We start from the raw sequence: 69,474 nt of genomic DNA on the forward strand, positions 1-69,474 counted from the left end.
CCACGGCAGTGATCCAGGTGTGAAATGATGGCAGCCTGGATGCCAGAGGAAGCAGGGGGGATGGGGGCCAGGTAGCACTGGAGTCTGGATAGAGGTGGGGCTGCAGGACCTGATGGACATTCAATGAGGTTGCCTTTGGGTTACAAGAGGCACTTGAAGCCCATCCGGCCCTTATTTCTGGGTTTCACGTCTGTGTTTCCTTCCCTAGTTACAAACTGTACAATCTCACTCTTTTGAGGTTAGTAGGAAAGGGATTGCAGGGAATACTTCTGGCTTAGAGATTGAAATAAAGGTCCAGCATAGCGCCTGGCCCATAATAGGTTCACAGCAAATCGACAGCCTTTTCTTCCATTAGCGAAAAGGCGGAAAACCCAGCAGATCCGATGTCAAATAGATGGTGTTTGGTCCCAGGGCTACTGCCCACTAGCAGGGTGACCCTAGACAAGAGAGTTCACCTCTGCATGGCCCTTCCCTAATCTGGAACCAGAGATAAGAGCCCCTTGCCCTTCTGGTGCTTGTGAGAATTAAATGAGGTGAAGTATATAAGCGGCTCCATCAACTTCAGTGATAAATGATCATGTCTTAAAGAATGTCAGCCTAGGCCAGGCTCCTGAGGCGGGGCCCAGACTCCAGAAAAATGGGACTGAGCCCCATTTAGCTCCTTCTCCTCCTCCTCCTCAGAGCCTACCTCAGGGCCTGATCCCTGCCCCCAGTTTCCACCCTTTGCTGATCATCTTCTCAAAGAGCCAACAGAAAGCTGTGTTTACTCTGCCAAGCGGCCTCCCTGGGGAGGGAGGAGAGGCGAATGAAACCTTCCTGCCTTGGCTTTGGAAAGCAGCTTAATTACCTGGGGTTCCAAGCAGCCTGCCTGCTAGGTAAACATTTGCCAGGCCCCAGTGGTTAACCCCTTGGCATCCAGGGCTAAGGTGGAGGTGCCTGGGTGTGGGCAGCTCTGGGAGGCTTCAGGAACGAGGGGAGGCTGGGCCTGACTTCTGGAGCCTTCAGAAAGGGTCTAATTCACAAGATCCTGCTGTACAGCACTGGGAAGTATATCTAGTCACTTATGATGGAACATGATGTGAGCAAAAGAATGTATATATGTATGTGTGACTGGGTCACCTTGCTGTACAGTAGAAAATTGACAGAACACTGTAAACCAGCTATGATGGGGAAAAAAATCATTTAAAAAATAAAATAAAATAAAATGTATTTCAATAAATTTTTTTAAAATGAAAAAAAAAAAAAAAGGGGGTCCAATTCAGGTGAAATATTTAGCAGGATGGCACAGAAGGACTTCAGAACCAGCATCTGAAATTTACTTGACTTGGTCTGTCCAGATCTGCTGTCCCCCAGCCCCTACTCTGGACCCCTGCCCCAGGAATACAGGTCAGGAAGGAGTGGCCAGGGCTAAAAGCTCAGCCAGTAGTTTCCGGCAGGTGTCCTGTTTGTGAGGGCCGGGACCAGAGATGCCTGCTCACCTCCATCTTCTCTGCCTTTCTCCTGATATCAGAAACCTATCTTGGGAGTTCCTGTCATGGCGCAGTGGTTAACGAATCCAACTAGGAACCATGAGGTTGCGGGTTCAGTCCCTGTCCTTGCTCAGTGGGTTAAGGATCCGGCGTTGCCGTGAGCTGTGGTGTAGGTTGCAGACGTGGCTCGGATCCCGCGTTGCTGTGGCTCTGGCGTAGGCTGGCGGCTACAGCTCCGATTCGACCCCTAGCCTGGGAACCTCCATGTGCCACGGGAGCGGCCCAAGAACTAGCAAAGACAAAAAAAAAAAAAAAAAGAAAGAAACCTATCTTGGGAGTTCCTGTCATGGCGCAGCGGAACTGAATCTGACTAGGATCCATGAGGATGCAGGTTTGATCCCTGGCCTTGCTCAGTGGGTTAAGGATCTGGTGTTGCAGTGAGCTGTGGTGTAGGTTGCAGACATGGCTCGGATCTGGCATTGCTGTGGCTGTGGTGTAGGCCAGCAGCTGCAGCTCCAATTCGACCCCTAGCCTGGGAACTTCTATATGCTGCGGGTATGGCCCTAAAAAGACAAATATATGTATAGTGAGATGTCAAAGCTGAATTTCACTCATTCATGAGGAAACTCTCAGGACGACAAAGCTGGTTCAGAATACTCATTGATTGTCCGCAAAGCACAGAGGAGGCTGAAATAAGACAGCTGGTCAGATTCTCAACTGGCAAATGCATGACTATAACCTTTGGGGTAATCCCTCCTGGTCAGAAATCATTTGCATCACTATTGGACAAAAATCCTTTGTATCTTGTCTGTTTTCTACAAGGTACCATCTTAGTTCTTAGGCTTATAAAATGCCTGGATCCTAATACAGAGGAAGTCCCATGACTTTCAGGGGCTTGTTAGATGATGCCCCAGTGGATGGATGAAGGTCAAGCAGTCTCCCCATTGCCTCGCTTCCAAGTTCACATACTTTTCCTTAACAAAGTCAAGTGTTGACAGGATGGGAAAGGGAAGGATTGACCTGGAACCTGTGTCAGGGTGACTTCTCAGTAAGAATTCCAGGTCTTTTGGCTCTGGGAAGCCTAGTCCTGCTACCATGTTAGGCTGATGATGAGAAATTAAAGACCTGAGGTCACAAACCATGCCTGGAGGAAGAGCAGAGCAGAGGCCAGTTCTGCTTTCCCCACGTCCCCTCCCTGGGCTGCTCCCCACCCAGCCCTCCCGCAGGTGGGGTCCGGGTGTGAGTTATCCCTGCTGTGGGCAGGAACTGCTCTGCATCCTGGTGGAGCGCAGGGGGCAGACACTTGGGCTTGAGCTGTGTAGATATTGCAGGGCCTGTGGGGGTTCACCTGGGTTTGGGGTTTTCTGTGCTCCAGCAAATGAGAGCTGCGACTCCAGAGCTTCCCGCAGTCTTCAGCCCCCGCATTTGCTAATTCTGCCATGAGGCACCCAGAAGGCTCAGAGCTGGAGGAAAAAACAGCAGCAGATAAGAAGCAGCAGATGGGTTTCCACGGTGATTGCCTCCTAGAGCTCCAAGTGTCTTCTTTCTTCCCAGACGGCGATGGGGTGTAGCAGGAGGAACTCAGGTGCAGGAAGGAAAACTCAAGTCCTGGTCCCGATCTACCCACAGGGCCAGCTTGATGCCCCTTGTGCGAGTCATCACCCTTGAGGGGCAGGGAGGCCATCATTTGTTAGGTGCCTGAGGGTTTCCAGATGCTGTACATTCATGATCCCATCTCCTCCTCCCAGCGAGCCTTTGAGAAAGGAGCTATTACTGGCATTTTACAGAAGAAGCAGCAGAAGCCCAGAGAGGTGAGGTCGCTGGCAGGGACACAAGCTTGCTAAGAGCACCCGAGCGCAGCACAACCCAGTTAGGTGCCCCTTTCCCCCAGGAGTAGATACAGTCCTTCTGGAGCTTTCAGGCTCAACCCAGAGAAGGCAGGCGGGGAGGGAGGCAGACTCAGGGTACAAAGAGGGAACACTTCAGATCAAACCCATTGATGTTAGCACCCATTTTCTACCTGGGCCAACTTGGTCTGCATGACACTTGGCACTTCAGGCAGGAAGCAACCCCACGCTCAGGCAGCCCCTGGGCAGCGCGATGCCACCACAGCACCACGCCGTAGTGCTCAGAGTTCCGGGAGCACCCCCTTGTCCTCAAATCCAGCTAAAGGCCAGCTTTAACCCTGCCCTGCAGGAAACAAGACCCCTGCCTCCTCCTAGACCCCTCAATGTGCTGAGCCAGACCCCTGGCCTTCTCTTTCTCCACCTCTCCTTCCTGCCCCCAGTCACGGCTGTCCTCTTCTTCCTGCCCTGTCCCACTCCCCTCTCCCCAAAGAGTTGGCTTCTGTCCCATTGATCAGAGCCCTAGTACAGGCTGGGAACTCCTAGAGGCTTTGATGAGCCCTGAAGAGCCTGATGGAGGCCCCGGAGCCTTGGCAGAGCCCAGAGATGTATTTTTAGGCTAAGCCCAGTGCAGTCTGCCTGCCAGGATGCCCTGCCATCTCTTCCTCCATCCAAGCCCCAGGGCCACTGGGTGACACGCAGACCAGACAAGCCCAGGCCCGGGCTTGCCCAAGAGCCCCCTGCAGGGATGAGAGGAGGAGGGGCTAGTGTATGGATGGAGGTGTGGGCCTGGGCATGAGCCAGCCAGGGTGCCCAGGGCTGGGAGCTGGAACAGGCTCGTGTTTCCCCCCTCCCCCCAAGCTCTTCAATAGCTGACCTTGGCCTCCTACCCTCCCAACTTTTTGTCCGTCATCCCTTCATGCACTCATTCAATAAGCACTTGCTGGCCATTTATGATACTAATGCTGGGGATGAGAAAGATGAATGAGACCTGACTCCCAGCCTCAGAACCGAAGTCCTGACCTTCTTCCCAAATCAGCTCCCCACTCAGTTCATCTCAGTGGGCAGCAGGTCTGTCCTGCCTGTGGCTCAGGCCAAACCTCACATCCCATCCATCAGCAAATCTGTCACTTTGCCCTGGCTCAAGCTATATCCAGAATCCAGCTACTTCTCACCCTCTCACCACCCACCACCATGGTTCAAATCACCATCACAACTCATCTGTGTGGTTCCCCTGGCCCGATGGGGCTCCCTGCTTCTGTCTCTGCTGCTACATCAGCCTCTCGGAGTTCCTGCTGTGGTGCAACGGGATCAGCGGCATCTTAGGAGTGCTGGGTCACAGAGGCCACTGAATGAATGGATGATGTCCCAGCCCAGCACAGTGGGTTCAGGATCTGGCACTACCGAAGCTGTGGTTTAGGTTGCGAATGTGGCTCAGATCTGATCCCTGGCTCGGGAGCTCCATGTACCGTGGGATAGCCAAAAAAAAAAAAAAAAAAAAAAAAAAAATCTGCATAAGCCTTTTGCCTGGAGTCCGAGCTGTGCTGTGAAAACAGTCAGATTGGGCCGCACACATGGCAAGCACACTCCCCACCCAGAACCTGTGCCCTGGCTGCTCCTGTGCCCAGCATGACCTTCTTCAAGAAACAGCCTCCGCTCACTCTCTCGCCTTGAAGGTCAGCTTCTCCAGGAGGCCTGCCTGATCCGTTGCATTTAGCATTGCAGGCCCTCCTCTTCTCCAGAGCATTCTTGCCAAATACCACGTGAGATCTGTTTTGCTTGTTGCTGATTTTCCCTCTCAGGAAAGCAAGCTCCACAAGAGCAAGATTTTGTCTGCTTGGTCCACCACCCTGGGGACCTGCCTGGCCCACAGTAAGAGCTCGTGAAGGAGGTGGGGAATGAGTGAAAGAGTGACTCGTGGGCCTCCACTCCCGCCATTTCCTGTCTGTCCCCACACAGGCAGCCACACCTGTCACTGCCAGAGATGCCATTTCTGGGCCCCTCTGAGCACTTGCCACAGCCCCCTTCCCTCGCCCTGTAACTGCCAGGTTACTGGTCTTTCTTTCCCTGGGACAATGAACTTGGGGGGTGGGGGGGACCACATCTGTCTCTCTCAGGAGGTAGAATGGTGCAGGTGCACAGGTTAAAGGAATGGACGGCCTGGATTGGGAGTCCCAAGGTAACTCGGGAATATAATCAAGTTTCTTAAACTCCCCGGGGGCCTCCATTTCCTCATCTGGAAAATGGGGATAATGATAGTATCTCCCTCAAAGCCCCCATAGGAGAGGATTAAATGAGCCAAGGCACTGGCACATCCCAAGGGTGATATGAATGTTAGCTATCACTGTTCTTCAACCCCCAGTGCCTGGCACAAACCTGGCCCATATTAATAACCCATTAAGTATTTATTTGCTGGGTGAAAGAGTGAATGAACAGAGGCACAGAGGATGAAGAAATGGAAGAAATGGCCCAGAAGGGGGTCCTAACCCAGCTGGAGGAGAGTCAGGGGAACTTCCTGGAGGAAGGGAGGCTTCGGCTGAGTACTGTGGGCTGAGGAGGGGTTCGTGGAGGAAGGAAGGAGAGAGGCGGGAGGAACCTATGCAAAGGCCCCTCTTGACGGGAGAGAACCTGGTGCGTGCAGGGAGGTCAGTCTCTCACTTAGTACCTGACCCTGCGGTGCCAAGAGGCCAGACCCCCCTGCTGTTGGCCATTTTGAGGAATTCTTGGTGTACGGACTATGCCCCACCCCAGACTGGCTGCCTACCGAGGGCACAACATTCCCGAGGGGGGTCCCTATCAGGGCAAGGCAGGAGGGCAGGAGGCTCTTGCGGAAGGAGCCGCATGGGGCAGGCCTAGCTCTAACTGGGCCACTACCTCATGGTGGATATATCATTCCCTTCCTAGAGAAGAGGGGACGGACACCCAACATCATCCAGCCAGAAAGGGACAGAAGCAGAGTCCACTCCAGGTCTGCCCTGTGGCCGCCCTCATCAGACTGAGGCTCCTGCAGCCAGAGTCTGAGTCTCTCTCACCACTCCAGTGACTCTTCAGTGGGTGACCTCACCCGCTCCTGACTCCCTTCATAGAGCACAGGCCCAGGAACCAAGCAGGGGACCCTCAACGGGTGTGGACGAATGGAGAGTTAGCTCATGCTCAGGAAGAACTTCCCATGCGAACTGGAGCAAGGATCCCATCCCACAGACCTTTTCTCCAGAGCTCCAGGCAAGGGCTGCCCCATATACCTGAATGCCAGGTGCCAGGAATGGCCCTGAAAAAGCAGGGGCTGGAGCTGGATGAGGTGGTGGAGGCGGAGAGGCAAAGGAAGAGGGACCCATCCTGGAAATAGTTGGGAGCACCTTACCCAATCCCACCCCACCCTCAGGCCACTTGACACCTCACGAATCTCATCTGTTGGTGGAACGGGTTAAGTGGAGGGTCTGCCTCCCAGCCAAGAGTGAATCCCCGAGCTGGGCTAACCAGCAGGGAGCTCTAAGGATTTGGGTCAGGAGCTCAGGGTTCAAATCCTCCCTCACTCCTTAGCTGGGTCACCTTAGGAAGAGACCATTCCCTCTCTCACTATACCTTTCTCACCTGTAGGAAACAAGAACGATGATCTTTGGGCTTGGAAGATTGATGTGAGAATTCAGAGACTGAGGCTGCGATAGCTCAAGACCAACTGTGAGGTGTGGGCACTGCTGGTTCTTATTATTAGCAATCCAGAAGACTGGTTTGGAAAGGGTTAAGTGGAGACCCTGCCTCCCAGCCACGAGCCAATCAGAGCTGGCAGGGGTGGAGCCAGGCTGCTGCTGGGAAAGAGATCTAGACCCGACAGATGCTGTCTTGAGCCCGGAGGCAAGACACCAGCAGGGTTTGGGTGTCAAGAAGCAGGGGCTTGGCGTGGGGTACCTGGCCTCTGCACCCAGATAGCTCCAAACCAGAGGGTGCAGGACCCGCTGCTAGAGGTGGGGGGAGGAGGAGCCCAGCTGCCTGAGCCGGGAAAGGGGCAGGGTAGGAGAGAACCAGAACCCAGAGCCCTCCTGGCCCCCTAGGTGGCGCGGGGTGGGGGGGAGGGCACCGGCTGCACTCAGGCCTTGACCTCAGCTGACCCTGAGAGCCCACATGGGCTGTAGGGTCTAATTTTAGCTTCAGCCACAGGACCCAAAGCCCAGGAGTGCCTGCCAGTGGGCACAGGGGTGATCAGGGCTGCTCAGGGGCTGCTCCAGCAGGAGGATTGGGGAAACCAGCCCTGCTTCCATCCAGCCCTGCACCCTTTCCAAGCCACCTCCTGTGGGAGCCCTGACGGGTCCCCCATGGCCTGGCAGATGGCCCTTCTCTCTGTCCAGGCCAAGGTCAGGGGGTGCAGCCAGGAGGGCAGAAGGACACTACCTTGCAGTCTGGACAGGGGTTGCATCAGCCTGAGCAGCCCTCGGGGCAGGGGCCCTGCTGGGGGGGAAGGTTTGGCTTGTCCAAAGTCCGAGGAAGCCGAGCGCTGACCACAGGGAGGCAGGGCTGGAGAGCTGGTCCCACCTGGCCTCCTGGTGCCTGGCCTGAGACTTGCTGTTAGACCTTACACAGGGAGCCTGCCCTCAACGGGCCTTCTGTACCCACCTGTACCATGAGGGCACTGTACCTAGAAGGTTGATCCCAGTCCTAGAGACGCGCCCTCTGTCCCCTGCTCCTCTGCTTCCCGCAGCCCTGGCTGTGGGTGGCCACATGCAGTCATGGAGAAGGAAGTCCCTCTGGCTGGCAATGTCTGCCTCCTGGCTCCTCGTCCTGCTGGGAGTCTTCCCCCTTCTCCGCCTGGCAGTACCCTCCAGACCCCGGGCAGGGACCTCCCAAGGCTGGCCCCGCTGGCTGGACGCCGAGCTCCTGCAGAGTTTCTCCCAACCTGCGGAATTCCCGGAAGATGGCCCTCAACCTCCTCGAGCCCCCGGTGGAGGCAGCTGCACCTGGGAAGCTTGCTTTGACGCCTCAAAGTGCAGAGGGGGTGGCCTCAAGGTGTTCGTGTACCCAGCGACTGGACCCGTCTCAGAGACTCACCGCAGGATCCTGGCTTCCATCGAGGGCTCCCGCTACCACACCTTCAGTGCTGCCGAGGCCTGCCTCCTCCTCCTCCTCAGCCCAGACACCCCTGCTGGACAGTGCACCCCGGTGCCCCTGCAATGGGACGGGGGCAGGAATCACCTGGTCCTCGGTCTCCACCCAGCCCCGTGCCCCCGGCCCTTCCAGCTGGGACAGGCGATGGTGGCCCAGGCCAGACCCACAGTGGACACCTTCCGGGCTGGCTTTGATGTGGCCCTCCCGCTTCTCCCTGAAGCCCACCCGTTGCGAGGTGGGGCGCCTGGCCAGCTGCGACAGCACAGCCCGCACCCTGGGATGGCCCTGCTAGCCCTGGCAGAGGAGAGGGGCGGGTGGCACACAGCAGGCACCAACTCCTCTGCCTGCCCCTGGGATGGGCACTGTGAGCAGGACCATGGACCCAAGCAGTAAGTGGATCTTTCCCCTTGGGGGCTGGATGGGAAGGGTATGTGTTGGGAGTGAGCCCGGGGGCCAGGGTGGAGGGCAGGATTGAGATGGGTGAACCAGCTCGTCCTGGCAAACTTAAGCCTCCGCTGCAGCAAGAAGGAATCGGGTTAGACAGCAGAGAGCACTACTACCAAGATGGTGATTTGCTGCAAGGGGTGTCCAGGGCACATTCTGGAATTCTTCCTTGGGGATCTTTAAAAGCATAAAACATGACTCACTCCTCTTCCTTTATTCCTGTCCTTCCTTCCCTAATATTTTATTTAACATACAATTCGATAGTGCTTACTAGATGCTAAGCACTTTTATAAATGATTATAATAATATTCACTGCTGTCTTTTAAGTGTTTGTGTACCAGACACTGAAGCGCAGAGAGATTCAGTAACTTGTCTGAGGCTACCCAGCTGGAAAGAGCACAGCCAGTGTTTTAATCCAGAATTGCCTGTCTCCAGAGCCTTCAGCATTAGAGTTCTGGGTTTTAAGCAAGAGTTTATGATCAGTCCTGTCAGAGACTGAGTTTATGATCAGACCTCAGAGCCATGGTCGCAGATAGAAGCTGCTCTTACATCTAATTTTGGGGACTAACCTCTCAAAGTAACTGCCTTTGCTTAGAGCAAATATGAAGTCAGACCTACAGAGGAACTTCCCACCAGTGAGAGTGCCTGAGTACCTATAAGGGACATCGGGACCTATGGGGACATGGAGAATCATTCAGAAACTTCTCTCTACCTGTGCTAGTTGGGGTGACACACCCCAAGTGGTTAGGCAGTTGACCCCTAAGTACCCTAACCCCTCTGCACCCCCAGGAGGCCAGCAGCATCCAAAGGCTGGCTAGGCAGACAAGAACAGTCCTTTTGTGGTTGCTCAAAAGGGCCCCTGTAGCAGAGGGTCCCCCCTCCATGTTCCAGGCAGACTGAAGTTGGAACCTGTCCCTCTAGAGTCCTCCCTCTGTCCCCTATCTCAGGAATCTCCCTGTTCTTTGCTAGAACAACATAGCCTATTCTGAGCTCCACTTCTCTCCCAGGAATTCTTCACGTGGCCGGGCTCCATTTTTGCCTCTCCTTGGGGCTTCTGGGGCTTCTCTCAGCCACAGAGCTCTTGTGGGAATGGAATCCCTCTACCCCTTGAAGGCACATGGCCTCCAGGGAGCCCCATGGCCAGGGATAAGGGCAGAACTGCCTCTCTGTCCCCATGGCCCTTCTGCCAGGGCCCATCCCTAGCAGGCATCCTCAGAAGTCCCCTGAAAAGCCAGATCCCCCCAGGCACCTCAAGCTCCCAACTCAGAGCTCACCTTGCCCAGCCTTACTTCTGATTAGGCACTTAGCCATTCTTGGCTATGAGCATTTCTTTCGGCTGACTTTGGTTCCTGCTAAATGTAGGCAATTATTGGTGACTCTGAAAGCTATTTCAGCTAGAACATCTTTGAGAAACCGAAAACTTAGGGAGTAGGCACCATAGGTGGGTGCTCATGAAATGTTTACTGATTGAGCGCAAATTGGCCAGAACTGGCCAAGGTCTACTAATAGGCATGGGCCACCCTCCGAGTAGCATTTTTAATGATTATTTCCAAGGTGCAACACCTGGCAGCCTTTAACTGTCCTCAGAACTTCAAAAAGTTTTGCCTTTGGCTTCAACCCACCTGCAGGTGATGGGACTTGTAATCTCTGGAGTAGATGAAGCCTCAGTTTCCCTGAAGGGCTGGGCAGCTGCCTGAGCCAGTCAGTCAAGTAGAGGCATAGAGAGGGAGGGAGGCCCACAGCCACAGGCTGGCCCCCGGAAGGTGGCCTGAATAAACAAGTGCTGGCCAGAGAAAGAGGCAATTCACAGTCCCTGCCACTGTCCCACATTCACTCTGCCGGGGGGGCGGGGGGGGGCGGGGGGAGGGGAGAAAGTGAGCATCTGGGGAGAGCCCGCTCTGGGCCAGGTGCTGTGCCAGCTGCTTTATGTAAGTCATGGCTAATCCTCTCCAGCACCCTTCAAGGGAGGTGTTATCCCCATTTCAGGGAACAGGAAACTGAGGCTCAGAGAGGTGGAGGGAGCCAGCCAGGGGCCTTTGGTGACAAGCTCCTTGGTTTGCCATGGCCTCCTTCACTGTGCTGCTCAGGCACTTGGAAGCAGCAGCACTGGGATTAAACCCCATACTCTGGCTCCAAAGCCCATATTTTTCCACCTTCATTGAACAGTCTCCTGTTGCTTGGGAATAAGCCTCCACCCATTTAAATTGTTATTTATTTATTTTTATGAACAGAGAATTCATTCACATGGTACGAAATTCCAAAGGCACAAAAGGGTATACAGTAAAAACTCCCTCCCACCCCTGTCTCTGGCCACCCACTTTTCCCTTCTTGGAGCCAAATACTGTTTCTAGTTTCTCTTGTGTCTTTTCTGAAGCACTCTGTCTGTACATAAACATGTACATATGATCTCCTCCGGTTTGGGGTCTTTTTTTTAAATATAAATTCAATGCATGTCTTAAGGTCCCCTGGCCTGTCTCCACCAGGCACAGAAAATGCAGTGCCTAGAGCCCATGTTACTTTAAATGGCCCCTGAAAATTTTCTTTGACAATCAGAAGAAAATGAAACAGAAAAAAATGCTTTAATATATAATATTAGTATGTTCATTTTTATGCCAACGCAGTTATCAAATACAATTTTTATAGGCGTTCTCACTGTGGTTCAGCAGGTCAAGAACCTAACTAATATCCATGAGGGTGTGGGTTCGATCCCTGGCCTCGCTCAGTGGGTTAAGGATCAGGCATTGGTACAAGCTGAAGTGTGGGTCACAGATGTGGCTCAGATCCCGCATTGCTGTGGCTATAGCATAGGCCTGCAGCTGCAGCTCCAATTCAGCCCCTAGGCCAGGGAGCTTCCACATGCTGCAGGTACGACCCTAAAAAGAAAAAATATATATATTTATATATACATATATAATTTTTATATTTTTATGGCTGAGGGGCCACAAAGGTAAGTGCCTAGGGCACTGAAGTTTTAATGCAGCCCTGCCTGGGGCTGTCGGTGGAGTCCCATTGACAACAGCCTTGGGCACTGGGGCCCAAGTCCAATGGCAAGCACTTTATAGGCCCACAGATCATCAGCAATCACCGCGATATCCCTTCTACAACACACATACACACAAACACACTCAAGTGCTCATCCAGTTTCTGATGGGGAAATTACCACCTTCCAAGGCCACCCACGCGCTACTCTCAGCCTACCCCATTACCAGACTATGTGCTAAAACTGACCTTTCAGACATTTGGTCCATTAGTCCTGGGTCTCTTCTCTGTTGCATTCATTCATTTAGCACCCATTGAATGCCTATTCTCTGCCAGGAGCCCTGCTGGGCCCTGGAATACTGAGATGAAGGAGGCAGCCCCAGCCCTCAAGTCGCTTGGTCTTATGACACACAGTATTAAGCAGAGAGAGGCTGGGCAAGCTGCATGCCTGGCTCCTCTTCTTCAGAGCTGTGTGACCTCTTCAGGCCTCAGTTTCCTCATCCGTAAAATGGGATACCAACAGCACAGACCTCCCATCTCATAGGATTGCTGTGAGAATAAAGTGAGGCAAGGCCTGTGAAGCCCTTAGAACAGTGCCCAGAACAAAGGACATGTTCAGTAGCAGTTAGCTTGACTCATTACTACCACAGTGTCCACAGGGGCTGTGGGAGCAGAGACGGCGGGGGGGGGGGCGGCTGGAGAGACCAAGGAGGGCTTCCCAGAGGAGGTGATGTTTGAGTTTTAGACATTAAGACCAAGTAGGAGAGGAGTTCCTGGTGCCTCAGTGAGTTAAGAATCTAGTATTGTGGCTCAGGTCACTGCTGTGGCATCAGTTTGATCCCTGGCTCAGGAACTTCTATATACCACAGGTGCAGCCAAAAAAAAAAAACCAAAAAATAAAAAAAATCACAAAACAAAACCCAAATAGAAAGGAGGTCCTGTTGTGGCTCAGTGGTAATGAACCTGACTAGTATCCATGAGGATGTGGATTTGATCCCGGGCCTCACTCAGTAGGTTGGGGATCTGGTGTTGCCCTGAGCTGTGGTGTAGGTCACAGATGCTCCTCTGATCCCACATTGCTGTGGCTCCAATTCACTCCCCAGCCTGGGAACTTCCATATGCTTCAGGTGCAGCCCTAAAAAGCAAAAAAACAAAAACAAACAAACAAACAAAAAAACGAGTAGGAGGAATTCCTCGGGCTGCAAGCGAGGGAGGGTACTCCAGGCTGAGGGAAAAAGAGGTGCAAAGAACAGAGGAAACAGTGGAGGTTAATGAGGACTCATGGGTTTGAATTATTGAGCAGTCTCTTTGGCTCTAGGTTCTCTGGAGCCTTAAACTTGGGGGTTTTCAGTCCCTTAGGGCTTTATTGGAGAAGGGGGAGGGGCCGTAGCTGGCTGGTATTGTAGTTTTTTTAATGAAGTGCAGGGTGTCCTGGTATTTAACTTGTGGTTTCTTCCAGAGGAAGCCAGGCAGACCCCTGAGCAGGGTCCTCTGGGAGACCCCTGGCAGCAGCTCTGGGGTGGTTCAGATAACCTGGGGCCAGGAGTTAGCACACCGTGATCCTAATTCTAGCTCCGCCCCAGTCCTTTCTGAGAGCCTAAGCCAGTCCTCAGGTCTGAGACCCAGTCTCCCAATCTGTTCAGGGAGAGTTGGTCCAGAGGCTAAGTACTCCTAGGAATGCTTCTTGGAAGTTCAGACTCAGGACCAGATAGACTGTAGTTGAGGTGGGTGGAGGGACCCTCTAGGCCCTGCTCATCAGCCCCCCCAGCAGCCCTGTGAGCCCTGGAGTCCTGCGCGTGTGCACACACATAGCTAGGTCATGGCTGGGCAGTCCCAGAAAGGTGGCTCTGAGGAGAATGTGACTCTTGCCTCTCCCCCCACAGGCACACACAGGCTGGGTGTGGCCCTGGGGCCGGTAGTGGGGTAAGGGGAGGGACAGAGGAAGCCTATCCTCTGGGCAAGGGGGGGCCTCTGGGCAGCAGCTTCCTGTGTGGTTCCGGGCTGGGGGCCCAGCCCACCTCCCGACAGAGGAGCCTTTCATGGGCCTGTGCCCTCAGGATGGGGGGAGGGCAGGGCATGGAGGCCACTCAGGTGAGGGCTGCCCAGGAGCCTGCGTGTGGCAGAGTGGTGGCAGGGCAGACGTGCTTGCCCAAGTCAGTCCGGCCTTGGAAACATCTGCTCCCGCCACCTCCCAATTTGCAAATGAGGGAACCAAGGTCCAGAGAAGGGAAGGGAGGTTTGGAGGACCACCAAGGGCAGCGATAGAGCCAGAGCTCAGGGCTCCTGCCTGCTGCCCCAGCCGTGGGCAATGGGCAGGCCACTGTATGGCTGCGCGTGGCTGTGCGTGTGTGTGTGTTTGTTAACATATGAGACCATGATGGTCGGTCTGCACATTGTGAATTTGGGAGTGTTTCTGTGAGGGGCTGGGGGGCCATCAAAGGAGCTAGGTGGGGTGAGGGGCAGCTGTCTCAGGCCTCCTGTGTGTGGGACCCCCTCCTGTGCCTCCTTAGGACCCACCCTGGGGCAACGCTACCCAATGCCACCTTCTGCCTCATCCCTGGCCGAAGTTCTGATGCCTTGCACTTCCTCCAAGCCCTGCAGGTACAACCCCCATTTGAGCATCCCCCCAGCCCTGTCCCCCCACTGTCCTGAGCTGACAGGGCAGTCTGGGCCCGGGGCCAATGGGAAGGGGTGGTGAGCTGCCCATTCCTTTATTCTGGGACTCAGATGTGCTTACAGCTGTGTTACTGCTTCCCCTGCAGACCACCCCCCCATACCCCTCTTCCTCCCTCTTTACCCTTTGCCCCCAATGCAGCAGTTGCTGCCTCGGAACAGGGAGGAGGGGTGAGTGTGTGCAGGGTGGGACTGGGCTCCCCAGTGACCCCCCTACCCCTCAGGCTGGCTGCATCCCTGTGCTTCTCAGCCCTCGCTGGGAGCTGCCCTTCTCCGAGGTCATCGATTGGACCAAGGCGGCCATTGTAGCTGATGAGAGGCTCTCACTTCAGGTAGCTCAGGGCCTTGCCCACGGGGTGGGGACTGGACCCAGGACATGGGAGGACCCCCGGGATCCTGGCCCCCAGGCTAGTCTCAGTCCTCATTCTTATCCCCCATCTATGTATATTGTCCCTAGTCCCAAGCCTCTGGGGTTCTGAGCAAGTCCTGAGCCTCTTTCAGCCTCAGTTTCCCCATCTGTACAATGGGATAAGTTAGACCAGATGATCTCCACAGGCCCAGCCCCACTGGTCCAGGACTCCTTAAATCCCCAGTTTAAGGGAAGGCCACAAAAAAAAAAAAAAAAAAAAAAAAAAATCCAAAATCTGAGTACCTACGTGGAACTTAGGATAGGAAAGCAAAATGCACAGTGACTTTTCCAGCTGATGAAACTAATTTTGCCCAGCTCTGAAAAAAACCTATGTGTGAGCCTTGAATCCCCTGAGAAGAGAGAAGAGGGTAGGAAGTTAGTAAGAAGAGCATCCATTCACTGAGCCTCTGCAATGTGCTAAGTACTTAACATGTATCATCGAATTCAATCCTCACAACCACCCTATGAGACAAGTACAATTTTTGTCCCCATTTTACAGATGAGGAAACAGACTCAGAGAGGTTAAGTAGTTTGTCCACCATCACACAGTTCCTAAGGGGCACTGACACCCAGCTCTGTGTGATCCTTGAACTCTTTGATTGCTCAGTGACCTGGGACTTGGCCAGAGATGGCTGCTGCCAATCCATTTGGAGAACCGTGGGGAGGGGGCTTCTGGCTCCCAGACCTGCAGCCTAGGTTGTCTCCACCCCAGGGTGAGTCCGGGCCGGCCAGGGCCCCGTGCTGTCTCCTTTTCTCCGTCTGTGCCCCAGGTCCTGACTGCCCTCCAGGAGATGCCCCTCACACGGGTCCTTGCCCTGCGTCAGCAGACCCAGTTTCTATGGGACGCCTACTTCTCCACAGTGGAGAAGGTCATCCATACCACTCTGGAGGTGAGGGGCTCGCCTGCTGGGGGCTCTGGTGCTTGGCTCTGACTCATCGCTGCCCCTTCTCCACGCCCCTCTCTCCAGACACCTCCTCTGCCCTGGTGTTAGGGCTTCTCCCTTGAAACTGCTTCTGGGGTAAACTTGAGACTTGGCTTGGAGCTCTTGGATGAGTTCCTCTTCCAGTCATGGGCTCAGTTTCCCCATCAGTAGAGGGACATCTATAGCAAACAGATTTCAAAGCAGGTGCCAGGGAGTTCTGTTGTGGCTCAGTGGTAATGAAACCGACTAGTATCCATGAGGACACGGGTTCCATCCTTGGCCTCACTCAGTGGGTTAAGAATCCCCTGTTGCCATGAGCTGTGGTGTAGGTTGCAGACATGGCTTGGATCTGGCATTGCTGTGGCTGTGGTGTAGGCCAGCAGCTGCAGCTCCGATTCGACCCCTAGCCTGGAAACTTCATATGTCTTGCGTGCAGCCCTAAAAAGATATTAAAAAAAAAAAAAAAAAAAGCATGTCCCAACTCCAATGGATGGGCAATGGTTCCCTGGGGCGTGTGTCATGACCTATTACTGACATCTGCCATCAATGAGGATACCCTCACTGGGTGACCCCTGCTCTGGACTTCTGCATTTGAACCCTCTGTCCCCAGCCATCTAGTGATGCAGATGCTACCTTCCCTAGATTCCTGAATTGGAGGTGTGGGAAGGCACCAGGTCCTCACTTTCTCAGACCCCGCCCACAGCCACACTGACAACTCCCCCCTGCATAGCCATCTCTCATTTCACAGATCATTCAGGACCGGATCTCTGGAGCATCTGCTCACCCCTCGCTACTGTGGAACAGCCCTCCAGGGGCACTCCTGGCCCTGCCCACTTTCTCCACAAGCCCCTCGGACTTCCCCTTCTATCACCTACAACAGGGTATGCCCTACGGATGGGACAGCTTGAAGTCCCCCACGAATTCTTCCCAAGTCTGCCCCAGCCTCAACCATAGAGCCCTACCAAGCCCCTCTCTAAACCCCCCTCTCTCTCCTGGCTCCCCAAGTCCCCAGCTCAGATCACTCTCCAGGGGTGCTCTGTCACCTCCCACCCTAATAGCTTGTGTCTCGTTTCCCCAGGCTCTCGTCCTCTGGGCAAGTTCAGTGCCCTGATTTGGGTGGAGGCTCCAGGCCAGCTCCCCGTGAAGCTCATCCAGGCAATGGCAGGCTCCCAGCACTGTGCCCAGGTCTGCCCCCTTGCCAGCTAGGGTGTGGGGATCCAGGGTAGGGGCAAGGGATAGGGCAGGGCCCTTGAAGACATCTGGACAAGGATAACCACACATTTTGGGGGGAAGCATGGGAAGGATTTTCGAGTACCATTACTCTTTCTCTTTAAGTCCCAAGTTTCTAGTTCCTTTCCCCCACCTCCAACCTCCCTCCCTCATGGAAACTGATGAAGCTACCTGAAAAACAGGTGCCTCTTGGGGAGGGTGAAGTTGTCATACATGCCTCCATTTATTTATTCACCCAGCATTTTCTGAGTACCCTGGGCTTGATGCTGAGGAGGCAGAGCAAAAACAGGAGAGGATTCTGCCCTGGATTCAAATTCAGCTAGCATTTCCCTGCACACTGACTGTCAAATGTCACTTCTAGAGAAGCCAGATAGGCTCTTGAGAGTACTTGGAAGAGACAAGCATCTCAGCCCAGGCGCAGATGGAAGAGCTTCAAAGATGGAACATTTGCGCTGGGTTGGGAAGGATAAAGGAGCAGGAGGAAGAGAATGAAACCTCTGAGAGAAGACGGGGATGGGGAATGGGGTCAGGGCCCAGGCTAGGTGTGACTTGAGTTCTAATGCTACAAGTCACTGCTCCAAGTCAATGGAATTCCTGCCTTCCAGAAGCCCAGAGGCAAAAACAGGGCAGCCATGAAAGAACCTTGGCTCCAACTAAACTCTCATACTCACGTATACAGCTGCTCTCCCAAACTTGTTCCACCCTGAAAAAGCTTACTCCTGGGATTGCCCGGCCCCCACCTTCTGCCCCAGTCTTCAGGAAACACTCCCCTTTCCTTCTAGATCTTGGTTCTCTGGAGCAGTGAGAAGCCACCCCCACCAAGGTTGCCGGAGACAGCAGTGCCCTTGACAGTCATTGATGGACCCAGGAAGGTGAGGGGTGGGGAGGGGCGAGGAAAGGTGGCCTCAGTCCCCGAAGGCTGGGATCTGGGGCGGACACACCCAGTGTGACAGTGTGATTTACTTGGGCCTGAGCCGAAGCTGGACTTCACGTTGGGCCTGAAGAAAATCGGACTGTGGGTTTCAGCTGCAGACCTGATGGAAATGATTCTTTTTCATCCACGGTCCTTGGGAATTGTGCTTCCAGAGAACTGGGTATTTTGTACTGCAGAAAGGCAGAGGGAGTTCATTGTTGTCTCAGATAAAGGATAGAGGAGAAACCTGGGATCCTGAGAAAACAGGGATGGGTGGCAGCACATGGGTGGGGGGTGTATGGGGAGGCGTGGCTTCTGAGAACCAGGCTGGTGTGACACACCCACTTGCTGTGTGGTTCTGGGAAATTTCCTTCATCTCTCCAGACCTGTTTCTTTCAAACGAAGGCTGTTGAATAATCTCTTCCAGGGTCGAGGTGAGCCCCTAATGTGACAGTAGAGGAATCCGAAAGTGTCAAAACTGAAGGGCCCTACGTGGGACCAACAGTCCCATTTTACCAAAGGGTGAACTGAAGTCCAAAGACATAAAAAAAGGTCCTCAGATCCGAGTTCCAGGCTGACTTGCTGGGTTCCTGGCTCTTTCTTCTACACCATGTCTACAGGGACTTCTGCTTAGCAGATATTCAGATACTCACCATGGGAGCCTGGGGAGGGGTCTCACAGCTGAACTGCACCCCCCTCCCTGCAGGTCAGTGGCCGCTTCTTCCCGTACAGCGCCATCAACACAGATGCCATCCTCAGCCTCGACGCCCACAGCAGTCTTTCCACAAGTGAGGTGAGGAGCCCCATCTGGGTTGGGGCAGAAGCAAAGCCCTGGTGGCCCCTCAGATTCCGGAAGCTGGGACCACCAGAGGTCAAGAGGTCCAGCCTCCTGCTTTTGATACCACCCCAGCAAGCCAATCACGCTTCCTCCTCAGAAATCTAATGGGAGCTTTCCACAGACTCTCACTCTTTCTCTTTTTTTCTTTCTTTCTTTTTTTTAGCCCTGCACCTGCAGCACATGGAAGTTCCAGGCTAGGGGTCGAATCCAATCTACAGCTGCCCACCTACATCACAGCCACAGCCATACGAAATCTGAGCCTCGTCTGTGACCTACACCACAGCTCACGGCCATGCCGGATCCTTAACCCACTGAGCGAGGCCAGAGATCGAACCCGCATCCTCACAGATGCCAGTCAGGTTCGTTGCCACTGAGACGCAGGGGAACTCCATCCACAGACTCTTTTGAGAACATTGTTTTCTGCTCCCAACTGCAAAAGCATTGTTTCTAGCTTCCAGTTGGAAAGTTCCCGTAAACATCCCTGGGAGCTTTCAGGCTTCTGTCTCCTTCCCCAGGGCCGCTCAGCCAGTCTGGCTTGCCTCCATGTCTCCGGATGCTCCTGGCTGGTCAGGAAGTCCTTCCTCTTACCTGACTTAAATACCTCCCCAGGTGGACTTCGCGTTTGTGGTGTGGCAGAGCTTCCCGGAGCGCATGGTCGGCTTTCTGACGTGGAACCACTTCTGGGATGAGGCTCGGGGTAGCTGGGGCTACACTGCTGAGAGGGCCAATGAATTCTCCATGGTTCTCACCTCGGCTGCCTTCTACCACAGGTACAGAGGGCCAGAGACTCCCACCTTGAATCTGGAGCAGGGTGGCATGGGAATGAACACAGCAGTCAGCCTAGAGCCCAGAGGTTCAAGGCCACTTCCAGTGCTGTGATGGGCAAGTCTCTTCACCCTTCCAGAGTTTCTGTTTCCTCATGTAAAGTGTATTTGCCTCACAGGGCTGTTGTGATCATCAAATAAGAAAAGCATATTAAGTCCTTGGCACACAGTCAACAAACGGCAGCTAGGGGTTCCCGTCGTGGCATAGAGGAATCGAATCCAACTAGGATCCATGAGTTTGCAGGTTCGATCCTGGCCTCGTTCAGTGGGTTAAGGATCTGGCATTGCCTCGAGCTGTGGTGTAGGTCGCAGACGCGGCTTGGATCCTGCCTTGATGTGGCTGTGGTATAGGCCAATGGCTGTAGCTCTGATTCGACCTTCATATGCCTCAGGTGCAGCCCTAAAAAGCAAACCAACAACAAAAATGACAGCTAGTGTTATTTTAAATAGAGCCATGCAGAGTATATGGACAGTTTGGATTTGGTGCAGGGTTGGGGCTGGGGGATTACCAGAGAATGGTCCTGATGCTTTATAAATGGGCTGGGGCCTTCCAGAAGCTGCCTGCAGCACCCCTAGGGACTGAATTCTGAAGGGCCTCTTTAGAGGGGTTCCTTAAAGGTGTTTAAATTAAATTTGTGTAACCTGGAATCTCTTTGTAGACCTACACAAAAGCTATGCAGGAAGAGTGACAAATGCCCCTAATGTCTGCAGGGTGGGCCCAGGCTGCTCTGTAGGAGGGCCTGTGGGACGTAAGGTTGGTTAATCCACAACCTTCTGAAAGCTGGTCTTTGGGCCGCCATGGCCAATGGCCCTGGAACCAGCTGCTCCTCCCCTCATTCTGGCTCCGAGTTCAGACCTCAGAGCCCGGGGAGGGGGCCCCAAGGAGCTGTGAGGGAGGGGCAGGGGGTTCGCCATTGGCTGCAGACAAGCTGCAGAGCACAGAGTAGTGGAGACGGTGCATACTCGGAATGGGAGCTCTCCGAGGAGGCCAGGGCTCAGAAAAGGGAGCAGGTCTTTCACAGGAAGCTTAGAGGCTGAGGTCAAAGGGAGAGTGAGATGGAGAAAGAAGAATGGGGCCTGGGAGGTGAACGCTGCTCCAGCCTCTCCTGCTCCTCCTTCCTTACCCAGGTATTACCACACCCTTTTCACCCACTCCCTGCCCAAGGCTCTGTGGACCCTGGCCGATGAGGCACCCACCTGTGTGGATGTCCTGATGAACTTCCTAGTAGCAGCAGTCACCAAGTTGCCCCCTATCAAGGTGCCCCATGCAACTCGGCATGGGGAAACCAGCCCTCCACTGGTGAGGAACCAGGGGGACTGGTGGCACTGGGAGGGCACTGGGTAAGGGATTCCCTTGGTCTAACCCAAATCCTTTTTGCTGCATGGGGCAGGGGTGGCTGAGGTTCAGAAGCTCAGAGAAGCCCTCCAACACTTTGTTCTGCCCCCTTTTAGGCACCTGGGGGTCCAGGTCTCAGGCAGGAGCAGCAGCCTGCCACCCAGGACTGCATCAACCAGATGGTGGCAGGGTTTGGCCACATGCCCCTCGTGTCCTCTCGCCTCCGTCTGGACCCAGTGCTCTTCAAGGACCCAGTGTCTATGCTGCGTAAGAAGTACCGCAGCCTGGAGAAGCCCTAGGAGGGACCGTCTCTACTGCCCTCCATCTGCCTGGGGTGGGTAGGGAGTGGAGTCTCAGCCTCCCTTGAGACTTCTGGAGACCCAGTCAAGGCTGCCAGCTAGCCCCCACCCGCAGGTCCCGATTGGCCAACCGCACCCTCCAGTCCCCAGGCTGCTGCTCCGCCTGTGCTTTCAAAGACCTCTTGCCTTCCTGGCTTCTCTGCCAAGCTGACATCTACTTGTCTTTCAGATCTTTGTCTCCTCTACCAACTTGCCCGACTCCCACTTCTTCCCCGGATCCTCTGAGCTTTCCCCAGCTGGGTGTGTCCCACAGTCCCGAGAGCAGTCATTGCTGCCTTGCAAGGAACACCATCAGGTCCCCGGAGGCCCGGGCCATGTCCCCTTCTCTCTGGCCTGGCAAGTGTGCCACAAACACTTGACAAAGAGATGGAAGAGACATCAACTACATGCCTGGCTCTGGGCCCAGTGATGGGGGCATGGGCAGGGTGTTAACAAGTGAGAGCAAAACCCTACCCCCATCACCTGGGGTTTCTAATCCGGCCGGAAGGCAGTTTCTCACAGACTCCTGGATTGTGAGGCTCAATCCTGGATGAATTGGAGAAGTGTCCGGGAGCCAGTGTCCGGTCTTCCTTCCCCACCGGCGGCCAGAGCAGAGTTTGGGCAGAAGAAGGTGGCCTGGGACCCTTGGCTCAGGCACTGCCGTCTCCCTGCATTACCAGCCTTGACCACTAGAGGTCAGCGCCACACCATGCTTCCTCCTCCCCGAAAGGGAACAGTTCTAAACCAGCCCAGGGAATGTGGAGGTTGGCGGTGTGCAGCTAGTAGTCTGAAAACGGGAGTAAGGAATCTGAAAGAAAAGCCCCACCCTTTGGCCCACACACTTAGGAAGAAGACTGGGCCATTTATAGTGGGTGGGTGGGAGCAGGGGCAGTCCCCGATCGCCCTGCTGAGTGGGGTGAGGGAGATGACGCTGGGTTCGTTCACCTGGAACTGGAATTATCACTTCCGAAATAAAGCCTATGTCCTTGCCCCCTCAAGCCTGGGCTATAAGTAGCTCTGCAGCAGCTGCCTGGAGGGGCTCAGGCCTCGCCTGGGAGCGGAGGCCACTCTAGAGTAATGGGGATGGTGGGTCCAAGCCCAGGTCCAGGGTATCGGGTGTTCTGCTGCTTTGGTAGCCTCACAACTTTGGAAACTCCCGTGACTAGTGCCTAGCTCGCTGTCCAGAACATGCTGTCCCCAAGGCCTCTCCAAGGTTTCCCACCTCCATCCTCCAGCTAGACCTCTGGTCCCTGGATGGCTTGGGTCACTGCATGGGGTGCAGAGAAAGCTCCCCTTGGGGAGGCTTACTGTGCCTAGATTCTTGAAGTGGAGGGGGCACGGAGAGTTAAAGGAAAGGGGAGACAGTCTGGCCCAGAGTCAAGGACAGTGGGTGAGGAAGCACACAGCTGCAGCCCAGGCAGCCTTCCCAGGGTGGGGAGGACTCCAAGTGCAGGCCCAGCCAGGGGGACAAGAGGCACCTTTTCCCTCCCCACTCACAGCTGCAGCACCCAGAACACTGAATGGCCTTGGCATGGCCTTGGCCCTGTGTTGGCAGTTCCAAGGGCTCATACTGTACCAACATGCAGCCCAGAGCAGGCCTCCAGCCCCTGCCTGAGGAAGTGATACAGAAATCCTAGACTTGTCCCACACTGGTTGTATAACTCTGGGCAAACAACTTCAACTCCTCTGAGCCTCAGTTTACACATCTGTAAAACTGGAGGAGAGCAATGGCTGTCTCTTGAGAGGGGTGTAAGGAATTGGCAGACAGCAAAGCCCAGGTTTCCAGGCCTGCCCTAGGCCTGGGGTGGGGGTGGATTTTGATTCCTGAGACTGAGGTGGAGTGAAGCTCAGCCACCTGCAGTCCCCCCTACCCCCCACCCCTACACACGCTTCCACAGATTTTTAAGTGACTGAAAAATCTGCAGACCTAGCTCACAGGCGACCCTGGATGACTGCTGGAAAGGCACAGAGGTCGTTTCCCAGGTGGTAAGAGAGAGGCCAAGAGGGGAAGGTGAGTGACCAATACCCATCCCCAGGGCACCCTGACCCAGCTGCCCCTGGGGAGGCTGGGGGGCCCACCTGGCTCCCCTGGAAAGCAGCCTCAGGCCAGCCTTCCAGAATGGTGATGAAAAATAACCACTCTTCCACAACCACCAGGTGCTTAGCGGACTTTGGCTCCAGCCCTCACAACAACCCTGTGAGGTAGGTGTCAAGGTTCTCAGTTCTCAGAGAGCAGCTCTGACTTGCCTGAGGGCAGAGACCACTAGATCAGGGCCACCCGATGACTGGGCGTGCTGCCTCCTCTGTGAGACGGGGGGCAGGTTACCCCCACCTTCACCATCTTGTAAATACAAGCCATCCCCTAATTCAGGAATCTTCACACGCACCCCAGGAAGCCAGGGCCTCCTGTCCTGGTCGTACCCTCTTTGTCCTCCATCCTCAAGTTCTGAGCAGGCTAGGCCGTACTAGCAACAGAGATGGTCTAACCATATTGGATGTCAGACTCCTTGACCCCCACCCCCCACCCCCGGCCACTATCTGGGCAAGAGAAGTGGCCTCGGGGGCTGTGCAGCTGTTAAATCGGGACCTAAGCTGAAATCTCTGCCCACCCCCACTCATCCTGTCACCTTGGTGTTGGCAGAGCTTCCTGGACTGGGGGAATGAGGCAAGAGGACCAGCAGGTCCTTACAAACTTGGAAGCCCCCTCCGTCCAGGAAAAGAAAGATTTAGCTCACAGCTGAAGTGACTAAGGCACAGGTCAGCCTTAGATGCCCTCTGGCTCCTCATCTCGGGGACAGGGGTGGGCGGGGGTGACCTGTATAGCTGTGCAGGGTCCTCCCAGCTCCCCAACCCCCCACTGGCCTCGTTAAACCGTATTGCTAGAGGCACAGGGAAGGGGCTTTGTTCCAGAGCTTCCTTACAGGTTCCCAAGGCAAAAGGCCAGACAGACTGAAAATGGGAAATGAGGTGGGTAGGTGAGGGGACACTGACCCCTCACTATGCTTCACTGCCTTTCCAGAGGCTGCTGGTAGGCCAGCATGGGCTGAGGATGCGGCCCAGACTCTGCCCTGCCAGGAGCTGAGGGTGCCGGGTCACACTAGTTCTACACCTGCCGAGTTCCCATCCTGGGGCTGGCTGTAGGCAGTTATGGGAGGCAGAGGAAGAGCCCATTCCTGGAGCGGGACAAGGCTCCTCCACCCTGAACGTGGAGTGGCGATCAGGAGAGGCACCCGATTTATAACAGAGTCAGGCTAGGCGGAGTCCTGGCTCAGCCTGGGGGACACTCTGTCCGGCCATCTGCAGGCCTGTCCATGCTCCAGGTGGTGCCTGGCCAGGCGGTCAGGCCGAGGGGCCCTGGCATGACTGACAGTCCTTCATGTCCTCAGAGTAGTCCTCGATCTGGATGGTCACAGTGTGGAAGTGGAACTTCCCCTGCAGGCAGGCACTGGCTGCCTTCAGCACAGCCTGGGCATCTGTGTTCCGAGCTGGGGGCCAAGAGGACACACAGGGGGAGGCAGCAGAAAAACGTTATTCACTGGTGGGCCCTTAGGAATGATTAGGAGCCCAAGTCTCATATCCTACCCCTTAGCAGAACAAGATGGGGAAGCACGGACATCAAGAAACCTTTAGACTCACTCCAGGCCACCCTCTGGTTTCCATACCTGGCACAACCCTTAAAGAGCAGGAAAAGCGTTGGCTTTAAGGCTAGGAAGCCCCTCTGCCTCTTACGAGCTGTAAAAGCCTGGCCAAGTGACTTTACCCCCACCACCACCCTCCGTTTCCTCATCTGTACATTGGACTGTGATGATCAAATGAAATCATGTATGCCAAGTACTCAGCCTAGGGTCAAGTCCAATGCAGGGGCACTGCAAGCATCTGGGATCATCTGGACCCTTGAGGGATGGCCCAGGCCACCAGCTGCCTCTCCCCCTCACCCACCCCCAGGATCCCCACCACTCACCGATGGCAATGTGCACAGACAGGACAGGCTGGGCCACGGTCAGCGCCCAGATATGCAGGTTGTGCAAGGCTTCCACCCCCTCCACCGACAGCAGCAGATCCCGCACAGCTGTGAAGTCCACGCCCTTGGGGGTCCCTGAGGACAGCAGGGACAGGGGCTGAAGGAACCAGCTCCCTCCCACCCCCACCGGCTCCTGCTGCTTAAACGTCTTCTCACTCAGACCTCATCGGCCAGCAGACCCGAAGCTGCCCCACCTCCCAAACGGTCCCCATTACATCTCCCTGTCGGAGTTTCCTCTTCACACTTAACGCTGTGGGAAATTATCGTATTTGTTAGTTTCTTGCTGTCTCCCAAGATGGAAACACTATGAGATCAGGACATCTGGCTTACTACCCTCTCCTCAGCGCCTGGAAGAGTGCCTGGGCCCCACAGTATATGCTCAATTAAAAAAAACAAAAAAAACTTTTAATGGAAAGAAGGCAACCTGGGGATCCCTGCACCCCCATGGGGCAGGATTACACTCTTATCTGGGTCAATCACACTCTTGGAGAAAAAGCCCTGACCTGCAGCCAGACACTCCTGCTGACCTCAAACTGAGCCAGATGGACTCTGACCACATAGAGACCTATGACCTTGGAGCACAAGAAAGCTGGGTGAATAAGTGTGAACTCGGGGCAGCCCATTTACCACCACCAAGCACCCCTCAAAGCCCTTCCTTGTTCTCAGGAGGCAGGAGCCACAGAAAGGATGCTCTGGGTGGAGTGGACTCAGTGGTTCTGTCCAACACCGACTGTCTTTTTCTGACCCCTAGTCTGGCCAGCCCTCTGTGCATTGAGAAGCATCATCTTCACCCCCCACAAAGGGAAGGCAAACGGAGACTAAGAAAGCGTATGAGGGAGTTCCCGTCGTGGCGCAGTGGTTAACGAATCCAACTAGGAACCATGAGGTTGCGGGTTCGGTCCCTGCCCTTGCTCAATGGGTTAACAATCCGGCGTTGCCGTGAGCTGTGGTGTAGGTTGCAGACTCGGCTTGGATCCTGTGTTGCTATAGCTCTGGCGTAGGCCAGTGGCTACAGCTCCGATTCGACCCCTCGCCTGGGAACCTCCATATGCCGCGGGAGAGGCCCAAAGAAATAGCAAAAAGACAAAAAAATAAAAAAAAAAAAAAAAAAAAGAAAGCATATGAGGAAGGAAGGGCTAGAGTGCCAGATGCTACAGACACCACCCGGAAGTCCCCTAACTAGGCAGGGAGGACACATCCCAGCAGGGAGGAGGCACCCTGGGGACAAGAGGAAAGGAAAGGACGATTCAGGACATTTCCAGGAACAACCACACCCCAGGGCCCTGCTCAGTGCCAAGATCAGCCTGGGACTCTGGGAGGTTCTCCAGCCCATGCCAGGCTCCAGCCCATGGCCCCCCACCAATATGCTGGGCACCCCTCCCAACACACACACACACACACACACACACACACACACACACACACACACGACTTAGAGCTTGAGAGCCAAGAGCAAAAAAGGAGCCCCAAGCCCAGGTTACCTTCCATCAGCACCACGATCACATCTCTCAGGATGGTCAACGTTGTCCCCAGGACGAGGACAGAGAAGAGGAAGGTGCAGATGGGGTCTATATACTTGTACTCGGGCTACAGGAAAAGGGGAAGGCAGAGCTGGGCCTCACCACCCAACACCTCCGCCTCCCTTCTCCCCTCCCACCCAGCATTAAATCGGGTAGAAGGGCTTTCTCTGCAGGGTGGGCATGAGCCTTGCCCTGGCCCTGCCTCCCAGTTCTCCACCTTTCATTCCATGTCCAGAGGGACAGGCAGGACAGACCACGGTTCAGGATAAGGCACATACCTTCCCACCCCTCCTGGCCCAAGGGGCAGAGGCATGGACAGAGTTAAATGGAATCTACACACCATCGGGTCCAACATCCCCAGCTTATAGATGGAGAAAGAGAGGCTCAGTTAGAGCAACAGACTCACTCTACATTACACAGCTAGCAAGGGGTGGAGCAGACTTCCAACACAATGCCTGGCTCTTTCCACTACACCACACTACCTCTGTGAGATGGGCAAGTCCCGGCTTGGGAAGCACACACAGTCCTGGGTTTGAATCTGGCTCCACAACTTACCAGCTGGGTGATGCTGTGCAAGTCCCTGAGCCTTTCTGAGCTGCAGAAAACACCACCATCTCCCCTTCAGGGTGGGTGTCAAGATCAGAAGTGCTGACACTTAGTGGGTGTTGGGTAAATGGTTCTCTCCCTCTCCCACCCCTTTGTCCAGAGCTGGGAAGGAGCTAGAATCTGGAAAGGGTCCTGTGCAGAGAGGAGCCCCCAGATGAGCTACACTCCTTTCCTCACCCAGCCCACTTCCTCCTGTCCCCAGCTCTGACCTTGAAGTATAAAATGTAGGCAGCCACCAAAACGCCCAAGCTCTGCAAAAAGTCTCCAATCACGTGGATAAAGGCAGCTCGGACGCTGGGATTCTCCTGATGCTGGCTGGCGCTGTCACTGTGCCCATGGTCATGGCCATGCCCATGGCCGTGGCTGTGCCCGTGGCCATGGCCGGACTGGTGAAGGATAAACCCCATTCTATGGAAGTGGAGACAAGTTCAAGGGATTCACTGAGGTAGCAGATAAAGACTTCACTCAGCCAGGCAGAGGCCACCTATTAGGAGTGGCCTCCCCGTGGAGTAAAAATCCCAACCCCCCACCCCCAGACCACATGTTCCCTTTGGCTACATGAGGAGCCTGATTCAAGTGGCCTCAGTCCAGAGTGCCTGCCATCCAATGCCAGGCTGAATCTGGGCACAGAGATGTCCCAGTGCCAAACCTCAGACCAGGAGAGCACACAGGGTTCCTCTAGTTCCTCCCGCCTTTGCACAGATGGTGATGCTGAGGCCTAGAGAGGAAAGTGGCTTGTCCGAGGCCACTGAACAAGGGAGAGAGAAAACCAACAGAGACCCCCATGCTCTGTGCATCCTGCCTCTCAGAGGTGGATTTCAGGCACATCACCTTGAGAAAGGACTCAAATTCTGCCCCTAGGGACACCTGCTCCTGCAAGAACTACACTCGCCCCTCCGCATGGCAGGTATGAAGCCTCTTTGCTTATTCACTGACAGGCAGGTACGTGTGTGACAAGTGGGAGGAGGGAGGACTCACGGGGAACCGAGGCCACACTCACATGATGTTCACGACCACAGCACAGCCCGACGTGATCAGCATGGTGCCCCCCACGATCTCATAGTTCCCGGAGATCAGCCGTTCGACCGCCAGGTACACCAGTACCCCAGTCACGACCCAGATGGACAGCACAGAGAGCAGGGCGCCCAGGATCTCTGAGGAAAAACCCGACCCCCAGGAGCCATCTCAGAGTGCGGTCCTAAGGCTGAGGAGCCCCCTCCCCCTCCCCAAAGTCCAGGCCTGGGTCCGATCAGGCTCTGCTGGAGGTCTGGCTGGTGGGGCTGCACCTTACCCCACTACTCCTACATCTGAGAATGCCCGCACGAGAAGAAACCCAAGAAGTCAGCAGGGTCAGTCCTCTCTATTGAAGCTGACCCATTAAAACAGAAACCTGTTGCCCAGCTGGCAAAGTGAGGCTTCTGAGGAACAGAGGCTGGGCCATCTGCAGCCCAGAGATTAATTTCAGAAGCCTTTGCTGACCTTTCCCTCCTCCCCAGAGTTATATGCAGAGTCAGTGCCACAGTCATTTCTTCTTCTTCTTCTTTTTTTTTTTTTTGTCTTTTTAGAGCCATACTCATGGCTTATAGAGGTTCACAGGGTAGGGCTCGAAGCAGAGCTACAGCTGCCTGCCTACACCACAGCCACAGCAACACGGGATCTGAGCTGCACCTTCAACCTACACCACAGCTCATGGCAATGCCAGATCCTTGACCCACTGAGCAAGGCCAGGGATGGAACCTGCATCCTCATAGATGCTAGTCAGATTCATTTCTGCTGAGCCACGATGGCAATTCCCACAGTTGTTTATTCTTAAAGTCTGGCCACCTCAGTTCCTAGGAAGGTGGAGTCTCCTTCCATGCAGGGTGGGAGTTCCCAGAGAACAGGGGACCAGGGCTCCCCCATCAGACTGGGAGCTCCCAAAAGCCAGAAGCCAAGGTTGACATTCTCTTCCCCCACCCAAGTTCCACCCACTGCACCCTCCTAAGAATGCATGTCATAATGTATCTCCTCTTCCAATTCCATCCCCAACCTAACCAGGGCCCTCACCAGCTCGCTGCCAGCCGAAATTCATGGTCTTGGTGGCTGGCCGGGAGGACATCCAGAGGGAGAAGAGGCTGATGAGCATGCTGGCAAAGTCAGTAAGCAGGTGGGCTGCATCTGTCATGATCGCCAGGCTATGAGCTAGGTACCCACCTAGAGGGGCAGGGCCAGGAGGATGAAGGGTTCTTATCACCTCCCCTAAAGAGCCAGCTTCCCAGAGTGTGTGTGTACCAGGGAAACCATGAGCTCTGGAGAAAGACATTAGCTATATAACCATGAGCAAGTGACTTACTTTCTCTGAGCCTCAACTTCTACTATCTGGGAAGTGGGATTAGCAAAACCTCTTTAGAGGGTAAATGTGAAAACGGAGTTCAAATTGGACCTAGAAAGCATAGGAGGCACTCGGTAAATGCTCTTTCCTTCTAGGCCTGCAGGTCTTCCCTGACCTACTAGGTGTGTGTGATCTCGGGCAAGTTACTTGACCTTATGGTGCCTCAGTGTCCTCATGTGTGAGATAAAGAGAATGACAGCACCCATATGACAGCACAAGGTTGCTGTGAGGATTACATGGGACAGTGGGCATACAAAGGGCTTAGCATGGTAAACGTTCAATAAATGGGACTACTGGTATTAACAGCATGGGAATACCCAGGAGAAAGGCCTTTTGGATCATTCAGACTATCCATGTGCCCACTTCATTTAATTAGCACCAAAGTCCTTACCAATGACTTCCCCAATCATGAACAACAGGCAGAAGGCAGCGGCCACACAGAGCTGGCGCCAGGCCTGCTTCTTCTTGGGGTCCCAGGGACTGTCAGGGCCCTTCTGGGCATGACAATAATGGTTGCTCTTGGCAGCCAGCTCAATGGGCTGCAAGTCCATGTCAGGTGAGGACAGAGGGATCCAGCTAGCCCCATTCTGCCACAGAGATCTGTAAGACCTGTCCAGAGAGAAAGCGAGAGGAGAGACTCAGCTCTGAGATGGGAGCAAGGGGGGGCTGACTCCAGTCTTACCTCTCTTTGGGGCCTTGGAGTTCCCAGGTGCCCATTTGGAAGAAGTGCTAACAATACTCTAAGCTCGACAGACTCTCGGAGGAGTGACCAGAAGCCCCTGTTTGCAGGGGGTGCTGAGGAATGACCAGTCCAGGAGTCTCGGCCCCAGGTGCTCCCTCCTCCTTCCTTCATCCCTCCCAGGGCCTGGAGGAGGCAAAGACCTTGGAAGGTGGCCAAGAGGCTGGGCCGGTCCAGCCGAGCGCGAAGAACAGAGCTTGGGCTCAGGGAGAAGAGAAGATACCGCCTTTCCCGCCCCCACCTTAAGCCCTAGGGGACACTGGGCCTCCCAGGGCCGAGCTGCCCTGGGGCAAAGTGCCGGCCCAGGGGCGGGGGCTCCAGGCACGCACTCCCCACTAACCCTCAGGGGTTAGGATCTGCGCTCAGCCGCGAGGGAGAGATAGTCCCCCAGCCCACGCTCCATTTCCCTTTCCTTCACCCCACCCCTCCCCTCCTCCTTTGTGGTCCCAATTCAAGCCGCCGCCAAAACCATCCACTGCCAGGAGAGCACAAAAGGAGGTGCGTCTGATGCCACTCAGATTTCCGCCCCTCCCCAGGCTCCCGCCTTACCTGGCTCCCAGCCTGGCGTTCAGCAGATGCAGCTTCTCGGTGGCCTCCATGCGGCCCCGCGCGCCCAGCCGCGTGCGCCTTGGAAGCTGCGCGCGGAACGGCCCCGGGGCGCGCACTCACCTGCCGGGAGGGCCCGGCTTGCCGCTCCCGCAGCCCTGCCGCGTGCGCCCCTCGCCCGCAGGCTCCGCCGCGAGTCTGCTCCCGCCTGGGTCGCGCGAGGGAAGCCGAAGGGTCGTCCCGCCACCGCTGTCGCCCCCACAACGCCTGCCGCCGCGCCTAGCGCCCGCTGGCTTTATCCGGGCCCCTCTACCCCGTGTGAAACGGTGCGTCGTGCGCAAAAGCCCGCAGGGAAGGGGGAGGGGGTGGCGGGCCGCAAAGGGCCCCGGCGCTGCCCCCTAGCACCTGTTCCCCTGCGCCTCTGGAGCCCAAGAAGCCCACCTGGCTTGCGACAGAAAGCCTACCTGCCTCTGCTCAGCACTTCTGCTGGTGTTTCTGAGTTAGGACTGGGCTGCGCCCACCTTCCTCCGCGCGGGTCTGGCCAGGTCCCACCGAAGTTTGTAGAAATCCGTTTTGGGTCCCCTGAGACCAGGAATGTGGCTCCTAAACTTTGAATAAGGGTTCCTGAATGCCGAGGTTGTGTCTTTCCCTCAGGAAACCCCAGATCGCTTTCCACCCTCAGGCTCCAGACGCTCGAGGTCCCCCGTGTTCTTCCGCTCAGACTGGGGGCTCCTGGGCGGGGTATGCCTGCGCTCAGTATGGGGCGGTACCCTTCCTTAAGACCAGTCGGTACTGATTGACTCATCCTCACCACTGAAGAAGCGCCAGTTCCTCCCCTCTTGCACGCTCGGATTAGAGTCTGGAGTGGCCGGCTTTATCTCCACCGCTACATGGAGAGTGTCGCGCTTCAGCCGCAGTTGCCATCTGGACAGAACTGACACCACTACCACCACACCATCCTTCCTGCTCTGCCCCGAAGCAGTTCACAAGAGCCCCAGGAAGGTGCCCTGCGAGGGGTTCCGCCGCGGGCAGAAGCCGGCCAGCCCTTGCTGCAGGCTTGGTGCCCCACCCACTTGAAGCTTCGCCCTCCCCCAGGGGCCTCTGTCCTCAGCTCTGACCTCTAATAGGTGCCTTCTAAATAGAGAGAACTTTGGGTTGGCAACCTCCCTAGCCAGTCACTCCTCATCAAGGGCGCTGGGGACCTTGCCTTGGATATGGACCTTCGCAGAGACAAGAGTATAGGGTTCGAGCCCCTGGCCCACAGCAATGAAGACGAGAAGGGGCTCCTTCAGGGTCTCCCGACAGAAGTCATCTTGTTAGAAGATTAAGTGCAAGGAGTGAGGGTGGTAGCGGCATGTCCACCTAGATTGGGTCCCCACGGAGTGCCTGTCCACTCACTGTGGACTGTGTGGAAAACCTTTACCGCAGGCTTCCTGGCTTTCCTGTATAGTCTAAGAACCAGCAGAATGAGCGTTACCTGGAGAAGGTGTAAAATGCAGGTTCCAGATCCTTGCATCAGACCAATTGAATCTCGGTGTGGAGCCTGGCAATGGGCATGTTTACACTTTCCCCAGGGATTTTCTGCACAGTAAATTTTGAGGACCTCTGCATAAACTCTTAGCATCTCAGATATTCACCTGATCTCCTCTAAAATTTTTTTATGACAGATTTCCCTTAAATCAGTACTTTCCCAGGTTAGTTTGTAAGGGTTTGACTGATCAGTTAACATTTGATTTACTGAAAAACTGCTCCACTAGTATTCTATACCTGGCTCAGTCAGAGATTGCCAGGAGGTCCTCGGCGAATGATCTAGCAGTTCATAGACTTCAACAATTTTATTCTAAAAATGTAGATTCCCCTATAAGGCAAAAAATGTTTCCTGTCCTTCCAGTTCTGCAAGGATCAAACTTTTAGCTACTGCAGTCACCCACTGAGGGGAATTCAGGATGGAGAAAAACAGGAGTATTCTTGCTTTGGATATACTAGCCCTTAGGTAGTTAAAATCATGTAACGCAAAATTTCCAATGATCCCAGATTCTTGCATCTTCCCATACATAGCATAAAGTTAAAATCATTAATTTGAAATATTTATTCCTTGTGATTAACCCAGTACATGTTTTTCCCAGCAAAAAAAATGAAAGTTTATGTATACATCTTAGTTCCTCTTTTACTTCTTCAGAGCCTTTCCTCAGAACTATCTGAAAGGCTGTTTCTGGGACTGTAGCCCTCAGAATAAAACTTAACTCACAAATTTTTTGTTGTGCATTTTTATTTGTCAAAACCCACGTTCTGATTCTGTAGGTCTAGGGAGAGGGTCTAGGAATCTATATTTTTAAAACTTGTATGTTTACTATTATGAAGATATTATTTGTTTTTTATGGTATAATGGTTATGATTTTAAAAAGAACATTTAGGAGTTCCTGTTGCGGCTCAGCAGTTAACAAACCCAAGTAGTATCTATGAGGACTAGGGTTCGATTCCTCCCCTCGCTCAGTGTGTTGAAGAATCTGGTGTTGCCATGAGCTGCGGTGTAGATCGCAGACACGACTCAGATCCTGTGTGGCTGTGGCTGTGGTATAAGCTAGCAACTGTAGCTCCGATTGGACCCCTCGCCTGGGAAACTGCATATGCTATGGGGGCAGCCCTAAAAAGAAAAAACAAACAAACAAACAAAAAATTTAAAGTATTGAAAGATTAAAAAAAAAAAAAAACTCAAAAAAGAGTTCCTGTTGTGGTCCAGCAGAAATGAATCCAACTAGTATTCACGAGGACGTGGGTTTGATCCCTGGCCCTGCTCAGTGGGGTGAGGATCCTACATTGCTGTTAGCTGTGGTGTAGTCATAGACATGGCTCGGATTCTACATTGCTGCTTTGGTATAGGCGAGCAGGTGCAGCTCCAATTTGACCCCTAGTCTGGGAACTTCCATATACGTGTAGCCCTAAAAAAATAAACTATTAAAGGATAAAAGGACATGACAGCTGGGATTTGGGATTTTCCTTATAATAACCCCAGTAGAGGGAGGGGGTAATGATGGAGAAGAAATGAGTGTGTCAGTAATTGCTGAAACTGAGTGATGAGTGTGGAGAGTGTGTAGTATTGTTATACTATTCCCACTACTTTTCTGTATTTTGAAATTTTCCAGAATTAAAGATTAGGGAAAAGTAAACCTCTGGTAATAATAATGCAGCAGCCTGTGGAACTGTCAATATTCATGGAATAACTTCTTGGAAGCCTGTTTCCTTATAGCATAGTCTTAAAGGAAATTTCTTTTTTTTTTTTTTTTTTTTTGTCTTTTTGCTATTTCTTTGGGCCGCTTCCGCGGCATATGGAGGTTCCCAGGCTAGGGGTCCAATCGGAGCTGTAGCCACCGGCCTACGCCAGAGCCACAGCAACACAGGATCTGAGCCGCGTCTGCAACCTACATCACAGCTCACGGCAACGCCAGATCGTTAACCCACTGAGCAAGGGCAGGGACCGAACCCGAAACCTCATGGTTCCTAGTCGGATTCGTTAACCACTGTGCCACGACGGGAACTCCAAGGGGAAATTTCTTTAAGTGTTTTGGTTTGCAAGACCCCTTTGTGTGGCAAAGTAGATCCCCTTATTTGCAGTGAACAGATATCTCCCTGGAATTCAAATTTCTGACTGCAGAGCCTTGACTGCCCACCCTCCTCCCTCTGATTACTGACAAAATAGTAGATGGGTACACTGGGCTCCTATGTGATCAGTAACCTGGAGAAGAAATCTGGAGATAGAATGTGGACAGATTGTAATACTGATTCTTGCGATTTCAAGGCGATGAAAGTTTCTCTCTGGGAGTTCCTGTTGTGGCTTGGCATAAACAAATCTGACTAGCATCCATGAGGACACAGGTTCTATCCCTGGCCTTGCTCAGTGGGTTAAGGATCTGGCGTTGCTGTGAGCTGTGGTGTAGGTCGAAGATATGGCTCAGATCTGGTGTTGCTCTGGCTGTGGTATAGGCTAGCAGCTATAGCTCTGATTAGACCCCTAGCCTGGGAACCTCCATATGCCAAGGGTGCAGCCCTAAAAAAAAAAGACAAAGAAAAAAATAGAGAGAGAGAAAATTTCTCCCTTTCTGGCCTCAAATTCCTTCAGTCTCCTTTAGGAAGATACTTTAGGACTATAAAGAAAAACAAGTGCATGCTTGTCAAAAAAGACAGGACAGTGGCTATGTCCAAGCAGGAGGAGGGAAGCACACAAAGGGCTTCTAGAGGCTGATAATGTTCTTTTTCTTTCTTTCTTTCTTTCTTTCTTTCTTTCTTTCTTTCTTTCTTTCTTTCTGTTATGGCCTCACCAGAAGCATATAGAAGTTCCCAAGCCAGGGATTGAATCCAAGCCTAAGTTTCGACCTATGCCTCAGCTGTAGCCAACACTATGCATCCTTAACCCACTGTGCAGGGCTGGGGATCGAACCTGTGCATCTGTAAAGACCCAAACTGCTGCAGTTGGATCCTTAACCCACTGAGCCACACAATGGGAACTCCGAAATATAGTTGATTTGAGGTGTTTCAGGTGTACAGCAAAGTAATTTTGTAAAATATATAATGTTCTTTTTCTTGACCTGCTCATAGAAGCACAGGATTTCACTATACAATCAATTATTTAACTCTAAAATTGGAGTTCCCGTCGTGGCCCAGTGGTTAACGAATCCGACTAGGAACCATGAGGTTGTGGGTTCGATCCCTGGCCTCGCTTAGTGGGTTAAGGATCTGGCGTTGCCGTGAGCTGTGATGTAGGTCGCAGATGCGGCTTGGATCCCGAGTTGCTATGGTTCTGGCATAGGCCAGCAGCTGCAGCTCCGATTAGACCCCTAGCCTGGGAACCTCCATATGCCTAAAAAGACAAAAAAAAAAAAAAAAAAAACCTCTAAAATTAGTTCTGTGCACTTGTGTTTATGTAATATGTCACACATTTTTTTTTCAATTTTAATGCCTCAGAACTTGAGAAAGGACTGGAAATGAAAGCAAGCAAAAATCTGATTCCCTAAAATTCAAAGTTAGACAAAAAAAAAAAAAGAAGAAGAAGAAAAAGAAGGAGTTCCCGTCGTGGTGCAGCAGAAACGAATCCGACCACGAACCATGAGGTTGCAGGTTCAATCCCTGGCCTCGCTCAGTGGGTTAAGAATCCAGCATTGCCGTGAGCTGTGGTGTAGGTCAAAGACACGGCTCGGATCTGCTATTGCTGTGGCTGTGGTGTAGGCCAGCAGCTACAGCTCCAATTAGACCCCTAGCCTGGTAACCTCCATATGCCTTGGGTGCGGCCCTAAAAAAAGACAAAAAACAAACAAAAAATTTGAAGTTAGAGACTAAGTTAGTCTTGGAAAAACTCCCAGAAGTGAAAATGGGTAGAGGTATGAGGGTTTAAACACTTCCATAAAGTGAATTCCACAGAATGCTAGTTCTGGAGGATGTCAACTGAATGAATAAGTTGGGAAGTGCTGGGTTATTCAATCCACCCAAAAATATTAAGAGCTTTAAGGATCAGGCAGTATTCCAAACGCCATGAACTTGATGGAGCAGTAATTTGTCTCAAGTTAAACAGCTTTCTTTCTGGCAGAACTGCTCAGAGCTCTTAAGTTGCTACTGAGTTCTGAATGGCCAAAATGTGGGACAGGATTTTTCTGATGGCCTAGTGGTTAAGGATCTGGTGTTTTCATTGCTGTGGCTCAGGTTCAATCCCTGGTCCAAGATCTTCCACATGCCGCAAGCACCACCAAAAAAAAAAAAAAAAAAAAAAAAAAAGAGTGGGACAGACTCTGCCTGTTCCTCAAATTTCTAAATCCAAGGTGTCCCAGACCCAATTAACATGGCACCTCAGGTTCACTCAGCTGCACTGCTATCCCAGCCCCTCATCCCCTTGTTCATGGAGAGGCTGAATGCTACTTCAGCTGTGGTCATCACCTCATCCCCTAGCATTCGTGGCTGTCGTGGCCTTTACTGGAGTGAATCTGGGCTCTAGCAGAGCCTCTGTAGGCAGCTCCAGTGTGCCCAGTGTAACCCCTAACAGGCTGTTTCTGGGGCTTTTTTTCCCCCATTTTTGTTATGCAAGTGCCTGAACTTAAGCTTTGATGATCCGTTTCAAAAGAGGCATCCACTTTATCTCTAATAAACACTTTGCCAGACACACCACCAGATAAAGAACCAGGCCGCCTCTCCCCACTGAGGATCCTTTGTTTTAGAGATCTTAGCTGATTTTGCTAACTGACCATTTGGGCCACTCGGCTTTTTCTCTCTTCCCCACTTTAAATTCTTGCTCTTATGTTTTAAATTCAGTGAAATTTTGAAACCCTATGCCTCCACCCTGGACCCCAATAAAAGCAGAACCCCAGGCCTATGCTTTCTCCCTCCCTCTCTCCACCCTCGAACTCATTACATGGCCCCAGGGATGCTATGTAATTTCTAGATCTTATAAGTAATAAACCCTTCCTTTTTCAAAGTTTTCTTAATGGTTAGTACTGAAGGGCTTCTTGAAATCAAAATAAGAACTGCAAGGGCAGGTCCAACCACAACGTGGGTTATTGATAAGCCAAGACCGAAGCACAACACACAACACACACCCAACCCCACTGGACCCCTGGAGGCGCTGCTGCGCCCACCACCTGCAGAGTCAGCTGACAGGTGCCTTCCAGCTTCCCCTGCAGCTGCCCCAGGCAAAGGCCAGTTAATGCAATGGAAGAGCAAAGACCTAAATCCTGAGAGATGGGAGGTGCAGGGTGCTGGCTGACAAGTCTCTCCCTTCTTCCCCCTGATGAGCTGTTGAGGCACCCTGTTCTTTATGACCTGCTAGAAGCATCTGCTGTGGCTGAGCAAGCAGCAGGGGCTCTTAGAGAAGCTGTGGCCGGCTCTGTAACATGATACATTTTATTTGCTTCCCTCCTTTCCTGCCTTAATTCCCCTTCCCTTCACTCTGGCTGTCCTGAAAATGTAGCAAAACTAAAGCCTTTACGCTTTGCCTCAGCTCTGGTTTCTGGAGAATCAGAGAAGAAGGCCTTGGCCTTTCTGGAGGGTCTGTTTTCCTTGGAGCTTTCATTGGGAAAGGCTGGCTTAAAGGACAACTTCTTTGGCAGGATAGAAACCTAGGCTTGCCATTCCTATTTCCTGGCGCACGCTTCCTATCGCACCTTCTGTCCAACCACCCAGAATGCCCCTTTCCAAAAAAGGGTGACTGAAACCCCAGCTCTGTGGATAATAAGTAGAAGAAAGCGCTGTGCATTTATTAAAACAACATATAACACAAACTCGGTTACCGTCCCTTATGTCAGGAATTGACATTGAAATACAGTACGTTATCCCTTCCTAGGCCTGTGAGGGCCACCCAGCCCTCCCGCCAAGGGAAGGAAGTGGGCAGCTGTATCAACCTGGCTTCCTTCCCTTCTTTATAATAATCGCCAGTCACACAATGACCAGGCGTTATCATACAAAAGTTCCTTTACAAAAAGCACCAAATCGGCATACATATACAAGTATATACAAAAATCACATTTTAAAAACGTACAAAATATTCCATTCTGCACCAACGTAGAAAAGTATCCAGTATGGTTGTTTCAAGCATGTTTCCAAATCTGGTTCTCAACGCTGGACACAGCGGTGGGGTCCTACTCCTAGTTCCTGCTCTCTGAGCAGAGAGAAGACACACCTCCCCGTTGCCCCTCCAGGGGCCCGACCCCTCCCACCCTGGGCCTGTCACCAAGGCATCTGGGCCCATCCCCACCCTCCCCAGTCTCTCTGCATCTAGAGGGTCTCTCCATCATCCAGCTCCTTTTACTGGTGTGCTGAAAGAAAAAGAATGAGAAACCCAAGGTGAGATGACGACTCAAGAGGATCCAGACCTTACCAAGCTGCCATGACAAAATTGTCAAACTCCAATTCCTGCCTGGCTTCTTTTTAAAACCAAAATAGAATGTAGCAGGGAGTTCAACCCATGAGGTCGAGGGTCCACCCCTGGCCTTGCTCAGTGGGTTAAGGATCCGGTGTCGCCGTGAGCTGTGGTGTAAGCCACAGACGCGGCTTGGATCCCGAGTGGCTGAGGCTGTGGCATAGGCCAGCAGCTACAGCTCCAATTTGACCCCTAGCCTGGGAACCTCCATATGCCACAGGTGCAGCCAGAAAAAGCAAAAAAAAAAAAAAAAAAATCAAAAAACAAAAAACTAGAAGGTTACTTTGTATTTTCTAACTAGATTGGAATTTAGTTCCAATAATAATATGAATTGAAAACATAATAACATTAGCAAAACTGTCCTCTCTATGCACCAATGCATTAAATGACCATTTACTCCTAAATACCACCTATTCTTTTGAGGTTGGTACTATGATGTCCCATGCACAGATGAGTAGTTAAGACTAAGAAAAGTTGTGAATTGCCCAAGATCACACCACTGGTCCATGGTAAAGCTGTGATTCAGAACCAGGCCCTTAACTATACTCTGCTAGGCTGGCAAACTCAGATGCTCACAGGAACCAGCAGGTGACATGAATGGGTCAAGCAAGTAAGCTGAGAGTGGTGGAGATGGGCAAACCGGCAAGTGCATGTCCCACCCAAAGAGGGCAGACATTGCCCGGTGCCAGCTCTCTGAGATTAGAGAGAAGGGCGAGCCCAGCAATTGTTAGCGCCTTCCAAATTTTCACAAGGTGAAAATCCAGATTTGTAGTTGAAATCTAAACAAAACAAAACAAAACAAAACTTTTTTTTAAAAAATCTACTAATTTAGGAGTTCCATGTTAACCTAGCAGTTAAGGGATCTGGCGTTGTCACTGCTATGGCTCAAGTCACTGTGGTGATGCAGGTTTGATCCCTGGCCTGGGAACTTCTGAATCTCAAAGGTGCAGACAAAACAAACAAACAAACAAACAAACAAAATCACTAGTAATTTTAAAAAGATTGACAACTGGAGTTCTCAATGTGGCAGGTAGGAAATGAATCGGAGTAGGAACCATGAGGTTGAGGGTTCAATCCCTGGCCTCCTCAGTGGGTTAAGGATCTGGCGTTGCCTTGAGCTGTGGTATAGGTTGCAGCTGAGGCTCAGATCTGGCATTGCTGTGGCTGTGGTGTAGGCCAGCAGCTGTAGCTCTGGTTTGACCCCTAGCCTGGGAACCTCCATATGCTGTGGGTGCAGCCCTAAAAAGCAAAAAAAGGAGTTCCCGTTGTGGCACAGTGGTTAACGAATCCGACTAGGAACCATGAGGTTGCGGATTCGATCCCTGCCCTTGCTCAGTGGGTTAACGATCCGGCGTTGCCGTGAGCTGTGGTGTAGGTTGCAAACGCGACTTGGATCCCGCATTTCTGTGGCTCTGGCGTAGGCAGGTGGCTACAGCTCTGATTCGACCCTTAGCCTGGGAACCTCCATATGCCGCGGGTACGGCCCAAGAAATAGCAACAACAACAACAACAACAAAAGACAAAATAAATAAATAAATAAATAAATAAAAGCAAAAAAAAAAAAGAAAGAAAGATTGACAACTAATTTAAAATATTCTGATGACCATCGGGCCAAGTCTGCCTTATGAGTGCTGTATCGCTTTCTGTTTAGTAAGGTCATTTAGCTGTAAAACGGGAATTATTTACTAGGAAATAGTTTGATTGTTTTTTTTTTTTTTCCTCCATAAGTAAAAGGGAACATGATTTTAATAGGAACAGGAAATAGCACCCCAGTGTCAAGCACCACACTGTTGTCACCGAATGAATGAACGAATGAATGGAGAAAGACAGAATTTCTCACCTTCTTCCTTTCCCTCTGTGGCCTCTTCCTCTTCCTGATCTTCTTCTTCTTCTTCAATGAACTCTTCCTCTTCCTCATCTGTGTGTGACAAAGAACAACAGCATTGGTTGGGGCTGGTGTCTCAGAGGAGAGACTCAAAGGGGATCCAGGCTGGAGAGAGCACTCATCACACCCCCAGCTGGGGTGACATCAGTGGCCTGGGAGGTGATGGGCTTGCCAAATCCAAGCTGCACAGAGGCCAGCTTCCTCCTTCCCCATCTCCTCCTCCCTATCCACACCCCTCCAAGGGAGAGCGGCTCAAGGGCTCCTTTGTTCTAACAGCAGTAGTATCTCTCACTTGATCTGCCTGAGACCTGGGGAGACTCTGGGGAAGCCTTGCACCTCTGTACATTTCTTAGCCACCTCCATGTTGCCTGGGAGAAATGGGACAAAAACGCCTGTGGTTCTCAGGGATCAGAGTCCTTATCCTGAAGGAATCTCCTCAACCTTTGAAATCTGCTTGTCCAGCTCTCCTTGTCCAGTTTTCCGCATTCCTTAGCCTACAGACGCTTGGATATGGGATGCAGAGTGCTTCTGAGGCCACCTACTCCTTGGTCATCTGAAGCTGAGCCCCAGACAGTGACTGCGCCACACCCCACATCCCCACTCTCCCATCCTGGGAGATCACCTTCAAGCCCTCCTCACGCCCTCTCTCAAATCTCTCTCTTAATCCTTTGAGGGCCCCGAAAGGGTCACCAAGAGTCAGAGCCTCTATCAAGAGTTTCTGGGGAGAGGCTTGAAAGAATTAATTCCTCCATACTGATGGCCCAAATTCCAGAAAATGTAGCTGGGATCTGTGCAAAACCCAGGGAATTTTTTTGGTGGCAGTTTAATCATTATCACAATTTTTTAAAGCTTTATTAAAGCATAGTTGATTTCTTTATCACAATATACTACTGATAGAAGCATTTGCTGAGGACTTACTGTGGGCCAAGTGGCTATTTATGCTAAGGACTGTACAGGCATTGCCTCAGACAACCCCTGCAAGGGTCTTGTGAGCCAGACAGCCCTTGGTGGAATTACTGGCTGTGTAGCCTCCCCTCCCTTGGCGTCATTGCCTCAACTGCAAAATGGAGATGACAACAGAAACTACCTCTTAAAGTTGTTGTATTAAACAACAGAAAAAAAAAAAAAAATAGAAGTTCCTGTTGCGGCTTAGCTGTAACGAACCCAACTAGTATCCATCGGATGCGAGTTCGATCCCTAGCCCTGGGAACTTCCATATGCCATGGTTTTGACCCTAAAAAGCAAAAAAAAAAAAAAGAGAGAGAGAGAGAGAGAGAGAAAGAAAGGCGTTCCCATTGTGGCATAGTGGAAACAAACCCAACTAGTAACCCTGAGGTTGCCGGTTTGATCCCTGGCCTTGCTGAGTGGGTTAGGGATCTGGTGTTGCCATGAGCTGTGGTGTATGTTGCAGACGCAGCTTGGATCCCAAGTTGCTGTGGCTGTGACCTAGGCCGGTGGCTACAGCCCCTATTTGACCCCTATCCTGGGAACCTCCACATGCCGCAGGTGTGGCCCTAAAAAGCAAAAACAAAAACAAAAATACAGAATTTACTTCAAGGGCTCAGTATCTGGGACATAGAAGGTGCTTGATAAACGGTAGCTGTGGGTACTCTCCCATTACCTACATGGACACTGAGGCTCGGGGAGATTACTGAAGGCCATGCAGATATTCACGATGCCAGACTACTCACATCACATGATCCACTCCTGAGTATCTTAGCTTAGGGAGGGCAAGAGCGGAGCAGATGATCTATAGCAATGGATATATCCAAGTCCAAGTCCATTGGCATCTCAGCTCTGGGATGCATTTTGACCTTACTCAAGAATAGGGTCTATTTGGGCTTCGGAGAATAGATGTAATACAGCAGATTCCGAAAGCCTGCAGGAGAGCCCATGCAGGAGGTGCCAAGAAGATTTTCTGTTTCTCCTGCCAGCCCATTCAGAGTTCTTCCCTGTTCCTAGCCCCCCTTTTTTTTCCTACCCCTCTTTCTTTCTCTCAGCAGATCTTTGGAGCATCACCTCTGAGACAATGCAACATTCAGCGGAATTGGATCCGCCCTCTCTCTTTGTTATTGACTAGCTACCATTCAACTGTGTCACCTTGAGCAAATTATCCACATCTTTGTTCTCCACCTGGTTCCCTCGTTTTCTCTGGTTATTTTTCCTTTATTATTGTTATGGCTATGTTGTTACAGTGATTATAGGTACTTTATGGAAGAGTAATCACAAACAGTAATGAGGATAGAATATAGATACATTTAGGTGTCTGAGTGTCCTCTATTATAGCAGTAACAAAGCTGAAGGTAGGACTAGCTTTAGGCAATAACTAGTATATGTCTAGAACCTTACAAATGCTTCTGCATCAATATCTCATTTGTTGCAACAGTATCATTCCGATGGTCATTATCAGTAGACCCATTTTTAACCCAGATTTAAAGTTAGGAAATGAAGCTCAAAGAGGTGGAGGGAGTCACCAAAAGGCCACGCAGATACAAAGCAGTGGAGCTGGATTTGATCTTAGGTTGGCCTGACTCTAGTTGCCATGCTCTTTCTTTTTTTCTTTCAATTTATGGCCACACTCACACACACACACGTCAGATCTTTTTTTTTTTTTTTTTTCCCAGTTTTTAGGGCTGAACCCACAGCATATGGAAGTTCCCAGGCTAGAGGTTGAGTCAGAGCTATACCACAGCCACAGCAACTTGGAATCCGAGCCACATCTGTGACCTGCACCACAGCTCACGGCAACATCGGATCCCCAACCCATTGTGTAAGACCAGGGATCGAACCTGCATCCTCATGGATACTAGTCAGATTCATTTACCCTGCACCACAATGGGAACTCCCACTCCAGCTCCTTTAATCCACTGCACCAGGCCGGGGCTCGAACCCACGCCTCTGTAGAGACCCGAGAAGCAGCAGTCAGATTCTTAATCCACTGTGCCACAGCAGTAACTCCACCACGCTCTTTCTATTGCCCCAAATTGCTCCCTGTAGCAGATCTATACATAATTTATCGAGCAACAATTATGTACCAGGCACACTGGTGGGCTCTGGGCTCATTCAGAAGTTGGCTATATGAGTTTCACTGTTATCTGGATGCCTTTGTATCTGCTTCCACGTGGGCTCAGCGGGAGGAAAGCCAATTTCCAAGGGGAAATAGACACGGGGCACCACCCCCTCCTTACCTGTCCCAAAGTCGATGGCCCTCAGGGTGTCTGCTATGTGCTCTAAGTTCAAAGTGAAGTAGTCCATGTTTTCAAAGCCCTGCTCTGTCTTCCCCAGCTGGCAACCCTTGGAAGCTTCTACAATACTGTGAGGGAGAGAGAGGAAAGGGGGTGGGGGGGGGGGACAGTGAGATATCTGGCCTCAGTGAGAAAAGGAGGTGTTTTAGCTCCTCTTTAAACCAGTGCACATGCTTGTGTCCACACCCAGGCCTTGCACCCTGAGGCTCCCCACCAGAGGGTAGAGTATTTCCTCCTCAGTCACAAGCAGAAGAGATGGTTCAAGAAAGCAGGGATGCAAAGGCCAGGAAAGCCCTCCCAGCAGATCTAAAGCAAAGGAGGAGGCCCCCTGAACAAAAAGTCAGAGGCCCAGGGGGATCAGGGGTGCAGGGGGGGTGGTGGAGGGGGAAAGTTAGGGATTTGGATCATAGCCCTGAAGAGACACTGACCTTCTGATGAGCTGCTTGGCACTCTGTGGAGAGAGAGAAAGAGCATGTGGTCAGGACTGAAGAAAGGGTGGCCCCAGGAGATCAGCGAAACCAGGGACTACAGATGGGCACTTGTCGCTGCTCTCTAGCCCACTTGGGACCTGCTTGCTAGCTTCAGCCAAACCGAACTTGGGTCTTTTCCCTCTGTCCAGTCTGCACAGGTCTTGGTCATCATCCTAGGACCCTCCCATGGTCCTGGCAGACAGCTTGGATTCTAGGACTATCCGCCTAAAGTCTTAAACCCTGAAATCTCCAAGATGGGAATCACATTCTAATCACCGTTTTATACCCATCATGTAGCACAAAGCCTGCTCCATAGTATGCACTTAGGAAATTTTTGTTGAACTGCATTCCTCCCTCATAAAATCTTATAGCTGATCCTTTTCTGTCTCCCCCAACCAGCTTTTCTAGAGCAGGGCTCTTTTTCCTTCATACGTGTCTCCACCTCAGTGGCTGGCCTATAGTAGGTGCTCAATTAACAGTCTCTCCATGGACACTGTATTTGCAGTTTACAAAGCCGTTTCACAAACATCCTCTTATCTGATCCTCATAAAATCAGTTAAGAGGAAGGAAGACAGGAATAGTTACAGGCTCATTTTACAGATGAGGAAACTGAGGCTGGGAGAGCTTTAAGTGCCTTGCCCCAGGGCACACTCACTGGTGAGCAGTGATGAGCAGTGATGGAGCACGACTTGACCCTCAGACAGAGCTGTTGAGTTGAAATGCCCACACCCTCCCAGTCCTGCTCACCAAGAGGAAGATGGCCCCACCAGGCTCGTCCAGGGACTGGATGGCTGTCTCCACCAGCTTGGTGGACTTGTCCAATTGCTCCCGGTACTGCTGGATGAGACCCTCGAGGAAGCTGAGCTTCTCCTCCTGCTCCCGCGTGATCCGCTGAAGCAGCTCACTCTTCTTCTCGTCCAGGATGGCGTACAGCACATCAAATTTCTGGCTCAGCTCTTCCTTCACCTGGTGACTGTTATCCTGGGGACAGAAATCTTGGAGTCACATCCTGCAAGTCCTCCTTCCTGCCCCCAAGCACTTCCTTCCTGGGATAGGGGCGCTGGGAATAAAGAGTCTAAAGCTGGGAGAAATTTACTACACCCTGACTTTACAGATTACACAATGAAGCCTTAGCAAAAAGAAAGCATGTGTTAAGGTTTCTGAGCCACTTAATACACCAGTAATGCCCTAGTAATGTTTGGAGGCGGGTGTCATGGAGAAAGCTACCCTTTTCCTCAAAAGTAGAGACGCTAGGGTCAGATGGGATAATGTATGTGGCTTCCTGTGTGCCCCTGATATGAATGAAGTAGGATAGTTACATAGGTAGTTGTAGACATTCCAATAGGGGACCATAGATAGAGAAGGAAACCTAGGGAACTTTGGGAGATCACTGTAAATTAATACTCTCTCCCATCAGAATGAAGCAGGCTTGCTTAACTGTAAAACCACAAAGCACAAGCTATGCCTCAGGTCATTAAAATGAGGTCTGCATTCAAGCTCAGCAAGACAATGACCCTTAGGACCAAGGGCAGGAGTTTAAAGCCTGTCCTCCTGCTGATTAGTTTTTTGTTTGTTTGTTTGTTTGTTTTTGTCTTTTTGCCTTTTCTGGGGCCGCTCCTTCGGCATATGGAGGTTCCCAGGCTAGGGGTCGAATCAGAGCTGTAGCCACCTGCCCACGCCAGAGCCACAGCAACGCAGGATCCGAGCCGCATCTGCAACCTACACCACAGCTCATGGCAACGCTGAGCAAGGCCAGGGATCAAACCAGCAACCTCATGTTTCCCAGTCGGATTTGTTAACCACTGAGCCATGATGGGAACTCCCTGCTGATTTGAATAAGCACCTTGACAGTCCCAGTTTGACCTGATAGGGTCAAGTACTCTCTTATCCACACCAAGGAGGAGCTACTACTGGAAGAAAGAGGAAGAGGCAGTCTTTTCCCATCCTCCACTCCCCTTGGATTATGAAAATGTAGCCTCCTTGCCTGCCTGCTTGCATCCCTCACAAGCGTCTTATCTTAATAAATATATTTCTTGCCTATCACTTTGTCTCTCCCTGAATTCCTTCTATGCTGAGGCACAAAGAACCTGAACCTCAATAAGTCCAGACACCAGGTGAGTGATTCTAATTTAAAAACCATGGGTTCAAGACCCAATCTGGGTTTAGGCTGGGTTGGGGTCCCAGCACGTGGGTTCAAGTCCCAATCTGGGTTCTGGCTAGGTTCAAGTCATAAGTGCTGTCAGTTTCACCCACAGGTCACACTCTTCCCCCCATCTCAGGACCAAGACCAGATTCTGGAAGCTCTGCATCATGTGGTCCTCCAAGAGCTGGAGAAGCAGCTCCTCCCTCGGTGGCCTCCCCATCGAGGATCCCTTCTATCCAATACTCATGCCACATCTTAGTTTCCTTACCTGTAAAATGGGTATAATAATAGCATCTTATCCGACTAAGGGCTCTGGTATCCTCTGTCAGACTGGGAGCCCCTCATGGGTAATAATAACATCCACATCCTTCTTTAAACCTGTCATTCACACAACTCTGTCCACCAGGAATATAATGGTGGTCCCTTTCTCCCATCTCATTTCCAAGTCCCCACTTCAAAGGGAGATGGAAAATCATGGTTGCTTTTGCAAGGATAGAAAAGTTGCCTTCTGCCTCTATGGCCTTGCTACTCAGCGTGTGGTCCAGGGACTAGCAATTTGGGCAAACCCCTGAAGCTTGCTAGAAATACAGAATCCCATGCCTCATGCTAGACCTACTGAATCAGAACTTGAATTTTAACAAGATCCCAGGGTGATCTGCATGCACATTAAAGTTTGAGGAGCCTTAGCCTACAGAGCACTGGAAAACAATGCTCTAAAAACTACTAGAACATTGGGAATGAGTGGTGGGATGCCCCCGAGGTCAGCCCTGGTCTGTCTTGCTCACCACTCCCATCCTCCGCACCTCTGTGACTCACAGCTGTGCTCAAGAAGCATTTGTTGAGTGAGTGGGTGAATGGATTGTTCAGTCCCTCCCCCACCGTCCCTGCTTGGAACCCCCCCTCCCAGTCTCCAGGCCCCACGGGTGAGCCACCCCAGAGTCCAGGCTGCACTGGAAGCCTTCGAACCCCTAGGAGGCGCTATTCTTCCCCTCACCTTGGTCACTCGACAGGAGTCCTCCAGCTGAGTGATGATAGTTTGCATGCGGTCATTCCCCGCCACCAGCATGGAGATGCAGTTACTCAGCTCAGTCTAGATGGGAGGAAGGAGCGGGGGATCAGCAGAAGACAAAGATAGACTCAAGGCCTGCCCTCTGGGAGGGGCAGCAAAATGGCACCCTCATGCTCATCTCTTCCAGAAAGAGCCTGTTTCTGAGGCTTAGCTCATTTCCAGAGCAGAGACTCAGTGAGATGCGGCATCCCTCATTTTACAGATGAGGCCCAGAGAGGGGAAGTGAGCTGCCCAAAAACACAGAGCAATGTGCTGGCAGAGGAGAGGCTTATTTCTAGGAAGAAAAGGACCCAGAAAAGCAACAGGTTTGGAGAGTTCTAGAAGAGATAGAGAGAAGAACAAGAGGTGGGGAGGACAGAGTGCAGAAAGGGGAGCTACAGCTTACTGCATGTACAGATTGGCGGGGCTCCCACAGGCCCAGAGACCCAGGAGAGGGCTCTCAGCTGCCTCCTGCTGCAGGGGGATTTGGGGAGAGGTGACCAGCATGGGAGAGGTATCCAGGGTCCGAAGCTTCCTGGGTTGCAGAGGTCGTGGCCTGAAAGGGCCTTGTTGCCTGGCCCTGGGATCTGGTCTCTCCCTTGTGGCTCTCAAGTAGCTCTAAGTATAACCCATGAGCTCAGCCATCTCCCTGAGGAAGGCAAGGGCTGTTGTCCCTGTGGCCTGGGAAGTCACTCCAGGGGGACTATTCCTGAAAGCCCAGCTCAGCAGATCTACAGGGATCAAATCAGCATCCTGAATCATCTGGTCGTGCCCAGCAGGCTCAGGCTGGGGGGTAGAAGTGGCTCAGGCCAGTACCTTCTGTCCCTGGAAGACACTCTGCAGCGGGGCCACCTCGCAAGCCTTGTGGGCCCCAAACACCTTGCACATGGAGCACGTGGGCACTTCGCACGTGAGGCAGTAGATGTTGATTTTCTCGTCTTCGTGCTCCTTGCACATGGGGTGGCTGCCCTTCTGCAGGGGCCGACTGCAGAGGAGAAGAGTCATGAGTCACGAGGTGAGGATCTCAAGTTCCCGTCTGCCCCCCGCGCCAGCCCCAGGAGGCCACCACAGACCTGTGACTCCAGTTCTCAGGGCTTGCCTGTCCCCATCCTTTTCTTTTCATCCTCTGAGGACCCAAGACCATGAGAGCCAATGACACCAAGGCTAGGATTCAAACTCCAGTGATGGAGTTGAACTTGGGCCCTGATAGCACAGGATGTGGGAAGGGCTGTAGGATCCCAAAGTCAATTTGAGACATTTTCAAGAAGAGGAAACTGGGTTCCAGAAAGGTGAATTGACTTGCCCAAGGTCACCCAGCAAGTCAGGGCAAGGGAGGCTAGAGTTCATTTGCTCTAATTATAGTCTCCATAGCTCTTGGTTACAGCAGGCCGGGCGCTGAGCAAAGTAATTTATACTCATGGCCTCACTGAATTCTATATTTAATCCACTAGACTGTAATCTCCATCAAAGCAGGGAAACTTGCCTGTCCCTGAATCTGCAGTGTACAGTGCCTGGCGCAGAGAAGGTGGTCATTAAATACAGGCAGAAAAATAAATGGGGAAGCATGCCATGAGGGTGCCCTGAGGCTCCGAGAAGGAGGTGGTATGTGTGCCCCAAGTCACACAGCTAGAACATGGGCCATCAGGGCGTCCAACAGCCCAGCACAAGCCTTGACTTCTAGTCCAGAAATTTTTTCCAGGGTCCAGAATCACTTCTTTGCCTTTTTTCCCAAATACACACGTTTTTTGGTGTGTGTCTGCTGCATATGGAAGTTCCCAGGCCAGGGATCAAACTTGAGCCATAGCAGTAACCTGAGCCACAGCAGTGACAATGCCGAGTCCTTAAATGCTAGGGCAGGGAACTCCCCAAATACACACTCTTAGAATGACTTTCTCCCTCTGTCTCTCTCTTTGCTTCAGGCTTCTGGCATGTTCTTCTGTGCTTCTCTCAGGGTCACTTCCTACCTGAGATTCAGTTTTTGGAGTCTAGGTCTTACCGCTCCAGCTATACATTATACTCTCATTTAGAGCCAATAGCATGTCTACACCATCTCTGAGTTCCCAATCTCATAAAGGGTGAATCGTCCCCATCTGTGTCAGTGCCTCACCTCCAAACAGCCTTGCATGACTGATCTCACCCTGATCACAGACCTCAAGGTCTTAAATAAGCCCCTTTCCAGACTTGTCTTTTTGCATCTTTCAGCCCACCCCACCCCCCACCCCATGCCGGCAGGGCTGTGCCTTTGCCACCTGTCTCTACCCCCGGGAAGGGATCTCAAGGAGGGCAGTAGGTACAGAGGTGAGGCAAGATCCTGGGGGTCTGGTGCCTCTGTCCTCCACCATCCCAGATGCCCATCCTCCCAATCCCAGGTGCCAGCATCTGGGATCAAGTCCAGATTGATCTGCCACTTATTTACTGGGAACTTGGACAAGTGATTTTACCTCTCTGAGCCTTGCTTTTATCCCAGAGCTAGTGGGATCCTGGCAGGAGTTGTCTGTAATGATTGCATAGTGCCTGGCACAGAGCAGATCCTCTGCAACTATCATCATCCTTCAACTGTGTAGAAAGACCTCGAAGGGTTCAAACACTAGGTTCTTCCTAGGTCAACACTGGGTGGGCTAATATTTTGGTACAATATTGGTTTTATTATGATTATTATTATCACGACCGACAATATAATTGAATTTTTGCAGTGTTGAACTCTAGCAACCTGACAGGCAGTAGAAGTGACAAATGTCCACTATGGAGTCAATCAGACAGGCTTCTTCTCGGCTTCGCCACTGGCTAGCTGAGTGGCCTCGGCCAAACGTCTGCCTGCAGAAAGGCACTTGGTGATGGTTTGGGACCACAAGGGGCATGAGGTTAGAGTCTGGAGGTCCTGATTGTAAAGCTATCTCCCTGGTAGCTCTGTCTCTCCCCCTGGATCTGAGGCCCAACACTGCACAGCCTCCACCACTCACAAATTCTGCCTGAGAATGAGCTGCTGTTTCACAAGCAAGGAGACTTGGAACCGGATGGATGGGGCCGAGCAATTCTGCTTCTCAGCTGGGAAAGCTTGGGTAATTGACTTCACCTCTTTGAGCCTCAGCTTGCTCATCCGTAAAGTAGGGATGATGGTCCACAGGACTGCTGTGAAGCAGCAGCGAGAAGCAGCCCCAGAGTCTGGCGCTGTGGTTATCACCTCGGGGAAACTGGCTCTGTTCTGTGTGCTTTCTCTGCTTATCAGGGCCACTGAGCTGGCCCCAGTGCCTCTGTCTCCCTCTCGCATCTCATCTTTCCCCTGGTTTCTGTCTCAGGAGGGCAGCTTAATGTCTGGGTCCCCTCCCATTCACCGAGTGACACCGAGAGCCAGGGTTCAGGGATAAGATGAGCCACTGTTCCTGCCTGAGTAAGAGGGCTGGCTCCGGGCTGGATGAAGGGGAACAGAGCCTCGGGGAGCCAGGCTCAGAGGACAGAGCTGGGGAGGAAGGACGGCCTCCCAGCCGCTGGAAAACCGACCTGGAGCACTCCTGCTTGTAGATGTCAATGATGTTCTCCACCAGCAGATTCCTCTGCAGGCCGTACACTCCGTGACGGTCCATGATCACCTCATGGCGGCAGGAGGGACAGCGGAAACGGCCTCCGGACATGGACACCGAGCCACTCCGGCTGGTCCAGTAGGGATTTGCAGCCTGCTGGTGACAAGGGCAGGGGTGAGGTCTGGGCTCCCTCCTCAGTCCCTTCCCCTTTCTGATCTCCCTCCAGCCTTCTCCTGCTTACCGCCAAGAATTCTCATCAAGTCATAGGACTTAAAGCTCCCCGTCCTGGGAGGATATGTGAAAAAGAATGTATGTATATGTATATATGTAGTATGACTGGGTCACTTTGCTGTACAGCAGAAACTGGCACAACATTATAAATTAACTATACTTTAATTTAAAAAAAGTGAGGTGGTTCCGGTTGTGGTGCAGCTGTAATGAACCCGACTAGTATTGATTAGTATCCATGAGGACAGGGTTCGATCCCTGGCCTCACTCAGTGGATTAAGGAGCTTGCATTGCCATGAGCTGTGGTGTAGGTCGCAGATGAGGCTTGGATCCCGTGTTGCTGTGGCTGTAGTGTAGGCCAGCAGCTGCAGCTCCAATTCAGCCCCTAGCCTGGGAACTTCCATATGCCATGGGAGTGGCCCTAAAAAGCAAAGAAAAAAAAAAGGTAAATCTCCCCATCCTGAGATGAGAGAACAGTCACTTACACAGGGAGCATCTGAGGAGTGACTAAGCAATCAACAGGTTTGGAGGTCAACAGACCTAGGTTCAAGTCCCAGTAATTCTCTCAATGACTTTGAGCGAGGAACCTTCTCTCTCTAAGACTCAGTTTACCCATTCATTAAATGGGCCTATAATTAGAGCCAGCTCACAGGGCTGCTACTTTATTATTTATCTATTTCTTTATTTTAGCCATGGCCACTGCCTGTGGAAGTTCCTGGGCCAGAGATCAAACCCACACCATAGCAGTGACAACGCTGAATCCTTAACCACCTGGCCACCAGGGAACTCCCTAGGGCTGCAGCTTTAAAAACAAAGTAGTGAGAGGACATGTTGTGAAGTGCTTCTGGGGGAATCAGGAGCACTTTCTTAGGGAGAGGAAGCCTCTCCTGCCCCATAGTATAGGAAACAGCTTCAAAAAGGAAGATGCCTCTACTGCCCAGGGCCTCTCGGCCACCGGGCCACCCCTCTCCTAAAGCTCTGGGCCCCCTGCCACCTCCCAGCTGGCTCCAGCCCCTGGGGTCTGGTTTCTCTCTCCTCTCTGCTTGCCTCTCCCACTTATCGCTTGAGGCATTTGACTCCTGATTGGAGAGTCAACGGCTGCTCAGGGCAGGGGTGGGGTAGCTGCAGGCAGGGTCGGGAGGGGACATGTGCGTCATGGAGAAGGAATGGGGCAGCCAGAGCTGCCTCCCTAGCCCCCTCAGCCCCTTCCAGAAGCCTCCGGAGCAGCCATTCACTTCAGCAGGGAAACAACCCCAGGCTGGAAGGGGCCCGGGCTAAGCAAGAAGTGCTCTTTGCATTTCCATCACGGGTAAACTGAGTAGCCACTTGGGACCCCCGGACTAGGCCATGCCCAGCACTGACCTGGAAGATGTCGTTGGCACACTTTCGGCAGAGGTTGTGCTGACACGGCAAGATGACCACCGGCTTGGTAAACATCTCCAGGCAGATGGGGCAGATCAGCTGCTTCTCCAGGTTCTCCATGGGGTTCCCATCCTGGATCAGGCTTGACTTATAATCCATATTGTTGGGAGACGTGGGGACCCGCCTGGCTGCCTCCTTCACCTGCTCTAAGCAAACCTGGGGTCTTGCCTTTGTCACAAAATACCCACCCGGAGCCTCTTTGCCCTCTTCTCCTGGCGCCTGAATTCTGTCTTGGTCTGAGGCCCCTCTGATATTTATAGCTGAACCCCGGTCACATGAGCCCCAGGAGGGGACCAGCTGAGCATTCCGGTGCCAAGTGGCTGGCGAGGCTTGAGTTTCCTCCAAGCCTGAAAGACTGGCCCTCTCAAATCACATGTGGGGATGAGCAATCGCTGTTCCCTGGGGATGGGGGTCGAAAACAAGAACAGCCTGTCCGTGGGCAGCTTGTGGCAGGACTGGGTACCCAGAATGTCTCCAGAAATTCACCTCCTCCCACCGCAGTCTGGTAAGGAGGGGATGGGCCACTGGGGTTTGTGGGTTAATAGCCGGTACCCCCTCCCTGACCTAAATCAGGTCCGTGCCCTCCTCTGCGTCCCGATGAGGCCCATCCCTCAGCACAGCATGTGGCTGGAGAACTTGAGACCCCCCTTCTCCACCATCATCCGGGCTAGCCCATCTCTCAGCCACTGATTCCACTTTCATGCTGATAGTGTTCCCTTGAGATAGAATCCGTTCCCCTCATTTTATAGCTTTTGACACCGAGGTCTAAGAAGGAAAGGACCTTATCTGAAGTCATTTAAAAGGTAAGTGGCAAAGGCAGGAATCTTATTCATTCACCAGACATTTTCCTGAGTACTAACTATCATGAGGCACCAAGGTGAAGGATAAATGAGTGATCCTTTTGCCCGCCCTGGGATGCTCACAGCCTAGTAGGGGAGACCGACTGAAATGGTCCGAAGCCCTACCTAGCCACTCAGAAGTTATCCAGATGTTCCCCTTGGCACAACTTTAAAATTTTCTCCACGTCCTTCTGGACAGTCCTCCATGTTGGCAGGTAGAAGACATTAGATATGCTTGACTCAGGAGTCCAAGCTCCTTATGTCTCTACGGAACATGAGGTCAACTCTGCCAGGCGCTGGAGAAGGATGAGTGTTGAAAAGAGGTCATCGCTTCTTCCTTGCTCAGTTTTGTTCAGGGATCTGGTAGCACTGTTCTCCAGGAAGGAGGTCCTTTCCACTGATTCAGGAAACAAAGGCTTCTGAAGCAGCCTATTATGGAATCGTGTTCTCCTTTGCCTAAGAGACATAGTTATGGCCAAGGAGACCCAAAGGCTGGCAGAGGCAGGCTGGAGATGAAGGATCTCCTCCTGAAAAAAAAGTAAACTATCAGAAGAAAGCTTTATTCTTGCCTTTGCATGAGGTTCTAAGAGGGTAAGGCAGATATCGTGGAACCAAGAAGGGACAAGTCTGAAAAGAAATCAGCTCTTGAGGATGGTAAACAGGAACCATAGAAAGCACTGGGGTTGTTGATGTCATCATTATGCTGCCCATTTACACCCCCAACCACCAGAAATGCCCACCTCTTGACTATCTAAGATGTGATATAACAAATGTCATAACAATGTGATTAATCTAGCCTTTGCAGCAGAAAGCAATTTATACCCATTCATGATTCCAACTCCTTTTTTTCTTTTTCCTTTTTTTTTCTTTTTCTGGTTGCACCTGCGGCATGTGGAAGTTTCCAGGCTAGGGGTTGAATCAGAGCTACAGCGGCCAGCCTATGCCACAGCCACAGCAATGCTGGATCCAAGCTGCCTCTACAACTTATACCACAGCTTGCAGCAACACAGGATCCTTAACACTCTGAGTGAGGCTAGGGATCAAACCTGATTCCTCATGGACACTATGCTGGGTTCTTAACCCACTTAGCCACAGCGGGAATACCATGATTCCAACTCCTATGTGCCAGTGACTCTCAGGTCTCTAATTCCAGTTCAGACCTTTCTCCCTTAAGCTGAAGATCTGTTGGAGACCTCTACAGGGATGACCCAATAGCACCTCAAACTCATCATTCCCAGACAGAACACACTATCCTCCCCTACCCAAACGCCTACTTCCATCTTCCTTATCCCATGTCTCAGTGAACAGCACATGCATCCAGCCATCTGCACAGACCAGAAAGCTGAAAGCCATCCTAGGGCTCCTTCTTCTTCCCATTGCACATCCAGCCAATCTCTGCATCAAGCATGGGTCTACCTTTATGTCTCACTTGTCATCTTGCCATTTGTGAGTTTGACTCTCCCTCTAGACTTTGGAGACCCTGAGGGCAAAGACTGTCTCTCCTCATCTCTGTACCTCCAGCGCCTGGCACATAGTAGGCACAAAGGAAATGTTTCTTAAATGACTGAATGAGTGAATGAAACATGGAAGCAGCAGGGTTACTGCCAAACTTGAGGGAGATGGAGGTACTTGAGCAAGTTTTTCTTGGCTGAGATGGCACAGACAGTAGGGATGGGGAATGGGGTTGATGGAGTAAATTCCAAAGCCTTGGGAAGGAGAAGGGACACCCCAAGCTTTGAGTTGGGAGGATAGGAGAGGGGAAAGGATGGAGGTTAGAATCAGAGGTTTTGGGAGGTGGAGAGAAACACACTCATATTAGCGACTTTGGTCGGTCACCAGAGATTTGAGGTCACCTTCTGGGGCTGAGGCAGGGGGAAGGGTAGCATGAGTGGGTGGCGGAAAAAGCATGGACCAGCCAGTGTGAAACACAAGAGGAAGTGCCCTGGAGAGGGATGGAAGGACTGTCCGAGAGCAGAAGAGTTCCGCTGGTTTCCCAACACGGATTTGCCATTTGAGAAGAGCCATTCACATGGCTCTGTTGACTTTCTCCAGCCACACTTGGCAGTCCAGGTGCAAAAGCCAAGCAAATGGACAGTGGGATGGACTCCAGCCCGGGAGCTGGCAAGGGCAGCACTGCTGAAAGTCAAGGGGTGAGAAAGGGAAATTCCTACATGGGCCATGCTGGGCATCAAAACATGTCTTGTCATTTAATCCTCACAACAGCCCTGCAAGGGAGGTATTATGATCTTTGTTTTTCACAAGAGGAAACAAGATTCAGAGAGTTAATTGGCTTGGCCAGAGTCACACAGCCACAAATGGCAGAGCCGAGCTGAGGTTCATATCCAAGGTAGCCTGAATCCTAAATCTAGGCTTCTCACGCTGAAGCATTTATCGAGTGCTTACTGCATGCCAGGCTTATGCTAAGCCCTTTCTATCCATTCCTCTTGTTCAGGCTTCAAAATAACTCAGTGAAGCAGGGATCATGGTTTTGACTGTGTTGCAGCTGAACTACAGAGAATCGGGGGAGGTTAAGTCACGTGGTCAAAGTCCCCCAGCCAGTGAGTGGCAGAGCCAGCCTCAGAAGCAGGAAGTTTATAAACCAGTATCATTACCAGTTACTAGAACATGCTATAAAGCTATGGACAGAAAAATGAAAACAAACATGGAATATCAGTGGCACATCTGAGCCCAGTGCTCTTAACTGTTGCATTTTACTGCTTCTCTCTCTCCTATTTTTTTTTTTTTTGTCTTTCTGGGGCCACATGGAGGTTCCCAGGCTAGGGGTCAAATAGAAGCTGTGGCTGCTGGCCTACACCACAGCCACAGCAACATGGGATCCAAGCTGTGTCTTCGACCTACACCACAGCTCACGGCAACGCAGGATCCTTAGCCCACTGAGCAAGGCCAGGGATCAAACCTGCATCCTCATGGATGCTAGTCAGCTTTGTTAACTGCTGAGCCACGACAGGAACTCCATGACACTATTTTTGACTGATTAAAGACTTGCAAGGAGCTGAGCATTTGCTCAGAGCTCCAAGGCACAATTTCATTCAGTCCTCACCACAACCATGAATAGGTCATAATCATCCCCCATTTCACAGATGAGGATACTGAGGTCCAGCTTGGCGTATGGAGTTGCCTCGAGTTGCAGAGCTAGTATAGGCAGAGCTGCAAGAGGCCAATTTAACCTCAAAGTCTCTGCTCTTTTTGAAGGTCACTAGGGGGGACTTTTCAGAAACCTGAGATGTGGAGGCCTTCTTGTTGGGGGAAAGAACGCCAGATACCTGGACTTCATCTCCAGCTCTGCCAGAGACAAGCAATGTGATGCCCAATAAACCACCCCCACCTCCATGTCTTCGTCTGCCACATGGAGCAACCATAAGAGATGATGCAGGAGGGTCCTTGCCCCTCCCCAGGGACAGGCTTCTCGGAGGAACTCTTCCTGGGATGGATGAGGCAGGTCTGGGGCAGTGATGCTGGGGCGGAAACCACCCTCCATCTCCCCTTTCATTCCTGCATAGCTCAGGCTTGCTTAGATGTTTTCGTGGTACATCACAGAGCAGATCTTTGCCACGTGTGTGATGTTCTTTCCGCAGCCCCATGATCCTCCCTGGAGGGCGGGGTTTGCCCGCCTCCTCCCCTGGATTTCCCCTCTAGCCTCTGTGGTGCCTGGAGTACCCTCAGAAGCGGGGTGGGGTGGGGGCTGTTTTTCTCACCGTTTCAGATCCCCGTCACATGCTCCGGTGTCATCCTCATTACAGAATCATCCCAAATCACAGGATCAAAAGGACAGGTCATTTGATCCAGAGACCAAAGCCAGAGCAGTTTCCAGAGGTGGGTCTATGGGGTCTAAGTCATGATGCAGCGCCCCAGGTGCCAGGGCGAAGCCCACTACTGGGCCTGGCTCACATGCCAGGGAGGGGGGCAGAGCATCCCAGGGTCTCACCACTCAGGGCTGGAAGCCCTTTAGGCCTGTTCCCTCTGTCCCCAGATCCAGATGACCACTGAAGGTGGCTACAAGGGCTCTAGGGAGTGGGTGGCATTTAGAGAAAGGGACTGCCCCCAAGGAACATGCAGGGTCCAATAAGGTCCGGAGGGAGGTCTGCAAAAATGAACCTGAACTAAAGTATCAAAAGTGCTTTACAAATGGTGAGAGGCAATAAACCCTTACTAAGAGGCCCTGAGAGTGCAGAGCGAAAGGAAGAGGCTGCCAGGCACTAATGGATCTGGGTTCAATTTAAGCCTCCTCTACATATCAGGTCTGTTACTTTGAGCAGGTGCTTTAACCTCCGTGTCTCAGTTTTCTCATCTGTAAAATGAGAGTTAGGCAGATCAATGATATCTCTGGGTCTTTCCAGACCACAGAGTCCAGGGTTCTAGGTGACTACGTCCAACATGCTAACCCTTGCTGAAAATTCCTTGCAGAGGAGGAACTCCATTTGCCCGGGCACACGACACATATTTGGCAAGGGACAGACACCCAGCAAACATCGCTAATATTTTTAGTCAGGGGAATAACACTGGCTGGCATTTACTGAGCAGTTACTGTGGATGACCCCAGGGTATGTATATTATCTATTGCTGCACAACAGATTTTCATCAAACTTAACAACTGAAAGCAATAATAGACATTTATCTCACACAGTCTCTGTGGGTCAGGAATTCAAGAGCAGCTATTTATTAATTTATGAGGTCAATAATATGACCATGGGTCATATTATTCATTTATGAGGGCAATAACATGACCATGGGTAATAGTATTCATTTATGAGGGCAATGCTATGACGATGGGTTCCAGCTCAGTGTCTCTAATGTGATTATAGTGAAGACGTTGACCGGGACCACAGTTCAGTTTGTCTTAAGGCTTGACTGGAGCTGGAGGACCTGCTTCCAAGATGGCTCATTCACGTGGTTGGCAAGTTGGCAGGAGGCCTCCGTTCCCCAGCAAATGTACCTCTCCACAGGGCTGCTGTGGCTGCTTCCCCCAGGGAGAGTGACCCAAAGGAGCAAGGCAGAAGTTGCCACTGGCAAAGCCCCTTAATAATTCCCAGGAAATCACACAGAATCTGGGTAATAAAGTCTAACCTTTTTTTTTCCCTTTTGTGTTCTCTAGTTTCACTTGCTCATAGTTTACCGCACACAGAGGCCCTGCGCCCAGCACATACGACCACCGTTCCTAGTGAGAAATGGCTGCACCTGACATTTCAACTTGGCTGGCCATGTGCAGTGAGCTGTACCCAGCTGACCCATGAGAACTGCCCTACTCCTTGCTGACAGGAACTCTATAAAGGGCCTTTTAGGGAGAGTGTATACTCTAGAGCATGCGCGTACACCTTTCCATTCTTTGATCGAAAAAATAAAGCTTTTGGAGTTCCTGCTGTGATGCAGCAGGTTAGGAATTCAGCATTGTCTCTGTGGCATAGCTTGCAGCTGCAGCTCAGATTCAGTCCCTGGCCCAGGAACTTCTATATGCCATGAGTGTGGCAGAAAAAGAAAACAAAAACAAACAAACAAAAAGAATAAAGCTTTGGAGTTCCCATCGTGGCTCAGTGGTTAACGAATCCGACTAGGAACGATGAGGTTGCTGGTTCGATCCCTGGCCTTGCTCAGAGGGTTAAGGATCCGGCGTTGCCGTGAGCTGTGGTGTAGGTCGCAGACGCAGCTCAGACCTGGTGTTGCTGTGGCTGAGGCGTAGCCTGTGGCTACAGCTCTGATTCAACCCCTAGCCTGGAAACCTCCATATGCCGCAGGTGCTGCCCTAAAAAGACAAAAAAAAAAAAAAAAAAAAATCAAGAATAAAGCTTTAATTTGCCTCTGAACCAAACTTGGTCTTGGAACTTAATCTCACACTATTGGTCCTTCAACACTGGGGCTGAAGGACCTTGTTGGGGAGCAACTAGGGAGGGTCAGTAACAAAATTCTAGCAACCCAGATGGGGTGCACTGTGCCCTTTTCACCACCACCTAACCACAGGCTCTGGATGTGCCCCAGTTCCAGAGAGAGAATGGTGGAGGCTTTGGGAGGTTCACCTGAGAATGATTGACTCTGATCTTTGAATTCACTCTGATGGGGTAGAACTGCAGCAGCCTTTGGCCAAATTCAGAGCAACTCTGCCCAGCAACCTGATACAGGATGTGGTGCACACACAGCATAGCCCTGAGTAATCTGGACTGCCCCCCCTTGAAGGGATCATACTATGGCATCATTGGGAAGTGGAGACTGAAAGTCATGCCTGTCTGTCCGCCGCCTCTGACTGGTGTTCCTTCAGTACCAGTTGCCTGGAAACAGTAGGGATCTGTGGACGAGACAGGGCACAACAGTCTCGCCCACAACCTCACCAATAGTGCTGTCTTCTTGACCCCTGTATAAGGCAGTGTGGCCACACCTGGCTTTTTGTTCTCCTTGCCAGTCTCTAGGGGTCAACAGTAGCATTTTCCATTGTCACTTTCAGCTTCATAAAAGAAAGTAGCCAGCCCCTTGGGCCAAGAGGTAAGACTATGAAAAAGCCCAGGAAATGGGGACAAAACAGAACGAGGACACTTGACTCAAGTTCAGAAGAAGACACCAGTGACACCTATTTAGCATCCCTAAATAGGTACATGATCAACGACCTGACCTCTTCTGATCAATACTGGTTTGTCTGAAATAGGCTGGGGAGCCCTGGGAGCCCTGTGATCCCTTGTGGCTCAGCAGGTTAAGAACTTGGCTAGTATCCATGAGGACACTGGTTCAATCCCTGGCCTTGCTCACTGGGTTAAAGATCCTGTGTTGCCATGAGCTTCGGTGTAGGTCAAAGACGCGGCTTGGATCCTGAGTTGCTGTGGCTGTGGTGTAGGCCAGCAGCTACAGCTCCGATTCAACCCCTAGCCTGGGAACCTCCATATGCTGCAGGTGCAGCCCTAAAAAGACAAAAAAAAAAAAAAAAAAGTTCCTCCTCACTGTTGCCCCGTGGTGATAAAATTCCTTCTATAATGTGACCAGAGATATTCAGAAAGGATGGAACTTCACTGATTGTTGGATCTGTCACACCCAACCTGAAACAGGAAAGGACCATTAGGCATATTTAAAAAGAAGCCCAATAAAGGAGGAGGAAGCGCAAAATAACACCCCCCTCCCCACGGGTAATAAACTGAAAACAAGTTGAAGTGGCAGCTGGTCCCAGCTGTGACACTTATGGACCAAGAGCACCAAGAGTTATGTGGCAGTCCAACTCGGGGAAACAGAGTTGACTTTGGTACCTGGGTGCCTCAATAGGACCCTAGATATACTTACAAGGTTGAAAAAACAGGGCCCTGACCCTTTGAGGATTCAAACCAATGACACAGGGCCAGTGTGGTTACAAAGAATACATGTTCTTGGTAAGCCTCCAAATTCAATGCAAGGCTAGGCATCCCGGTCCTTAGACAGGACCAAGGTGAGGGGCTTTGTAACCATAACATCTATGGAAACAGATCCAAACTTAGAGTTCACAATGTGACCATTATCCACTGGAAGATGCCATGATGCTCCAAAAGAGCCACAGGACACTAGTGGCAGGAGTCATTGCACTCATAGGGGTTCTAGTGACCCTGCCTGGGGAAATCATATATAACACTGTCACCATAAAAATATATAACAGCCACAGTGGTGACAGTGGCCGATGAGACTGGCCCCAACTTTAAACTATTAGAAAAAAATTGACACGTGAAGCAGACTAAACCCCTAAACCCCATAGCAAAATCTGTTGACTCGCTGGCCAGTATGGTCCTAGATAACTGAATTGTTCTAGATTATTGTCAGCTGACCAGGGAAGGGTCAATATGTCATATTGCTTTCATGTCAATGCAAGTGACCTGATTGGAGAAAGTGTACACAGGCTACTGGAAGAAGGCTGGCTGGCTAAGAGAAGCCAGCCAGCCTCACCTGGCCCAATAAATGAGGAGCAGAGTGAAATATGCCCTCCCCAGCATCGCCTGGTATCTACCTTTCCTGAGCCCCTTAATTACTTTTGTCCTCTTGCTGATCAATGGGCTATGTATCCTAAATTGTCTGGTGATCTTTGTCTCCAAAAGGTTAGGATCTATAAAACTTCCAGTGGTGGTCGCTCAGGGACACAATCAGTTAGGGCAGAGGCCTGGTGACAGTCAAACACATCTAAAGTCAAACACATCTGAAGCTGGGGGGAAGCTGTGCTTCCCTACCTGGGGTTGTGACAACGCCCAAATTCAGCAGGAAGCAGTTGCAGAAGATGGACCTCTTTGCCTCTAAGTGCCCCTCGGGAACGAGGAGCAGGACCAAAGACAGGAGGAATTTGTCATTGCCAAAGACCGTTAACAATTCCCAGGGAATAAAAATAGACTCTTATGCTTATTGGGTAAGGGTTCCCGCTGGGGTGCAACAGATCAGCGCCGTCTTGGGAGACACAGGTTTGATCCCCACCTGGCACCGTGGGTTAAAGCTCCGGAGTTGCTGCAGCTACGGCTTAGGTCGAAACTACAGCTCAGATCTGACCCCTGGCCCAGGAACTCCATATGCCACAGGGTGGCCAAAAAAGAAAAAAAAAGTGGATTCTGGGTAATAAAATAAAGTCTAACCATTTTTTCCCTTTGTGCTTGGTGTAGCTGCACTTACTCACAGGGTGCCGTGTGCAGAGGTCTCAAACTCAAAACTTCAGAGTTCCTAATGGGAAATGGCTGTTGCCTGACACCTCAGCTCTACAGGGCCATGTGCAGAAGTGCTGCACATGACACTGCAGTTCAAGATGGTGGGAGAGGGCAGTGTGCAGAGATGCTGCAACTGACACTGTGATCTGGACCATGAGCAGCATAACTGCACCCCACCTGCAAGATCTCCACCCACACTCCCCCACCTCCACCCCCCTCACACACACCCCAACCCCAACCCCCCCACCCACCCTCACTGACAAAAACCCTATAAAGCAGCCTGCCTGATGGACTTTGTGGGAGCTCACACCTCTCCTTTTTTTTTTTTTTTTTTTTTTGATGAAACCTTTTCCTTTGAAAAAAATAAAAGCTTTTTCCTTGAAAAAGGCACATGCACCCATGTGTTCATTAAAGCACTACTCACAATAGCCAAGACATGGAAACAACCTAAATGTCCATCAATAAATGAATGGATTAAGAAGATGTGGTATATATACACAATGGAATACTACTTAGCCATAAAAAAACCAAAATAATGCCATTTGGAGCAACATGGATGGAACTAGAGACTCTCATACTAAGTGAAGTAAGTCAGAAGGAGAAAGACAAATACCATATGATATCACTTATATCTGGAGTCTAATATATGGCACAAATGAAATTTCCCACAGAAAAGAAACTCGTGGCCTTGGAGAACAGACTTGTGGTTGCCAAGGGGGAGGGGGAGGGAGTGGGGTGGACTGGGAATTTAGGATTAATAGATGCAAACTCTTGCCTTTGGAATGGATAAGCAGTGAGATCCTGCTGTATAGCACAGGGAACTATATCTAGCCACTTATGATGGAGCCTGATAGAGGATAATGTGAGAAAAAAAATGTATATATGTTATGTGTGATTGGGTCAATTTGCTGTACAGTAGGAAATTGACAGAAGACTGTAAACCAGCTATAATGGAAAAAATAAAAAATCATTTAAAAAAATAAATTGAAGTATAGCTTATTTACAATATATTCAGTTATCTGAATCACTGTGCTGTACACCTCAAACTAATTTCTTCTTCAGATTCTTTTCCCTTATGGGTTATCACAAAATATTTTTTATAGTTCCCTGTGCTATACAGTAAGTCTTTGTTGGTTATCTATTTTATATATAGTCGTGTATATATGTTAACCCCAACCTCCTAATTTACCCCTTCCCACACCTTTCCCTTTTGGTAACTGTAAGTTTGTTTTTCATATCTGTGAGTCTCTTTCTGATTTAGAAATAAGTTCATTTGTATCACACCTCTCCATTCTTTGATCAAAGAATAAAGCTTTCCTTTGCTGCTGAAACAAACTTGATCTCATTCTATTAACTCAAACACTTGCTGGGGACTGACTTGAGAGGTCCCTAAAAAGTGGCAATGCCGTCTGTGACCTAACCTCAGACATCTCACACCATCATTTCCACTGTATTCTATTGGTCACACAGATCAACCCTGATACAGTGGGGGGCGGGGGGAGACCACACAGGGCATGAGTACCAGAGGCAAAAATTATTGAGGAACATCTTGGAGCCTGACTATTGCAGTCTGTTCTAAGTGTTTTATAGCTATTAATTCATCTATTGATTCACGAGGTCGTTGACACTGTGATCATCCTCATTTTACAGACAAGGAAACTGAGTCACTGAGAGATTTGGTAACTTACCTAACGTTGTACTTCTAGGAAATGGTCTGGGGCAGTTGCTATGGAGTTAATTTTTGTCTCTCCAAAATTCCTATGTCAAAGCTCCAACCTCCAATGTGATGATATTTGGAGAGAGGGCCTTTGGAAGGTAGTTAGAGTTAGATAAGGTAGTTAGGGTTAGATAAGGACTAGTGCCCTTAGAGACGGGGGAGGCTGCTCACTCTCTCTTCACGCACACACTGAGGAAGGGCCAGAGGAGCACACAGGGAGGTGGCAGCCGTCTACAAGCCAAGAGAAGAGGTCCCCGTATGAAACCCACCTTGTCAGCACCTTGACCTTGGACCTCCCGGCCTCCAGAACTGTGAGAGATAAATTGCTGTTGTTTATGACACGTAGCCTGTGGTATTTTGTTCTGGCGCCTCTAGCAGACAAAGGCAGGCATTGAGCTCACAGAGTTCAGGACTTGAACTCAGACAGTTGGGCTGCTTAGCCCCTGCTCCTAAAATTTCCCTCCCTCTGCTGTCCCATTAACACTGGCCCTGACGCGTCCAGACCCCTGCCTGGCTCTTGGCTGTGTGGGAAGACCTGGAAAGAGGGCTAGAGGAAGCCTTGGGGGGAATTCAAGCCCAGGGGCTCCGTGCTGACCCTTATGTTCCCATGTTTGTACCCCAGAGAGAGTCTTGGGGGCCAGCTGCCCACCCCACCGGGCCTGCTGCTCCCACCCCCAACAACAGCCTGAACCTGGGGTTTGCCACACATACCCCTGAGATGATCCAGATCATAAACGTAAGCAGGCGGAAAACAAACTATATTTAAACCTGCAGTTGCTCCATAAACAAAGCGAAGAGACCAGCAACCGTTGGGAGAAAACAGTAGAAACACACGTAAAGACCAAGTGTCAATATCCATAATATATTAACCATCTAAAAACGAGCCATGAACACAGAAAGGCAATTTATAAAAGAATAAATATCCATGTCCCCTCCCCCAAACTAAAAGCAGACAAAACAAGGCACTGGTCCTCACTAATTTTAAAAATCTCATTAAAATTACAATAAAATCTGATTTTTCCTCTATTAAGTTGACAAAAATATGAAAGATTAATAGCACCCAACGTTGGTTAAGGTGTAGGACAATGGACACTGTCACTACTTTTGACCTTGGTAGGGTGGGGGGTGCAATTTGACAAAATCATAGTGTAAAATATTTATATGTGACTCAGCAAGAATTGTATTCCAAGGAATCTTATTAAAAAACTAGGAAGATGACAACAGAAAGTTATCCATAGTTAGCTAGGTAGCTATAGATAGAGATTCAGATCTATAGATCTATTTATATACAAGGATTTTTTTACAGTATTGTTTGTAGTAGCAAAACCTTGGAAACAACCCCAATGTCCATCAATGGAAGAGATAAATAAAATCGTTGTGTAGTTGCACTGTGAGGAGTATACAGCCAGGAGAATGAATAAATATTACCCCATGCAACAACACCTCATAAAGGATGTGTACAAAAGAGTACATATTGTAGTACTCAATCTTTATAAAGTTAAAACTAATATAAGCTGTTAGAAGTCAGAATAGGAGGTCTTATTGTGGCGCGGCGGAAAACAAATCAGACTAGTATCCATGAGGAGGCGGGTTCGATCCCTGACCTCACTCAGTGGGTTAAGGATCCAGCGTTGCCGTGAGCTGTGGTGTAGGTCAAAGACACGGCTCGGATCTGGCACTGATATGACTGTGAGGTAGGCCAGCAGGCATAGCTCTGATTAGACCCCTAGCCTGGGAACCTCCACATGCCGTAGGTATGGCCCTAAAAAGCAAAAAAAAAAAAAAAAAAAAAAAAAAAAAAGAAAAAGAAGAAGTCAGGGTAATGTTCCTCTCCCTCTGAAGTGGGGTGGAGGCTGGATGTGGGTGTAAGCCAGGCTCTAGGAATGCTAGCAGTGCTCTGGTCCCTGACCTGCGTGCAGGTGACACAGATAGACTCATTTTTGCAAATGCCTTTCACTGTACATTTAGGGAGTATGACCTTTTCTTTTCTTTTTTCTATTTAGGGCCACACCCTCAGCATATGGGGGTTCCCAGGCTAGGGGTCTAATCAGAGCTGTAGCTGCCGGCCTACCCCACAGCTACAGCAACGCCAGATCCTTAACCCACTGAGCAAGGCCAGGGATCGAATCCACAACCTCATAGTTCCTAGTCAGATTCATTTCCGCTGTGCCACAACGGGAACTCCCAGAGTGTGCCCTTTTCTGCATGTATGTTATACTTAAAGAAAAAGTTTACTAAAAAAACAAAAGCATAGCCCAGTAATTATTCCAACTGTCTGTACATAAGAATAAATACATGTGTACATAAATATTCCTCCAATTAAAAAAATGACATTGAGAGAGTTCCCTGTGGTGCAGCAGGTTAAGGATCTAGTATTGTCACTGCAGTGGCCCAGGTTGCTGCTGTGGTGCAGGTTCGCTCTCTGGCCTGGGAACTTCCACATGCTGCAGACACGGACAAAAAAAAAAAAAGACATTGAGCTTTCTACATGGAATACCAATATGAAAAGATGTCAGCAACATATTGTTAGGCACAAACAGAAAAATACATGCCTCATGTATGCAATCTACGGAATTCCCATCATGGCTCAGAGGTTAACGAATCTGACTAGCATCCATGAGGACACAGGTTCGATCCCTGGCCTTGCTCAGTGGGTTAAGGATCCGGCATTGCCGTGAGCTGTGGTGTAGTTGCAGACGCCGCTTGGATCCTGTGTTGCTATGGCTGTGGCGTAGGCCAGCAGCTACAGCTCCAATTTGACCTCTAGTCTGGGAACCTCCATATGCCTCAGCGTGACCCTAAAAAGCAAAAAAAAAAAAAAAAGCAATCTGATTCTTTTCTATTAAAAATAATATTTATATGTGTGTAAATAAATTTATATATCAAAATGTTACGCAGACACAGAAAATAGCTGGACAGAAATCTTCACTGTTAAAAAGTCACTGTTCCTATGGATTAAAACCCGAGGAGCCCGGGCTCCTTACTAAGGCCCTCTAATGGGGTCCAGTAGGAAATGTGAGCTGCAGCAGAGTGAGCTGGGCTCTCATCTCTGTCAGAACTGGGCCCTGGCCAGGATGCCAGAGGGGACTTAGGATCAGGGTTTCTGGAAGCACTGTGAGACCCCAGTGCAGCCAGGTCAAGACCTGGGGGAGGTGCACTTAAAGGCCCCTCTGGACAGGGGGAGGGCAGGAGAACTAGCTCTGCCCTTGTTGACCCAGGGATGATGGGAAAGGGGGGTAGTGGAGAGGGTTACAGCCCTACTCTGGGACCCCTCCCATTCAACATAACCCTATGAGGCAGGTATAACTGTCTTCATTTCTGGATCTGGACACCAAGGTTAAGCACCTAGCCCAAGGTCGCAGAGGTAGTAAATGGCACAGCTGGGCCTCAGACCCAGATCTGTCTGAACCTCAAGTAAAAAGCTCTGCACTGGGCTGGGGAAGGAGGGAGAGAAGACAGCAGGCTGCCCTCGGCCAAGACTCCGAAACCCGGCCCACAGGTCTTTGCAGGCCTCAGAGTCTCAGGAGCCCCCAGCCTACCAGGAATCACAACAGCAGGCTCTGCCCAGTGTCTGCAGCCTCGCCACCCATCTGGGGTCAGGGCTCAACCGCTAAATCTGGCCCCGGGGGCTGCTCTGTTAACTCAGCACTGACACTTCAGCTGGCAGCCAGAGGCTGGCACAGTCCAAAATAGATCCTAAGAGCAAGAGCCCAGTCAGTCCACTGAACCTCTGCACACAGCACCCCCCAGTTCCCCAACTCCCTCTCCACCCCCTCACTTGCCCTCCCCTGCCCCAGCCCCAGCCCCTGGGTTCACTCAGACCATTGGCTATTGGGAAGAAGTAAAGGGTGGGGCCATGGGGGCCTAGAAGAGCCTGGGTCCTGGATTCAAGTCCCCAAAGTCTAAGCCAAATATGACCTAGCTAATTATCCTAAGCAGCTAAAGACAAGCTAATTTACTCTTTTTTTTTTTTTTTTTTTTTTTTTTTAGGGCTGCGTCTGCAGCATGTGGCGGTTCCCAGGCAACGCCAGATCCTTAACCCACTGAGTGAGGCCAGGCATTGAACCTGCAACGTCATGGTTCCTAGTCGAATTCATTTCTACTGTGCCATGATGGGAACTCCTAATTTACTCTTTGTTGGAGATGCAAGTTGGGGGCAGAGTAATTAGTGATTGGGAGCCAGTTTTGTACCAGTATTATTCAGTTCTTACAACTGTGAGAGGGAGATATTAGTGCCTCCATTTTACAGTTAAAGAAACTGGGAGTTCCCGTCGTGGCGCAGTGGTTAACAAATCCAACTAGGAACCATGAGGTTGCGGGTTCGATCCCTGGCCTTGCTCAGTGGGTTAAGGATCCGGCGTTGCCATGGGCTGTGCTGTAGGTTAAAGACGCGGCTCGGATCCCCGTGTTGCTGTGGCTCTGGCGTAGGCTGGTGGCTACAGCTCCAATTCGACCCCTAGCCTGGGAACCTCCATATGCCGCGAGAGCGGCCCAAGAAATGGCAAAAAAAGACCCCCCCCCCCAAAAAAAAAAATGGAGATCCCGTCGTGGCGCAGTGGTTAACGAATCCGACTAGGAACCATGAGGTTGCGGGTTCGATCCCTGCCCTTGCTCAGTGGGTTAACGATCCGGTGTTGCCGTGAGCTGTGGTGTAGGTTGCAGACGCGGCTTGGATCCCGCGTTGCTGTGGCTCTGGCGTAGGCCGGTGGCTACAGCTCCGATACGACCCCTAGCCTGGGAACCTCCATATGCCGCGGAAGCGGCCCAAGAAATAGCAACAATAACGACAAAAGACAAAAAAAAAAAAAAAAAAAAAAAAGAAACTGAGGCTCAGAGGGGAATTAACCTGCCCAAGGTCACCCATGGTGTGAACTCTGGAACCAAGGAAGACCTAGATTAGATTTTTGAGCCTGGCCCTATACTTACTGGCTGTGTGGTCTTGGGCACACCTCTCTGAGCCTGTTTCCTTACCTACAAAGGCAATACTATTAAATTAATATCTGACTCTTAGCATGGTCCAGAGAAGGTCCTCAATGTTATGATTAGTTCAATTATCTGACCAATGAGAGTGTTCCCTCCCTAGGAGCAGTGGGGCTGGGGAAAGTTTTTAACCTTCCCAGATCAATCCAAGAGGACTTCCTGAAAGAAGCAGCATTTCTGTCCTATTTTAAACTCAAGACCATGAGCTCACTGGGCGTGTGTATAGTTGTAGTGGGGTGGGGGCAGGGGGTACTTGGAAGAAAGTGGCACAACTGGGTACAGACAGTTGCCTCAGTCTGCTGTGGGGTGGTCAGGTCAGG

General features: G+C 51.3%; 3 protein-coding genes across 34 annotated transcripts; 1 reads left to right on the plus strand and 2 right to left on the minus strand.

Moving 5' to 3' along the window:
* The first annotated feature begins 7,864 nt into the window (after positions 1-7,864).
* EXTL1 (exostosin like glycosyltransferase 1) lies at positions 7,865-22,315 on the plus strand. Of its 16 annotated transcripts, none has more exons than XM_084963418.1 (12): positions 7,865-8,799; positions 14,344-14,434; positions 14,731-14,838; positions 15,628-15,805; positions 16,587-16,719; positions 16,917-17,023; positions 17,851-17,940; positions 18,688-18,774; positions 19,429-19,589; positions 20,772-20,943; positions 21,096-21,313; positions 21,508-22,315. In XM_084963418.1, the coding sequence occupies exons 3-11, from the start codon at positions 14,819-14,821 to the stop codon at positions 21,276-21,278; spliced, it is 1,131 nt and encodes a 376-aa protein (XP_084819544.1). In that variant the 5' UTR covers positions 7,865-8,799; positions 14,344-14,434; positions 14,731-14,818; the 3' UTR covers positions 21,279-21,313; positions 21,508-22,315. The 16 variants fall into 16 exon arrangements, 13 of the variants coding, with proteins under 13 accessions (XP_084819544.1, XP_084819534.1, XP_084819536.1 ...); XM_084963408.1 differs by having other exon boundaries at positions 15,686-15,805; XR_014807330.1 differs by lacking the exon at positions 21,508-22,315 and having other exon boundaries at positions 15,686-15,805; positions 20,809-20,943; positions 21,096-21,246.
* Positions 22,316-23,472: 1,157 nt separating this feature from the next.
* Positions 23,473-32,307, minus strand: SLC30A2 (solute carrier family 30 member 2). Of its 17 annotated transcripts, XM_084958061.1 has the most exons (11): positions 31,932-32,150; positions 31,585-31,723; positions 31,124-31,328; positions 30,518-30,700; positions 30,227-30,444; positions 29,511-29,657; positions 28,465-28,618; positions 27,674-27,872; positions 26,820-26,925; positions 25,279-25,413; positions 23,473-24,802 (listed from the first exon to the last, which is right to left on the minus strand). In XM_084958061.1, exons 4-11 carry the CDS (start codon positions 30,550-30,552, stop codon positions 24,657-24,659), a joined length of 1,140 nt encoding a protein of 379 aa, XP_084814187.1. In that variant the 5' UTR covers positions 30,553-30,700; positions 31,124-31,328; positions 31,585-31,723; positions 31,932-32,150; the 3' UTR covers positions 23,473-24,656.
* Positions 32,308-38,897: 6,590 nt separating this feature from the next.
* On the minus strand, positions 38,898-53,173 carry TRIM63 (tripartite motif containing 63). Its single transcript, NM_001184756.1, is given in 9 exon segments — positions 38,898-38,913; positions 40,858-40,935; positions 44,091-44,215; positions 44,576-44,598; positions 45,365-45,598; positions 47,755-47,850; positions 48,625-48,793; positions 51,307-51,479; positions 52,917-53,173. Coding segments are annotated over 9 exon segments (1,068 nt in total). The 5' UTR covers positions 53,076-53,173; the 3' UTR covers positions 38,898-38,902.
* Positions 53,174-69,474: the final 16,301 nt, after the last annotated feature.

The sequence above is a fragment of the Sus scrofa genome, chromosome 6, assembly GCF_054392235.1.
Source record: "Sus scrofa isolate SSC_HxYL_T2T_F1_AM1 chromosome 6, Sscrofa_HxYL_maternal_Yorkshire_Landrace_v2.0, whole genome shotgun sequence".
NCBI lineage: Eukaryota > Metazoa > Chordata > Mammalia > Artiodactyla > Suidae > Sus > Sus scrofa.

What these genes read in the sequence shown, in the direction of transcription:
- EXTL1 (XM_084963408.1), top strand. Translation starts at nt 8,027, where the DNA reads ATGCAGTCATGGAGAAGGAAGTCCCTCTGGCTGGCAATGTCTGCCTCC. An exon ending in CAGGACCATGGACCCAAGCA is followed by an intron (nt 8,800 to 14,343) that starts GTAAGTGGATCT and finishes GTGCCTCCTTAG; the next exon opens with GACCCACCCTGGGGCAACGC. An exon ending in TCATCCATACCACTCTGGAG is followed by an intron (nt 15,806 to 16,586) that starts GTGAGGGGCTCG and finishes CTCATTTCACAG; the next exon opens with ATCATTCAGGACCGGATCTC.
- SLC30A2 (XM_084958057.1), bottom strand. Translation starts at nt 31,173, where the DNA reads ATGGAGGCCACCGAGAAGCTGCATCTGCTGAACGCCAGGCTGGGAGCC. An exon ending in TTTCGGCTGGCAGCGAGCTG is followed by an intron (nt 28,619 to 29,510) that starts GTGAGGGCCCTG and finishes GTTTTTCCTCAG; the next exon opens with AGATCCTGGGCGCCCTGCTC. An exon ending in GTCTGTGCACATTGCCATCG is followed by an intron (nt 24,803 to 25,278) that starts GTGAGTGGTGGG and finishes CTTGGCCCCCAG; the next exon opens with CTCGGAACACAGATGCCCAG.